Source organism: Humulus lupulus, chromosome 1, assembly GCF_963169125.1.
Source record: "Humulus lupulus chromosome 1, drHumLupu1.1, whole genome shotgun sequence".
In the NCBI taxonomy this organism is placed as follows: Eukaryota; Viridiplantae; Streptophyta; class Magnoliopsida; order Rosales; family Cannabaceae; genus Humulus; species Humulus lupulus.
Window position 1 is genome coordinate 90188393 of NC_084793.1, and position 72089 is coordinate 90260481.

At 38.1% G+C, this 72089-nt stretch overlaps 1 protein-coding gene and 1 long non-coding RNA gene across 2 annotated transcripts; both read right to left on the bottom strand.

Moving 5' to 3' along the window:
* Positions 1-1642: 1642 nt before the first annotated feature.
* Positions 1643-4118, bottom strand: LOC133814334 (uncharacterized). Its single transcript, XR_009884783.1, has 3 exons — positions 3898-4118; positions 3706-3816; positions 1643-1779 (listed from the first exon to the last, which is right to left on the bottom strand). It is a non-coding gene; the product is annotated as an uncharacterized LOC133814334 (long non-coding RNA).
* Positions 4119-60338: 56220 nt separating this feature from the next.
* LOC133818099 (uncharacterized) lies at positions 60339-61072 on the bottom strand. Its single transcript, XM_062250806.1, has 2 exons — positions 60940-61072; positions 60339-60883 (listed from the first exon to the last, which is right to left on the bottom strand). The coding sequence occupies exons 1-2, from the start codon at positions 61070-61072 to the stop codon at positions 60339-60341; spliced, it is 678 nt and encodes a 225-aa protein (XP_062106790.1).
* Positions 61073-72089: the final 11017 nt, after the last annotated feature.

Below are 72089 nucleotides of genomic sequence, written 5' to 3' on the forward strand. Positions count from 1 at the left end.
ATACTTTGTAAAATATTTGCATGATCATAAGTTTATAGAAGAAAAGCCACTTATTATAAAAAATCTCAGTGGGGGCCTTGCTAAAACATGCAAGTGAGACCCAATAGTTTAAAAAGAAAATAATAATCTTTATGCAACGTTTTTAAAAATAATTAAAGTTCAAGTCTCATTGATAAGTTCTGAAAGTTTAAAATAAACTTAACATTATTATTTAGAAATTGGCATTAAACTGATCGTTTTCTCGTCCATAGGATGCCCCCACGCCATACACACCCTGACGTTAGAACTCCTCACATCACCACGCGTGCCACAGAAAAATCCTATTTGCTACCTGGAAGGGAAAGTAAGGGGGTGAGCTAAAAACTCATTAAGGACGTACAAATAACACACAAGTATACACACAAAAACATGTTCATATTCATACCTCGTTACACATCCTAAACATCATTATCATAACCATCATCATCATAAACAAAATCATTATAAACATAATCATCATTAACATTATCATCATAAGCATCATTATCATATCTTTGTGAACATGGCCCGCTAACTTGTCCATGTCACATCTTGAGGTAAACAGGATCTCTGGTCCTTGAATAACCTCGGTGCGTCTACCCTATGAGTTATGTCTTTACATCCTCAGTAACTCGGGTTACGTCTTCATATCCTTAGCAACTCATTTGTTGTGTCGCGTTCAACATGCTAACAACCATTTACATATGATGCAACATACAGAAATACATGCAATCCAGTAGCACACAAAAATGATATACATGATTCATCAAATTTCACCATACCAATTAATAACAACATTTCATACTTCATACAAACCAATCTTACCATTCATAACATAAATAAACAAAAATTCTATCTAACTTCCTTACCTCAGGTTCAAGCAAAGCAAAAACTGACAAACTTCCCAACGAGCCTATAACCATAATTAAATAGCATTCTTTAGCATCACATAATACTTTCTTGTGCCCAATTCATATATGTTGACGCCGTTTTTCGTCAACTTAAAGTGTCGAGTAATTAAACAATAAGAACTATGGTGCAAATGAATAGTATGGTGGAACAATAAGAGTTTTACGTGGTTCAGCAGTTAAATCTGCCTAGTCCACGAGTCTATTTTATTAGAACTTGGAGTTTTCTCTCTCGATAGCAAAAGATCTGTCCCCTTATAAGTGTTCATGATCTCTCTATTTATAGAGAGTTTTCAGAGTTCATTCCCACATATTTCGGGAAGATACTCCTGCTTATTAATTGAAATAATGATATTAAATGCTGCAACTCCTATATACAAGGAAACGTCCCCTGAAGACCAGGAAAACGGATAACAGACTTGTTAATATCCCTTTAATGTCGGGACGGTACAACAATAAATATCTTTAAATGTACAAAGCGTGTTACATCAGATGATTCATCAAATCTCTGGGATTAGCAATCAACATCGCATCAGTCAAGGTTTACAGACAGGTTACGAACTGACCATCTTACTCCAAGATACAGCTCGGAGCAGATAAATTCCATCGAGGCTGTCACATTTCGAGCTTGCACCCTTTAAGCTCAAGCTACTCGATCCAAAGGCACTTGATAACGGATGTATCCCGATGCTATGCTCTTTCGAGCTCAGAAAGAATCCCGAGGCTACATGTCTTTGAGGTTTCCGTCTTGCTCCGAGGTTTTGACATTTGGACCATGAACATGTGTTTTATATATCTCGAGCTCACACTTGACGAGTCCAGCTTTCGAGGTCACAATCTCAGGTCTCGAAATCTGGGTGTAACAATAAACCCCATGTGTGCATGGTGAAAACTACTCATAATTTTCCAAATAGGCATAATTATACATAAAATCACCAAAAGAATAATGCAAATTATACCTATGTTACATGCATGGTTTTTAAATAAAAATCATATGGTTGAATATTAGACACATTTTTTAACGTAAAAGTACATTTGCATGCGACATGCATACGTGGGAACATTATTAAAAAAGTGACTTTAAAAATGATAATTTCTACGCGCTTATTTCTATCGTTTTGAAATTAAGGATTAGTACATACTTTCTTACCATTATTTATTTCTTTTAAAATCACTAAGTTGATTAAACCTTTTTAAACATTATTTTTATTTCATAAAAAATAATTTATTTAACCATTTAAAGATATAATAAATCTATTTATTATTTTTAAATTACATAGAAATAATAAAGGCTAGAAATGATTTAAAATACTTATAATTAGCATGTTTCCTTAGAAAATAACATTTTTTTCTAAATTAATAAAATTACGAACTTGATGTGAGAAAAATATATAATTTTTAGGTGTGGGAAAATATATTTTACTTGTATTATTTTAAGACTTAATTTTAAGTAGAATAAATTCATAAGTGATGATCAAATAATTATTTTTAAATTATTAAACTAAACTTTCAGCCACCATTTAATTTATTTAAAAATCACAAGTGAAATAATCTCAATATTTTTCTTAATTAAAATGAAGAAAATCATATCTATTAAAATGAACACTCTTGGTTACATTTAAAAATACAATTTTTAATATTTACATAGTTTAGGATATTAATTTATTTCAACATACATACAAAATTCCTTTCATTTAAAAGACAACTTCTCATTTTACCAAAAATTCCAGCAACAATATATATACTCTAAAAAATCACCATCTTGATTTTAAAAACTCATATTTTCTCTAAAAATATAAAAAAAAACTGTAGGTATTTATTTGAGTACAAATATCATTTTAATTTCTTATAAACATCATAGCACTTACAAAATCACTTAAGCATGCAAAATAATTATTTTCATCATATTTTACACAATTTATACACAAAAATCAGCAAGTATATAAAGTCATGAAATTCATCATTTTCATCATGCCTCACCAAAATTCATACATGTTAAATCAACAAAATTTAACACAAACCCTAACATGTTTCTATCATTCAAGTAATCCAAAAGAAAACAAAATTATCATAGACCTATTTAAAATCTCACAAACAACCTATCGTGTTTCTAAGATTACAATGGCATGAACACATAAAGATGAACTAACATGCTTGAATAACCACCCTTAGGCCGAAACACACCTAAGATTCACAACAAAATATATCACAAAATTCTCATAAACATATTCATCAACTTTCATGGACTCAAACAAGAAATCTAAATAAATTATCATGCCAATATATATTTACATAGGATCCTAGAACATGGATCTAACCAAATTGAAATAACAATCTTACAAGAAAGATCCCTAACATCACATAGAAATTTAAATCATAGGCACATCTCAAGATCAAACATGCATAAACATGCTACAAGATACCCTAGGGCCGAAGCCCACATCATGCTCCCATCCCTTATTGTTTTCCAAAACCCAAGAAATTCCTAGCATGTTTTCTAACATGTATATGTGACACAAAAATCAAACAACACAACATACCTCAAACCCCAAGGCTGAAACCCTCAATTAACAATCTACCCCCCAAACTTATAATCATGAACATATGAACCCTATCAATCACAACATCACATAAAATCATAGCCACACGCCTAGGTCAAATCTTTCATGCATCCAATCAACACAACCCTTCAACCCAACATCAAAAGAGTCAAAATCAACATACCACCATTCATATAAGCCAATAAAACATAAAAACAAAAGGGCTAAGGATTCACTACCTCTCTTGATTGTAAAATCAAGAACACCCAAAGTGACCAATACTCAAACTATAATCACCCCTTGTTCAAGCCTAGGGTTTTCGAAAACCCACATGAAGAGAAGAAGAAAACCTACAACACAAACAAACTCTAGTAAAAAATACTAGAATCAAAAGAAGAGAAATTATAAACCATAAGCATAAAGAGACATACCCTAAGATTGAACCCTTTTTCTTCTTCTTTTTCTCCTCCTTCTTCTCTTTCTCTCTCTAACTCGTCCACTCTCTCTCTCTTTCTCTCACTAGGCCGACGACACCAAGAGCATAATGCTCTCTATTTTTTTTCTTTCCCTTTTATCTAACCCTATAGAAAACTAGCCTAATGGGAGTGGGTAAGTTTCCTCTTCCCAATTTCCATAAATTTGTTTATTCTAATTTCATAAATAAAGGAGTTTTAATTAACTAAAATAAGAAAAATACCAATTAGCTAGCCATCATCCATTTTTACATCATAAAATTGCCAAACAAAATAGGAAACAAAACCTTTCCCACTTGCCTCACACGCACACACCTTCCCTTTCCATATTCTTATTTTCTTTTTAATTCTTTTAATTAAATACAGATGACAAATCAAATACAAGGAAACAAAATGTGTGTAGAAAATTCTATTCAAGTGCACCATGCACGTGCACACACTCAATCACTAGGGTGCATCACTACCTACCATGCACCTTGGTGCATTCAACCAAAACTCAATTATTCACAAAATTAAAAACAAATAAAATAATAAACATTTAACAATTAAAATCACAAAAATTATACCAAACAATTCTAACAATTAATTTAAACAAATAAATAAAATAATTCACATCGCTTAACAATTAAATTAAATAAAAAAATAAAGCACAAAATTTAAATAAATAATTTTTTTTTGTGCGCTACACCCTTGTTGGTGTCGAAACCAACTGTAAGTGGTCGTTTTGTGTTTTTTTACTCCAAACCGGTTTCTAGGAAATTCCCAAATTCTGGCAGGGTTAGTGAGCTTCCGGCAGTGTCTCCGGGGGCCATTTTGGGGCTATGGGGACAATCCTTGTTTACAAAATTCCCCTATTTTCCTTCCATACCCGAGTAGTTGTCTTAGGGTACTCTTGTGTTTTGGCCATTTTTCCTTGTGTCAAAGTGTTGACTGCATGGTTTTGTTTCAAATGTCCGAGGAGCTTTGGGAACTACACCAGCACAGATTCTATGTGTTTGACATCGAATTAACAACAATGGCTTGAGAAGGTGGACGTCACCTAGAGGAAGTGAGGACATTGTTAGCGAGGGAGGTTGCTTTAGTGGCGGAGGACCGCTTTATGACCGAGGATGAGGTGAACATTGCTCTAACCCCCTGTTGGGGTTTTAGGCCCTAATTAAAACCCAATTTCTTTGTAATCTCATTTTATTATCAATAAAAGAATAGAAATCAAATTTTGACTTGGTCATTCACTTTGCTCTCGTGTTTTATTTTCATGATTATTTGCATAATATAAACTTATATTAAATCCCGAGCATATAGCTAATCATATTTATAGTGACGTAATCACAGTGGAATATAAATATGATTATACGTTCAAAAATAAGTTAGTCCTAAGATTAATCAGTGCACAGGATTTACACTGACTTGCCAATCTACAATTTGAACTACTTACACATTGTAGTGTTATGTTTTTTCCAGAACATTAGCAAAGTAGATAAGATCGGATGTATTTGTTACATCCAACATGACCGATATTGACAGTAAATAGGATAAGTCAACATACCGTTATTATCTATTCTAGTCATATCATATAGTTGACCATAGGTCAATTCAATCTCAATTCTGAGTGGTTAGTATTCTAACTGATTGTATTATGTGAGTTCTTTGACTTGTTTGTTACTAGCTTACCCTACAGACTAGCCCATACTTACATCTTGGGAACTCGGTAGTATAATTGAGTGGGAGTGTTAATCATAGATATGAACATCTATAGATTTTGATGAAGAAGTAAAATGATGGTTTCCTTTTAGTTTTGTTCAAGGTGCTAAATGATAGAGATCTCATTTCAGTAATTAATATTAGTTTACTGAAATATCATTTACAAGAAACTAAGTGTTTTATGGATAAAATACAATGACGGGTAACACGATATTTTAGTCCTATCTCATTGTAGACCGTCTATAGATGATTGAGTGACAATTATGGTTGTAACAATGGATAGTTAATAACGTATCTATATTTGTTATAGAGTGTTCTATGAATTCAAGAGTGCAATTCCGAGTCTTTAGTGGAGTCATGAGGAATTAATAAGTTAGTAAATTTATTTGTTAAATTTATGATAACTTATTGGCGCTTGATTTCATAGGCCCATGGTCCCCACTGTACCTTGGATAAAATCATCTAGATAGTCTCAATTAATTGATTTAATTATCAATTAGAATTATCAAAGTTGACCAAGTCAATTTTGGATAGTTTCACAGAGTTATGTAATTTAGAGAAGAAAAGTAAAATTATGACAGATTTATTAATTAAGATAAATTGATATCTAAATTAATAAATAAGTTTAAATCAAGGTTCAAATTATAAATAATTAATTTGATAAATGATTTAAATAATTAAATCAATAGAAAATAATATTACGTTACAATCTACACTATTGGAAAGGATAAAGGAAGGTTAGTTGGGTGATCCACAACTGACCAAGATCAGAGAGGACATCCTAGCTGGAGTGTCCAGGGATTATACAGTGTTAGATATGGGCTTGTTGAGATACAAAGGTCAGATATGTGTTCCGATAGACACTGATGTGAGACAGGAGATTCTGGGTGAATCTCATACTACTCCTTACTCTTTGCATCAAGGCACTATGAAGATGTATCAGGATGTGAGATCATTATATAGGTGGCCTAGGATGAAGAGGGATGTGACAGAGTATGTGGCTAAGTGCTTGGCATGTCAATAGGTCAAGACTGAACATCAGAGACTAGCAGGGCTATTATGGCCTCTGGACATCCCATAGTGGAAATGGGAGGACATCACGATGGATTTTGTGGTGGGGTTACCCAGGACTGTGGGTCAAAATGATTCAGTATGGGTTATCGTGGATCGATACAATAAGTCAAATCACTTCTTACCAGTGAGGACAGCTTATACAGTTGACCAGTAAGAAAATCTCTATGTAAAAGAGATTGTGCGCCTTCATGGGGCACCGAGGTTGATTGTGTCAGATCGGGATCCCACATTCACTTCTAAGTCCTGGGGAAGTTTGCAGAGGGCCATGGGTCCACAGTTGAAGTTCCGTACTGCTTATCATCCTCAGACAGATGGACAATTTGAGAGGATGATCTAGATATTAGAGGACATGCTGCAAGCATGTGTGCTAGAATTCGGTGGGTCCTAGAGTAAGTATTTTCCTTTGATAGAGTTTTCCTACAACAACAACTATCAGTCAACCATTAGGGTGGCTCCTTATGAAATGTTGTATGGTAGGAATGCAGGTCTCTCATTCATTGGGATGAGACATGTAGTGTCCCAAAATTTTTACTTAGCTAGATAGTAGTAGTAGTTAGTATTAGTTTGTAGTATGTTAGTTTTCGTGGATTTTGGTTCAAGCTGGGACTTAGTTGGAAACTCATAGCAAAAGTTATGGATTTTATAAGTTTATCCTATAGTTTAGAAATATTAATTATAACATAAGGTTTGATTAATATTGCTGGTCCTAGAAATATGATTTATTATAACCTAAGGTTTAGATAGAATTAATAAAAGCATGACACTTGTCATAATCATGTTTATTAAGGATTTAAGTATTTTTGATGAATACATTAATTAAAAGAAAGATCTAGAAGCTCTAGAACCTTCCAACAGTTGTTAGGATTTCGTTTTGACTCAGTCAAAGCTGTTAAATCAATTCAAAATATGCTAAAAAAGTGCAAATACGTGTTTGATATATTAACGTATGCCGATATATCGCAGCTATAGGGGCCGATATATCACCTACAAGAGATACAAAAAACACGTCGACTTTGGATGAATCATCGAACGGGGCTCGGGAAAATGGTCTAGGCGATATATCACCCAGGGTAGGCGATATATCGCCCCTGGTGCATTATTTTTTAAAGTTTGGGATTTTAATTTTAAAAATAACTTTAACAACTTAGACCTGCCTTTGAACGATTTTGACCGAGTTCTGGGTGTCTGTTGAACGAAAATTAAAATCTTTTTCATTTTATATTCATTTATTTATTCAAATTAAAAGGGGTTAGTTTCACTCCTTGAACTCTATAAAAAGGACCTAATACTCATCCATTTTCTTCATTCTTCAAGCATTCTTCAGAGCTTCCAAGTTGCTAAGATTACTATAGAGAGAAACACTTGGGTTTTGGGATAAAAGCTTTTCCAATCTAAGCTTTTCTAAACACTTGGGAAGTAAGATCTAGAGTTATTTCGATATCGAGGTATAGATCAAGTCATAATAAGATCATCCAAGGTATTCCTATCCTTAAGTTCAATTTTTCATAGTTCTTTAGTTTTCTTTTATTTTCTTTCAAATCCTAACTCTTGTTTATGATTCTTGATTAGGTGTTTAAGTTTCTTGAAACTTAAGGTTCTTTTCGGTAAGTTTCTACTTGGATGGTTTAGTTCTCTTTTCATCTCTTTTCTTTAGAAACTCACCATTCTTATTGTTGGTTTTAGGAGTGTTCCAAATCCTGTTCTTGTCTCCATATCCCGGTTTTTGATAAGGAAAATACGTTAGATTATTTATGTTTATATGTTTATGTTATGATATGTTTTATGCTATAATATGTATATGTATAAATATGTTGTAGTCCTTGGGCATATAACTTGCTTAGATAGCAAGCCCCAAGAATATGCTTTGTAGTTGCTTGGGCATATGACTTGCTTAGATAGCAGGCCCCAATAATTTTTTTTATCATTTTCATGGTTTAGAGTTATGATTTACCATACCTCGATTAGTAGACAGAGGACCTAGATGGGTTATCATATACTACCTTGTGATCTAACCTACCTCGATTAGTAGACAAAGGACCTAGATGGTTTTTTCACATGCCATGTTAATGGGTTAATGGCCATTAATATTTTAGTCCTATATAATATACATTTTTATAGTCATATGTCTTATAGTATATGTTTATGTTATAGTCTTATGTTTATGATGTATGTTGTTAGTAGATTTTCCTTGTGGGCATTAGGCTCATTCCTTTATTTTTAGCATGATGCAGGAAATGAACATGGAAGGCGGGAAAGATTCATGGCAGCTTGACATGTGTGTTGAGGATGAATGGATTGAATGGGCTGTGTGAAGATCGAGGATGACGTTGTTTAAAGTCTTTTAAATTATGTTTTGATGTATTTCCGCATTTAGTATTTAAACAATTAAAGTTTATGTTTTATTTTCTATAAATAATGGGATCCCATACCATATCACATTTTATTTTATATTTTTACCTTATTTTGTATTGATACAATATTTTGGGTTTTGAATAAAGTTATGTTATTTCTTATGTATGTATTCAAATTAGTAGCTATGTCATAGTAGTTTTTAATGGTCTGAGGTCTTAGAAATAGTCGGGTCATCACAAGACAGGAGAAAGGAGATACTTTGGTCCTGAGGCAGTTCAGATGACCTATAAGGCCATTGAGAAGATTAGAACTTAGATGCTCACTTCTCAAAGCAGACAGAAAAGTTATGCTGATCCCAAACATAGGAACCTGGAGTTCTAAGTGAGAGATTATATCTTCCTTAGAGTCTTGCAATGGAAAGGGGTGAGAAGATTTGGGAAGAAGGGCAAGCTGAGCCCTAGATTCGTAGGTCCATTTGAGATCCTGGAGAGGATTGGTCAAGCGGCCTATAGGTTGGCCTTACCTCCGGCATTGTCGGCCGTGCTTAATGTATTTCACATTTTAGCTCTTCGAAAGTATGTGTCAGATGTGACTCATGTGTTGAGTAACGAGGATCTGGAGCTTGAGGCAGATCTCTCATATGAGCAACGACCAATCCAGATACTAGAAAGAAAGGACAAGGTCCTGAGAAATAAAACTATACCTTTGGTCAAGGTCTTATGGAGGAACAACAAGGTCGAGGAAGCGACCTGAGAGTTGGAGTCAGATATGCAGAGTCAGTATCCCGAGTTGTTCAGGTAAAATTTCGAGGATGAAATTTATTTATGGAGGGAGTAGTTGTAACGTCCTAAATTCCTTAATATGGCTTAGTTTCTAGATTAGGAGGCCAGGAGGGCAATAATTGATTTAATGCATTATTATGTGATGATATGCATGAATATAAGCATTGTATTATTATATGGTAGTATATTATGTGCAAGTATGTGATATATGGGTGAGACCACATTATTATGTGGATATATTTGAGCTATTCGGCATGAGACGATCCTAGGAAGCAAGTTAGCGGTTTAGTCATAACGAGGTTAATTACCAGGCTTGGGGTGAGCCAAGGGGTAATTTGGTACTTAGTACATTACCGGGATTGAGTGGGTAATAGGAAACGATTTGGTAATTATTTGAGGATATTGGGAGTAACGGGAATTGTGAGACGTTAATTATAATTAACGATTTAGGTGGTAATGACAAATTTTCCCTTGGGTGGCTTTGAGGGTTTAGGTTGGCCTAGGGGCATTTTAGTCATTTTAGGCTTTAGATAGACTTAGTTAAGGTAAGTTGTAGAAGGAACTAAGGAAACAAAAACAGAGCTTTCTCTCTCTTCTCTCTCGATCACTTCCTCTCTCTCACTCGGTTTGATTTTTGAAGCTTGGAGTTTTGGAGATTTGAAGCTAATTTGAGCTAGATTCTTGATTGGGTTAAGCTTAGGGATAATTCAGGGATTGAGGTGATGATTCTAAGCTTGAACTTTGTAGTTTTATTTTGTTTTTATGCTATATATAAGCTTGAGAGTTTTAGATAGTGAATTGAGTATTTGGTAGTGTTTTGAGGGTTTCTAAGCTTGGGTTTTATTGTTGGACTGGTGGTTATGATGTGTTGAGTTATGGTTTTGATTTTGGGATTGATTGGAAGTATTTTTGGCTGAGTTTGAATTGAAGACAATACAGAGGAGCTAGGTCTACGGCGTCAAGTTGCGGCAGAGTTCTTGGAAGTCGCGACCTGAGCGAACCCCACAGCCTTGATGAGGCTTTGTCTGCATGGCGCGTCGCAACCCTCAATGGCAAGTCATGGCCCGCCCCTGTCACATGGGGGTTGTCTATTTGGGAGGCGCACCGTGACCCTTAGGGGTAGGTCGCGGCTCGCCTGTTCTGGTTGAGCCAATGTTGGTTTTTAGAGTGGATTTTCAAACCTTAAGGCTCAAGATCGAATCTACTACTCAATTTGGTAGAATTCGAGGTCCTGAGGGCTAGGACTTGGTCTGGGAACCTTTTATTACTCATTTTATTGATGGGATTTCATGTTTGGTTATGATTAGGTTACCGCTAAGGGCCCAAGGCCAGGATTGTTCTCAAGGGACATTCATAACTTATTTTATACTCGAGCCAGAGGTAAGAAAACTGCACTCATTATGTGACATACATGATTATTGGTGAAGCATGTTGAGTGCTCTATATATGGATATTTGTTGCACCATGAATGCTTGGTTGCATTATTTACTTGAGAAACGCACTGCCTTATCAGTCAGAAACGACAATAATGCTGAGCGCTGGTCGTGAAGCTCTGACTTATCAGTTAGGAATGGAAATAGTGTTGAGTGTTGGTCTTATGGCATTGAATTATGAGTCAAGAGCAGAAATAGCACAACAAGCGCTGGTCGCTAGGAATAGATCTAATCAACATAGCATTATATGCTCGTCCGACCCAATGGTTGAAGAAAACTAAAGCGCTTGGCTAGTTTATGGCTAGCTACTCAGAGCCAGGGCTAAAAGGCCCAGGGTGATTTGATAGTCACATGGCTTAGGGCACAAGACCCTTGGATGACTTAACAGTAATCTATTTAGGGCACAAGACCCAGGATGACTTAATAGTTATCTATTCAGGGCGCAGGACCCTAGGATGACTTAATAGTCATCTATTCAGGGCGCAGGACCCCAGGATGACTTAACAGTCATCTATTCAGGGCACATGACCCCATGATCATTTATTAATACTTGTATACATGCAGCAATAAGTTTTGTTGCTAAGTCTTGGCTCACAGGTGCTATATGGTGCAGGTAAAGGGAAAGAAAAGCTTACCCAACCTTGAGTGGAGAGATTAGGTGGTGACATGTACATATGCAGCTGCTTGACCACCATGGCCAAGGTGTTTCAAGGGAACTAGGGTTTAACCCTATTTTTTCCGCTTAGGTCGGCGGATTGTAAGTTTTCAATTGTAATGACCATTTTGGATTGTAAACAACTTTGTAAGCACTATTATGGGATCCCATGTACAACTTATCATTTTTAATAAAATATTCATTCCTTTTGACCGAAATTTTTAACCATGGCCATTAATAACACTTAGATGCACGTTTGTTGCATAATGACTCATTTAGCGAGTTAGGCACTATTTAAAATACACACTATTTCAGTCTTGGTTATCCAGGCGTTACACTTTCATTGTTGACTCCACCATGGAAGCAGAATATGTTGCTGCAAGCAAAGCATCTAAGGAGGTTGTATGGATTAGGAAGTTTTTGGGTGATCTGGAAATTTTTCCAGACATGGATAAACCAATTGTACTATACTGTGACAAGAACGGAGCGGTTGCCAACTCAAGACAACAGAGAAGCCATAAGAGAGCCAAGCATATAGAGTGTAAGTACCACGTCATAAGAGAGAAAGTACAAAGAGGGGATGTAATCGTTCAGAAGATTGAATCAAAAAACAACGATGTTGATCCCTTTATGAAGACCTTGCCTGCTACAAGTTTTGATAGTCATTTCATAGATTTAGGATTACACAACATGTCTCATCTACTTTAGAGCAAGTGGGGAGATTGTTGGGATTTTTCCCCTTAAAAGGTATTTCTGCATGAATGATTACTTTTAATTAAATAAAGTTAATATTTTTCACTCATATTTGTATTTAATTATATATGTCAATCATCGCGAATATCCAATATTATTGATGTGGTCTTGAATTAAGTATATGTATAATGATATATATGCAAGATGTTTAATTCAAGATAATAATATAAAAATTGTCCGTAATCGCTAAATAAAGTAGGAGGTTTATTTAATAAATATAATGAGTACGATCTATCTTCTGTTTAAGACAGAGTAGTTTATCCAGACTGTTAAGTGTAGCGACACAAAAGGATAGAGGCACCGTAAACAATATAGATTGTATTGGACTGGGACAAGATGTAAGAAGAACTTTTATTAATCTTCGTTAAAATATAGAAGTTCAACATTCATCAATCGATGGTTGTTTGAGACTGGACCTCAATCTTGAAGTGGGTAATGTACTCCTATTTGTGCTTTTATGACTTTTGACTTATCGGCTAAGGTTCAATATTCCTAGATCGAATTCTTGATATCTTGCAGTCATAGAACTACAAGCGGCTGGGAACATACTTCGTAGATATGGAATCTGCTCCTTACTTATATGAAAGAAGAATAGTTGTTCATTTTAGTGTTGATTCGGGGCTTGAACATAGAGCGCTCAATTTCTGTTAGAGAACATAAATTTCATTCTAAAATTAAATTTATAGAATATTGATCATTAGAGGATCAATGGAACTAATTGATAAAGACATAATTAGAGAGGTTAACATTCATTAAGATCTAGCTTTAATTATGAACAACTAGTAGAGGGTCATAATTCATGCAATGACTAAATCAATGGACGGCCTTATAGTTCTAGCTTATCATAATATAAAACTGTAATTTTGAGAGTTCAATTATGAATTTCTAGTTGAATAATTCATAGTTAATATTTTTTTTAATAGAACTAAGAGTTAGTGAAATTAATTAACTTATTGAGGCTTAGAACTACGGGTCCATACTGTCCCTGTGATAGCTCGATAACACAGAGGTAGGATTTTGGTAATAAAAGGAAATAATTAAAAATAATAAAGTATTATTTTAATCTCACAAATTATTATTACTTGTCAAATAATATTTAAAATATTATTTATGAAATAATATATAATGGAAAATAATATTATATTGATACTTTTGTAAAATTAATTTTTTATTGAAAATTAATTTTGTGGTATAATTGTATACCACATAAAATAATATGATAAAGCTCCAACAAATAGCATTTTGTAAAGATAAAATACCACAGAGCCCAAAGCCATGTAGTTGGTGCCAACCACAATCCAAATGGACCGTGGCCCACGCATAGGCCCAATGTGATTAGGGCTGTGTATTTTATTGATTGTTATATTAATAGAACATAACATCAAGAGAAAAAGACATCAGATGCATTTCACGTTATATTTTGTCAAGAGAGAAAAATAGAGAATTTTAGTTCTCTCTGAATTGTGAAAAGAACACTGTCTCATGTGTTGAGATTCAAAAGTGTGTTCTTGTGTATCCTACCAAATATCATAGACATCCACTTGTCTCATTCTTTTTGTGCGAGTCATAATATGGAAGATGGTGGGTTAGGAGGCTAATACATTATTTGATCTACACGTGTTCTACATCTAGAAAATGTATTTGTAAGTTTCTATTTTATTCAGATTCATGCGCATGAGAAATGTCCCATTCTAGTTATGATCCCTAGAATGATTCGGTCCCATGCTTTAATAATTGTTATTATTGCATTGAAATATTTTCCCATGCTTCCGCTGCACTGTCAATCACATGATCAAAAACCAACACAACCAAGCCTCAGGCCAGCAACCGACGGTCACCAAACGAGGACCACAAGATCTGAAACCAGGTCTGTAATATCCACTTGCTAGGGATGGTAGTTTTTTTTATTTTGCATATTTATGAATTTAAATATGTATGAAATTTTAATGAAAATTAATTTTTTTGATTCATGAGCATGAGTTTATTGCCATGGTAATAAAGTCTCGGTATAAGCATATTGCCTAGTAAATAATTAATTTTTAGGTTAATTTTAATTATGTATTTTTGGGATTATTATTATTATTACGAGTACAATAAAAATTAATAATTTGATATGAATTTTAATTATATTTTATTAATGTGATTTGTCACATTATTATCATTAAAAAGAATTTAATAAAAATAATATTTGTGGAATTATGAAAGGTCCATGATGACCCTAGAATTTAAATTTTCTTGAGGACAATTAGGGGAATGTTAAGTATGAAATTCCAAAATATCCATTCAAATTCAGTTTGAATTTAAAAGAATATCCACTTAGCATATCTTTTTCCCTCCAAAATAACATATCACAATCAACTTTTTTATTTTTCTCTTCTTAGATTTCGAATTTAGGTTGTTTCTAAGTGAGAAAAATAATGGGAAATGAGAGAGAAAACGCGAGGGTCGGGTTAGGGTTTGTTCAAGAAAAGACTATAGAGAGAAATGGAGATTTCGGGTTTGAGTGTTTTAGAATCATTCTTTTGGGTATAAGAACAACATTGGATGTGACAAAAGGAGTTGAGAGGGCCGGATTCGAAAAACACCAATTTTGTTCTTGAAAAAAGGTTTTTTTTTAAAGATTTTGGATCTAAGGGAACATGAGAGGTCCCTAGTTTATTTGAAGTGTTTAGAACAAAATAATCATTTTGGATCTAAGGAAACAAGAGAGGTTCCTGGTTTATTTTGGAGGACCACCACGATCCGATCATTGTGGGACGATTTTCTTGAGCATCAAGGGTTTTTTGAAGTGCTGGGATCTTTGGGAACAACTTCCAAACGATTTGGAGTGTCAAAAACAAGCGGAAAGATGAGTAACATTCTCGCCGGAGATGGAGAAGAAGAAGATTCTGACGACGCTCTGGAAAACCCGATTTGGGTATTTTCGAATGTCTTTTCTCAAATGTTTTTCTAATTTTAGATTCTACATGATTTTTAGGGACGTTTAGTGAAGTTTGAGATTTTTTAAAAATTTTCTTGAAATCATTTTTGATGGATTATTATGTCTTAGGAAATAGTTCTGGGCAGTTGATTTGAGCTTTTCATTGTTTGTGTATTTATCTGTAATTATTTGATTTAATGCCTATATTAATTATGAAAATTATTTAGAACATGTTTTAGTCACTTTTTGGATTTTTGTGAAGTTAATTATTGGCTGTAAAGTAATTTGGAACTGATTTTGAAGCTTAGATATTACAGTAAGGATTTTTTAGAATTTAATTGTTGACAATTGAGAAATAAATGTGTTTAAATTCAAATAAATACAATAAATTGATGCTCTCTATTTGGGTACTGTTTAAATGACTTAGAAGTAATTTAAAACTATTTAGAAAATATTTAGAAGCATGACTATGATTGTTATAATTTATGGATAATTATTTTGTAATTTATGCATTTTAAAAGTGTGATTTTATGTGTAAATAATTGGTGATGTTTCTAAAATAAATAATTATGTTTTATAATCTGTATAAGTGAATTAGAAGCATGTTAGATATTGACTTTGCTAATTTTATGAAATATTTAATTATGTTGTGAATTTTGAGTAATTAAAGGTTAATTATTGGAAATGAATAATTAAAATAAATGTTAAGCATTAATATGAGTTTATAAAGATAAAATAAAGTTAGGATGTTTGGATTAATTATGGTCACATGCATAACTATTTGATTTAAAATATTTGACATAAATAGCTAATTTTAGGCTATAAGGGTAGTTTCATAAATTTATGCAAAAAGAGTGTTTGTATGAATACATGTGTTACGTGAAATATATTTATATGTGGGTATGCAAATAAATGATATGAGTTTTAATGAAAAATAAATAGGGTTAGTGTGCCATGCAAAGTGGAATTTGTTTTGCATTGTATATTTTGGCGTAGAGTTTCAGAGTAGGTTTTTGTGTGGAAATTGTGATTTGTGTGCTGGAGTGTACTTTCCATGTCTCGCTTTATTGTTGAGTGTTTAAGGTTTTTTCCTCAACAAGGAAACTCAGCGAGGGGTTCTAGAGAGAACAAAGAGATTTGCATCGATTGAGGTAAGAAGAGTGGACACTTGCGCACAGGGTGTATGTTGAAACATACAACCTTGTTCTGTTGTTATATTGTGCGTTTCTGTGGTGTGATTAGTGGATTAATGATTGTGAAAATGACATGTGGATAGTGATATAAATGTATGAATGTTATGCATGTTTTCTTTTTGCTACTTGTGTAAGCATAACACTTGTGGGACGTTCTAAGTGTTACCATGGGTGAGTATAATTCATGGTGAGGAATACCCCATTGAATGCCATGTGTGCTTATAGCATGTGGTAGGGTAAATTTACATTTCATGTCTCATCAACATGAATGTATGGTTGATTATTGTATGTGAGAATAATTTGCAGTAAGAAGCTATGATTATATGTGTGTGAGCATAGCATGCATTGTATTTATTTTATGGTATTTTTGTATATATCGCATGTCGTTCTGTATAATGATATGTTATTATCTGGCAGGGGGAGTTGTGTCCTACATAGCTCTTCTTACTGGGCATTAGCTCACGGGTACCCTGTGTCGCAGATAAAGGCAAAGGCAAAGAGTGAATATGACAAGCTTGAGGCGTGGATTTCACATGTTAGTGGGAGGGTCAATGTGTTTTTAGAGTTTTTAAAAGTATTTATGTTTTCATGAAAACGATTATGGTATTTTTTTTCTAAAGATGTTGAACAGTTTATGTTGTTTATGATTTAAGGTTTAAAAATGTTTTGTTTTAAACAATGAGATCGCATGCCCAATTTATTTCAGTAAATGAGTTTTAAAGGTATTTATCGTTTATTGTTTTAAATGGACTTCTTAACGTGATATCTTGGGAAATCGGGGTGTTACAATTTGGTATCAGAGAAATATGGTCCTAAAGAGTGAGCTCGACTCACTGTACAGTAAGTGGTAAATTCTTACTTGTGTAAATTTTGTCTTTTAAGTTTATGCGCATAGTAATACAAGGAATAAAAGCATGCTAGATATTTAAGTTTGAGCCTTTAGCTAGAAACTTGATAGGGTTAAGCCAAAGTTGATTTGGATTATTTAGAAAAATTGTAATAATTTTTTTTCTCTCTTCAGGTTATGAAGTTTGTTGTTGGCATGATTATTTTAGCTTTGAAATTCCTTATCTATGATTTATGGGATGCGTGTAACAAGAGTTAGGATATGGCTCCATCCACTAGAGCGGGTCAAGGTAGAACAAGCAGATCAGTTTGTGAGGCGTCTGAAATCCATGATTTCCAGAGATGTTGAGATTGTTTTGAGAGGCAGGTTCACATACGCTTAAGTTGTAGATATGGCTCTTACTACTGAGAGAAGTGAGGACATAATCTGGAAAGAGAATGTTGCAAGGAGAAATGCGAACAAAGATAGGATAGCAGCTTCCAATGATCATAAGAAGAAGAACAAGAGCAGTCTGGCAAGACAAATGACCTAAAACTGGTAGCGAGAACCGTCCTAATAGAGGTAATGGCAAGAACATTCCACAGTGCCCTAAATGTACCAAATACCATATTGGTGAGTATCGGGCAAAGGCATGCTACAAGTGTGGAAAATAAGAGCACATCAAACGCAATTGCACAATGTGGGAGCATATTAGAAATAAAGATGAACAAAAGAAAGATGACAAATTCATTACGGCCAGAGTCTTTGCTATCACTTAGGCAGAGGCCGAAGTCAGTCCTTTGGTCATATAAGGTCAGATTCCTATGGCTAATACCACATGTACAGTTTTGTTTGATTCAGGTGCATCTCAATATTTTATTCCTAGTAAAATTGTAGATTATGTGAATGCATCCATTGAATTTTTTGATGTGAGGTTTGAGACCATGTTACCATCTGGGGAGGTAGTTTTTGCTAGAAACTAGCTTAGGGATGTATGTGTATGGATTGATGGTAGGGAACTGTTTGTAAATCTAATTGGTTTAAACCTAGTTGACTTCGATGTAATCTTGGGAGTGGACTTTCTAAAAAATTACAAAGCGTCTATTGATTGCAAGCGGAAGAAGGTGGTCTTCACACCAGAAGGCGATGAATTTTTTGAGTTTAGGGGCACAAGCAAGAAACCTCGAACTCCTATTATTTCAGCGATGAAGGCATGGTAGATGCTTCAACATGGGTGCTTGGGGTACCTGGTAAATATGATCAATGACACTAAGGAAGCAAAAAGAAAGCCGGAGGAAACAAAAGTAGTCGCTGAATTCCTTGATGTGTTCCTAGAAGAATTGGAAGGACTACCGTTGCAAAGAGAAATTGAGTTCGTGATAGACCCAATGCCAAAGACAACACCAATATCTCGGGTACCATATAGGATGGCATCAGTAGAGTTGAAAGAGCTCAGAGCATAGTTGGAGGAAATGCTTATGCTAGGGTTTATCAGACCTAGCTACTCTCCATGGGGCGCCCCGATTTTGTTTGTAAAGAAGAAAGATGGGACTATGAGAATGTGTTCGATTACCGGGAGCTGAACAAGGTGATGACAAAGAATCGATATCCATTGTCAATGATTGATGATCTGTTTGACCAGCTTCAGGGGATGAAGGTGTTTTCAAAAATTGACCTTTAGTCAAGATACCACCAGCTGAGGATAAAAAACGAGGACATACCAAAGATAACTTTTAGAACATGGTAGGGACATTATGAATTCATGGTAATGTCATTTGGACTCACGAATTCCCCAAAAACTTTTATGGAACCTATGAATCACGTTTTCAAGGAGTACTTGGATCGATTTGTCATCGTATTTATAGATGATATTCTAGTTTGCTCTAAAACAAAGAAAGAGCATGGGGAACATCTACGTTTGACCTTGCACCGATTGAGTGAACATCAATTGTATGCAAAGTATAAGAAGTATGAATTATGGTTGTCCGAAGTTGAAATTTTGGGGCATATTGTCACTAATGGGGGAATCATAGTGGATCCAAATAAGATTGCTGCAGTGAAGGAATGGCCTAGACCAAAGAATGCCTCCAAGGTGAGAAGATTTTTGGGTTTAGCAGGCTATTTCAGGAGTTTTTTTGAAGGTTTCTTGAAGATAGCTACACCTTTAATAAAGTTAACAAGAAAGAAACTGAAGTTTAATTGGTTAGACAAGTGTGAATTTTTTTTTCAAGAGTTAAAAGATAGACTTATATTAGCATCAGTACTCAGCTTACTGATTGATGAAGGACAGTTTGTAGTGTACTGTGATTGTAACGTCCTGGATAGCCAAGACCGCTACACTATGCATTTATAAAGATGCAGGACTTGCTAATCAAGTCATTTAGTTAAAACGTGATACTGAAACCACTAATGTGCTAGGGTTAAAAGGTTTTGGTCTCAAAAGTGTACATGCTATATAGCAAAACATTTTATACATGGGATCCCAAAAAGGAACAGCGATCGAAAGTCAGTTTACAAAATTTCCAAGGTATAAACACCTATTAGCTATTCTAAGACAAAACAGACATTTCTGGTTTCCCCTGCTCCTGCCTTCCCCTCAACCGTGGCGACTGAGGAGCTGGTCATGTACATTCATCTCACAGAGCTCTCCAAGTCAGGGCTGATCAAGTTTTCCCTTGCCTTTACCTGCACCACGTAGCACCCGTGAGCCAAGGCCCAGCAAGAAAACATAATATGCATCGCAAACAACAATAACAAATGAATCATCCCTTAAGCATGATCAAACACTTAGCACTCATATTAATCACATAGCACGTATTCAGAATCAAAGATGCAACCAAGCATTAATAACAATCAAGTTACATGATTATCAAGGCCGACAACTTGGGCCGCACCCTCTGTTTATCCCACTGACTCTAGCCCGCTTAAACCGAGCTCAGTGCATAATAAGCTGTCATCGGCTACCAGTGGCCGAGCCGCGCCCTATGCACTAGTGTAACCTTGGCACTCTTAGGCCGTTGGTTTACTGTTTACATGGAATAATACCATCCTTTCAAAGCATACATTTTAGGGAACCATTAGTCCCATTACAAATACACAACCAGGTGAAGTTTTCTTTCCTTTAATTTCCACGTTCATCGACTACGAGCGACGAATCTCGAGCACGATCTGCTTCTCGAGCCCTAGCTTAACACCTAGTCACAACCAAGGTAATGGATTCCATTAATATTCAAATAAAGGTTTTCGGGTACAATGCTAGCTTCCGGGACATCGAATTCCACCAACCACGGTGGTGGAATCGATCCCGAGCACCCTAGGTTAGGTTCCCGCGCTTAAAATCCCCAAAAGATAAAAAATGCACCTAAGGGCTGCGGCCCCAGAAACCTAGCCGCGGCCCGCCCCTGATACAGAAACCAAGCCCCTCTGAAGGCAAACACGCGCTGCGGCCCTGCCCTGTGGCGCCGCGATGCTCCCCTTCGGTCGAGCCTCCCTGGGTCCTTCGCTTCGTAGGGCCGCAGCACTCTAGAACAGAGCCGCGACCCACCCCTTCGTGCCCAGAAAATCCACCATTTCTAACATCCTAACCTTATTCAAAACCACCCCAAAGCACCCTAATACCAAAACCCATTAATCACAAGACTTTTAACATGATTCTAACATCATAATCCAACAGAAATCCAACTTAAAATCTCATTAAAACTCCACTTTGATTTCTGAAACCCAGCAACTAAAGAACTCAAAAACCAGTCATGCAAACTTAGAATTTAAGCTCTAAACTACGAATTGAAGCTTACCTTCTTTGATAAACCACTTCCTTAACAACTTCTGAGCTAAAACCCAAGCTTCTCAGCTTCAATTCAGCCCTTAAACATTAAAACCATAAACACCTTTAATTCTCAGCCAAAATTCAGAACTCTAGTGCTCAAGAATGAAATTCAATTCTTACCTTGATCCTGGTTGAGTGTTGCTTGGTTAGAGCTAAGCTAATTCCTCACAAATTCAGCACAAAACACAGAATTCCAGCTAATTCACCTTAGGTTTCTATAGCCTTCTTGAGAGAGAAAAGAGAAGAGAGGAGAAGAGAAAACATGGGTCGGTTTGGGTCTTTCATTATACTACTTTCTAATTACTTAGTCCAGTCTTAGCTAATTAGATCAATCCCGAGGCTCGGGGTACCAAAAACGTCCCCGAGGGAAAATTGGTAAAATTCCCCAATATTCCCGCCTAGGCTCCCTAACCTCAAAGATATCTCCATATATTTATTTCCATAACCCGATAAACCAGGTAATCATCTAATACCCAAATTACCCCTTGAATTTCCCCAAGTCAAACATTAAGCCCCGTTGTGACTTTCCTGCTAACTAGCTCCCTAGGATCGCCTCGAGTCGCACGCTGCAGGCTTACCCACATAATAATGTGGTTCCCACAAATATAGCATACAACCACATTTACATTCATATATCCATACAAACATGTTTATCATATAATCACATGTTAATTTAATAATTTCCACACAAAAACCAATTATGCCCTCCCGGCACACTAATCAAGGCCCTTAAGCCATATTAGTGATTTTGGGTCGTTACAGTGACGCATTGAAACAAGGGTTAGGATGTGTTCTGAGGCAGGATAAAATGGTGATTGCCTATGGTTTGAGGCAATTAAAAGAGTATGAACATAGGTATTCGACTCATGACCTGGAGTTAGTTGTAGTTGTGTTTGCACTAAAGATATGGCATCATTAGCTTTATGGGGTTAAATGTGAAATTTACTCTGCTCACAAGGGTCTCAAGTACTTCTTCACGCAGATGGAATCAAATATGTGGCAGAGAAGGTGGTTGGAGTTGGTTAAGGATTATGACTGCGAGATAGTGTATCATCCAGGTAAGGCCAATGTAGTAGCTGATGCATTTAGTTGTAGAGTCTCTAGAATGGTTTCTGCCTTACAAGGAGTATTTGGAAAGCTACTAGAGGACATGGAGCAAGTAAATATAGAATTGATCACTGGACAACTTGCTAATGTTACACTTCAATCAAATTTTCTAAAAAGAATCAAGGAGGGACAACAAACAGATAAGAGGCTGAGTGAACAAAAGCAAGAAATCAAAAATGGAGATTCCAAGGATACTGGACTGATAAAGTTCAAGGGACGTATATGCATGCTGGCTAATGAGGAGTTTAAAAAGGAAATACTTGCGTAAGCTCATACTACACCATACTCAGTTCACCCTGGGACCACTTGTAGCTTATCATGGATCTAAAAGCGTTGTATTGGTGGCCTAGTATGAAAAAAGATTTAGTAGATTATGTGGCAAAATGCTTGACTTGTCAACAAGTTAAGGCAAAGCATCAAAGACCAGCAGGATTTTTGCAACCGCTAAATCTTCTAGAATGGAAATGGGAAGAAATATCTATGGATTTTGTGACAGGGTTGCCTAAAACTACCAAACATCATAATGCAATTTTGGTAATTGTGGATAGGTATACAAAGTCACCTCATTTTCTGCCAGTACAAATGACTTTTTCCATGGATCAGTTTGCAGAACTATACGTATACAAGATAGTAAGGTTCCATGGAACACCGTACTCAATAGTTGGGATAGGGATGCTCGGTTTACATTGTCATTTTGGGCAAGTCTGTAGAAAGCGATAAGAACACATTTAAAGTTCAGTACTGCATAACATCCAAAGAAAGATGGACAAACCGAAAGAAAAAATCAAATCTTGGAGGATATGCTGAGGGAATGTGTTATAGACTTCCAAGGGATGTGGAGTAAGTATATTAAATTAGGAAAATATCAAAATACGCAGTGGAAAGTATAGGCAGGGATTTTCAAAAAATCATACGTGTATATATATATTAAATAACACATACAAGGAATAGAGATTACCTCTTGTAGCTTATCAAGTGTCCTTCAAACTTTTCATAAAATCAAATGAAAGCTCACACCTTAGCCTTCCAAGTTGATCTTCCAACACACGAGTACGTGTGTGGGCACGTAGGATTCACATGTTGATTTTAGGCTCTCTAGATGTACTTAGCACATGAGATCTAGAGAGGTTTGAGAAGAGAGAGGTTATAGAAACTTCAAGAATTTTAGGTTTAGAAAATTCTATCTTTTTTTTTCTTTGAGAGAGTTTGATAACCTAGAAATAATTGACTTAGAAAAGAATCGCTTCTTTTCAGGTTTATAAAGATAATTAACTAATTTCATTAATCTTTATTTTAAAAAGTAAAATTGATCAGTTACAACCGTTTTAATTATTTAATTTAATTCATATTTAAAAAATTAATATAATTAAACAAACAAATTAATTTGAAATTCAAAATTCAAATCTTAGCCATGGGAAATATGTACATGTGGTGCCACGCACTGTAGAATACAATGAGTGGCATGTGTAACTATATATATATCCCTGATTTTCTCATTTGTTTGTTTAATTAGTTTTAAGACAAGATATTTATCCCAAAATAAATACCAGTTAATTCAAAATTAACTTTATCCTAAAAACTATCAGTTTTATATCAATATCTTACAATAAGATAATAATTAAACTCTCCCAAATATTAATCCAAACATGATTAATATTTATTTTAACATACATTTTTCCAAATTAAAAACTATATAGTTAATTAATTAATTAATTTTCCATAATTATCACATAATTATTTCCTTGCCCTGGAAAATTAATTCCTTTGCAATTTAGTCATACTCTCTATAAATCTTTCTTATGACATCCTTACCTTTGACAGTGTATGATAGAGGTGACCTGGGGACCATGGACCTATAATACAAAGCTCCAATAAAACATATTATTAATTAAACTCTTTAATTCAATAATCTTATTTATTAATTTGATGATTACTCCACTACAAATATGAAATTACACTCTAAGTATTTATAGATTTATATTTACAAAGTTTTTTTCTTCCAGTCCATTGATATAATCAATAAATGTAGTTCTTTTGTACTCCATTTATTGGTTCATTAATTAGAGTTGGTCAAAATTAACGTTCTACCCTTCTAATTACCTATTTTTTCCTTAAGTACCATTAATTCACTAGTAATAATTAATATATCATCAAATTATATATTTGAGCTCAATAACTATTCAGTTCCAGAATGAACCCTTAAGGGGAACCAATATTCAATCCATTAGGAAAGCATGGATTCCATTATTTTAAAATCATGTTCCCAGCCATTCATGATATTGCATCTCCAAAACAAAAGTCACTAGCCTCATTATACTAAGAGACCTTAACGAATGAATCAAAAGATCTAATAAACACAAACAAGAGTTCATGATAACTCAGGATTTAGACTGATCTACAAATTGAAAAAATTCAGAGACAAAAGAGATAATTTGGTGATAAAACTTGATATTTTATTCACTGTGATGAACAATATTTATAGGCTATACAAGAATAAAATAAAATCTTTGCATTTAATTGAAATATTCTAACTAAGGAAAGATAATATACACAATAAAAACTGCCAGCCTATCACAAGGTAATTTTATAATTTCCTAGCTGTTAATACTCCCCCTCAAGCTTGACTATAGATATTGATGAGTCCAAGCAAGTTCATAAGGAAATTATAAACTTTTTCAGATAATCCCTTGGTAAGAATATCTGCAAGTTGTTGATCAGTGTGCACATACTCAATTTTGATAACTCCCCCATCGATTTTTTCCTTAATAAAGTGACGGTCTACTTCTACGTGTTTTGTTCTATCATGATGAACTGGGTTGTGAGCAATGCTAATAGTAGACTGGTTGTCACAGTAAAGCTGGACTGGAGCTTCATACTTAATTTTCAATTCTTCCAATAGTCTTTTTATCCACACTGCCTCGCACACTCCATGTGCCATGGCTCTGTATTCAGCTTCTGTGCTGCTTCTTGCAACGACAGTCTGTTTCTTACTTCGCCATGTTACCAAGTTGCCCCATAGTAAAGTACAATATCCTGATGTAAATTTTCTGTCATCAATTGATCTGGCCCAATCTGCATCAGTGAATACTTCGACTTTTCTTTCAAATACTTCAAAACTCGATATACAACATTGAGGTGACCTTGGCGTGGGTCGTGCATATATTAACTTACTAGACTTACTGCAAAAGCAATGTATGGTCTAGTATGTCAGAGATAAATGAGTTTTCCAACTAGTTGTTGATATCTTCCTTTGTCCACTGGTTCTCCTTTAAGCATTCGGTCTTTGTTGCCGAGTTCTATTAGAGTTTTGCTAGCCTTACGATCAAGCATTCCAGTTTCTTCGATAAGATCAAGAGTGTATTTTCTTTGTGAGACAGAAATACCTCTTTTGCTTCTAGTAATTTTCATACCCAGGAAGTATCTCAGTGTTCCAAGATCTTTGACTTCAAACTCTTTTTCTAATAATTCTTTGATTAATGTCATATCCTTGGTATTGTTGCTAGTAACTATTATATCGTCAACATATACAATCGAGATAGTTATCTCTCCTTTTCCCAAGTGTTTAATAAATAGAGTATGGTCTGTCTGACCTTGTTTGTAGCCGAGATCCTTGACTACCTTCGAAAAACGATTGAACCACGCCCGAGGAGATTGTTTCAGGCCATAGAGAGATTTGTTGAGTTTGCAGACAATATTGGGAGTTTTCTCTTCAAATCCAGGGGGTTGAATCATGTAGACTTCCTCTTCTAGTTCCCCATTTAAGAAAGCGTTTTTTACATCTAGTTGATGTAATTCCCAATCTAGGTTTGCTGCTAACGAAAGTAAGAATCTGATAGTATTGAGTTTAGCAACAGGAGCGAAGGTTTCGGTGTAGTCAATTCCATAGGTTTGTGTAAACCCTTTTGCAACTAGTCGAGCTTTGTATCTCTCAATAGATCCATTCACATTATATTTGACTGTGAACACCCATTTGCATCCTACCACTCTTTTATCAGGTGGTAATTCCACTAATCTCCAAGTTTCAGTTTTTTTAAGAGCTCTCATCTCTTCATAAACAGTTGTTCTCCATTCAGGAATCTCAAGTGCTTCTTCAATATTCCTAAGAATAACAATATTTGACAAGCTAGAAGTAAAAGCTTTAAATGAAGATGACAAATTTGAATAGGAAATAAACTTGGAGATGGGATATTGAGTGCAAGACCTAGTTCATTTTCTCAATTCTATAGGAATGTCTAGATCGGAATTAGTATTTGAAGGAGGATTACCTGACATATTTGGAGAAGGAGAATCTACCACCGGATTGGTTTCTTGACTATGCTGAGAATTCATGATTTGGCTATTTCTTTTCCGTCTAGAATAAACACGCAACTGTTGTTGATTTGGTGGATGTATATCTGTTTCAATTGACTTGGAAGATGGAGCAAGAGTTTGAGATTTTGGATCTGCTAAATTTGGAGTCAAGTCTGGAAGCTGGACAGAGGAATCAAGAGGAAGCTCTAACCCCCACGACCATTGAGCTTCATTATGATGAGTATTGTTCTCCCCCTGAAGCAAAGTGGGTGAGAAATATGGAGTACCTTCGAAGAATGTGACATCCCGAGAGACATAAGATTTCTTTGTGAGAGGACAATAACACCTGTAACCTTTCTCAGTAGGAGAGTAGCCAAGGAAGATGGTTTTAATGGCTCTTGGGTCAAGTTTAGTGCGATCTCGAGGATGTACATGAACAAATGCGGTACATCCAAAAGTTTTAACAGGAAGAGTGCCAAAGGAGATGTGAGGATAGGAAGTAAGAAGAACTGAATGGGGTGTCCTAAAATGAAGAGGTCGACTCGGAAGGCGGTTGATAAGATATGCAGCGGTGAGAATAGCATCTCCCCAAAAATACTTAAGAACATGCATAGTAAAAATTAGAGCCCGGGCCACTTCTAAGAGATGATGATTTTTTCGTTCAGCCACACCATTTTGTTGAGGGGTATCGACACGAGCTTTGATGAATGATGCCTTTTTGGGAAAGATAAGGTCCCAAGACAGAATTAAAATACTCTGTGCCATTGTCTGTTCATAATATTTGAATAGATATCTGAAATTGTGTTTGAATCATATTATGAAAATTTTGAAATACATCGTGTGTATCAGACTTGTGTTTGAGTAGATAGACCCAAGTGAGACGTGTGTGATCATCAATGAATGTGATGAACCAACGATGACCGTTGGAAGTAGTGACTTTGGAAGGTCCCCATAGATCACTATGAATTAAAGAGAAAGGACTAGTGGGCGTATAATGTTTCTGAGGAAAGACAGATTGAGTATGCTTAGCAAATTGACAAATATCAAATTGGAAAGACTCAATAGTATTATTTAAAAACAATGTTGGAAACAAATGTTTTAAATATGAAAAACTTGGATGTCCAAGTCGATAATGCCATAACATAATTTTGTCTTTATTTGAAACAGAAACAGAATTGAAAGTAGAAACAAAATTAGATAAAATTGACCCCAAACTTGTGGAACTAGGTTGCTGCCTTTTTATTTGTTGACAATTGTCAAAGAAATAAAGTCCACCATGAATTCTAGCACTGCCAATCGTCCTCCCCGATGATAGTTCCTGAAATTGACAAGAATTTGGTAGAAATTTAGCAAGACAACTATTATCAGTAGTTAACTTACTAACATAGATTAAATTGAATTTTAATGAAGGACTGAATTTAGAATTAAATTACTCAACAATTTAATTTTACCAATGCCTGCAATAGGAGAAAGAGTGCCATCGACAATCTTGACACTAGAATTATTAGAACACGGAGAGTAGGAATCAAACAAGTGAAATAAACTAGTCATGTGATCAGAAGCACCTGAATCAATTATCCATGGTGTTTAAAATTGTTTTACAGTAGAAGAGAGATTACCAGAGTGTGCAACAGAGCAAGATGCACTATGAGATCCAGAACTAGATGGAGAATTGAGAGAAGACTGATTCAGGAGAGTATACAAATAAGCAAGTTGTTCCTTACTGAATGGGAGTGAAGTGGTTCCATGAGTAGTGTTGGAGGGGGTGTCTTGGGTCTGGGTTTGGTACGCTCTCTTGTCATTGTGACGCCGTGGAGTCCAGTTGGCTAGTTTGCCATGGATTTCCCAACAGGAAGAACGAGTATGTCCATGGCGTTGACAATGGTCGCACCAAGGTCTATCTCCCTTGCGATTTGGCCTTGGATCAGGATTGGATTTTTCATAAGAACCAGATTTGGCAGCAAGAGCTGATCCTTCTAGAGGTTGGGATTCCAAAGCATTAAGCATGACTCGGTGTCATGCCTCTTCACGACGAACCTCAGAGAATGCTTCTTCAGTATCAGGGAGAGGAGAACGACTGATTATGCGACCTCGAACCTCATCGAGGTTGCTGTTCAACCCAGCAAGAAACTCATACACTCTTTCTTTTTCCAGTTGTTGTCGTTGTATTATACTGCACGCAGCGCATAATGGTGTGGTCTCGAGGTAGAGATCAAGTTCCTGCCATAAATCTTTTAAATCTGAAAAATATTGAGTCACAGTCAGAGTACCTTGTTTGATCTCCTTGAGTTTGGTACGAATCTCAAATATTTGAGAAGTATTCCCAAGGTCAGAATACATTTTTCTGGCAGCATCCCATACCTCTTTTGTTGTTTTGAAGAAAAGATACCTGCGACTAATTTTTTGATCCATCGAATTTATTAACCAGGCAAGAACAATTGAGTTTCAGCTTGCCATACCTTGTAAGTTGGATCACTCAAGGGAGGAGCGGGGAGGTCACCGGTAATGTATCCAAGCTTACCGCGGCCACATATGACAATCTTGACAGATTGTGCCCATTCCAAATAGTTTTTCCCTTCAAGTCTGTGTGTTGTAATCTGTATAGAACCACTGTCATGGCTGTAGAGAGACCCCACGGAACTGATGGATTGAGTTGGGGCTAGAGATATGGTGTCCGAATGAGTGGAATTGATGGACCCAGTGGTATGAGATATAGCTTCCTCACTGGTTGACATTACTGAAGCTGAGAAAAAAAAAAGAAAAAAAAATCTGAAGGATGTCACCTGAGAAGATGAACTCTGCCGGACTGAGAAGAGAACAACCTTCAACTAAACCACCTTTGAATGATCGAACTGGCTGGTGGGAGTGACTGAAAGGAGGATAACTTGGAAAAACGCCTGGTGGTAGCAGCTGAAAGCTGTCGGAAAACAGAGGAGCCGCCGGAAAAAAAATGGAGAACATGATCTATAGAAGATTGAGCCTTAAGCTCTAATACCATGAAGAAATTCAGAGACAAAAGAGATAATTTGGTGATAAAACTTGATATTTTATTCACTGTGATGAACAATATTTATAGGCTATACAAGAATAAAATAAAATCTTTACATTTAATTGAAATATTCTAACTAAGGAAAGATAATATACACAATAAAAACTGCCAGCCTATCACAAGGTAATTTTATAATTTCATAGCTGTCAATAAAAACGATAATCTATTATGATAAAAATTAAATCTTTATGGCAAACGACAAGTTTATAAAGGTAGTTAATTCATATCGGTCCTATGATATACAATCACTATTATATACAACACCTTTACCAAGATGTCTATCCACATCAACAATTTGAATCTAGAGTAATTGCATCTTGTATGCTTAATAAACCGTACTAGCAACCATTCATTAAAGATTCCATGCTTTAATATGTTATAGAGTATTTCATTCATTGTATATGATCTTAATTCTCTCGCACTAATACAAGATCATATCCTCATAAATGAATATAGATTTTTCTTCATATTTATAAAAATTATTCAAACAATAATTATAACATTCAAATATAATAAAATTGTACTTTTATTTAAATCAATAAAATGTCTTTTTACATGCTTTTAGGGCATAAATTCTAACAATATTTGTCGTTAATTGAGTTTTCTTACAACAACCATTATCAGTCTACCATTGGAGTAGTGCCTTATGAGATGTTGTACGGAAGGAAGTGTAATGGCCACTTCATTAGGATGAATTGAGGGAAAGCAAGTTTCTTGGGTTAGAAGCTTTTCAACATACCAACGAGGCTATGCAAAAGATTAGGGCTAGGATGGTCACTGCGCAGAGTAGGCAGAAATCTTCTCTAGACCTAGAGCGAAGATATGTTGAGTTCAAAGTAGGTGATCATGTCTTTCTTCGTGTGTTGCCATGAAAAGGAATCACAATAAAAAGGTTTGGCAAGAAAGGAAAGCCAAGTCCTAGATACGTTGGGCCTTGTGAGATTTTGGACAAAGTAGGAGAAGTGGTTTACAGGGTAGCATTGCCACCATCATTATAAGAAGTTGACAATGTATTTCATGTGTCGCAACTTAAAAAATATGTATCAAATTCGTCTCAAGTATTGAGTTACGAGATGTAGGGTTTACATGAGGATTTATCTTTTGATGAGCGTCCAATGAAGGAAATTTCAAACTTAATATTCCCCTAATTATCATATGTGGAGGAATAGTGTAACGCCCTGGATAGCCAAGACCATTACACTGTGTATTTCAAATAGTATTGGACTTGCTAATCAAGTCATATTGATATAGACGTGTAACTAAGGAAAATTAGTGGATTAGGGTTTAAAGATTTTTTATCACAAAAATGGTTGTTTTCATTAAAAAGTTTGAGTCTGTACATGGGATCCCAAAAAGAATAAGTGTTTACAAGGCATTTACAACTCTTAAAAAATAATTACATCGTAAGCCGGCCTAAGACACAAAATCAATTTTGGCTCTAGTCCTTGTTGATCCCTCGGCTATGGTGGTCAAGCAGCTACAAATGTACACGCCACCCCTAAAGCTCTCCAACTCATAGCTGGTCCAACTTTCCCTTTCTCTTACTTGCACCACATAGCACCCATGTGCCAAGGCTCAGGAAAAAACTTAAAACAACAGATTCAATAAGCAACATAATACAAACAATAAACTTAGCAGTAATAATCTGATAAAATAACCATATGATCCAAGTTAACAATCAATAAATTAAACAAGTGCAAATGACACTTCTATATATTTAGGTTACGTTCAGGCCTGACTCTCTTAGGCCAAGCTTTCAGATCTTATGACCGACCCCGGCTCTCTTAGGCCGAGCTACGTTCCACATGCTTGATGTCGACCCCGACTCCCTTAGGCCGGACTTTCAGACTAGATATAATCAAGCATATCGATCACATAATACATAAACAGATGTAGCATATACAAGAATGTCCAATCAAATAATCACATTTATAACCATAGTCATATCCATTTACAGGGGGTCTGAGCCCCGACCACAACTAGGGTGCAATTTTTTTACCTCAAGTCTCGAGCGGATAAGGTATGGCGATCCCGAGCACGATCCGTATTCTTGAGCCCTAGCAGTATAACATAGTCACAACGCAATAATGGATAATCATCAATCATTTAGACTATTTAAGAGCTTCAAGGTAAGTTTCTAGCCTTCGGACTGGGTAGTAGAATCCTTCCCGAGCTTAAAAACCCTAACTGGCCACAATTTCCTATTTGAGTCACGATGTCCCTCAATAGCGTCACGACCCTCTGCAAGCTAGAGAGCATCCTAAGTCTATTTCCTGGACACGCACCGTGGTGAAAACTACACAGCGCCGCAACGCTAAGGCGGTTCAGCGAACCCCCTAGGCCTCTGAGTTCATGCAGGCCGTGACACTCCAAGAACAGTGTCACGCGTGCGACCCCGTGAACTTAGAAATTTCAACGTTCTTTCTACGTTGTCCCCGAGCAAAACCCATAAGAATTCACCCTAAACATATCCAAACACTAAAATAAAGTCTAGAACTCACAACAACACAACATAGGCATCATAATTGCCCTAGAAACTAATCATAAATCTTAGCCCAACTCAGCAACCAAAGCTAGCACTAAACTCAGCCAAAACCTAAACTAGTCAGAAATTTCATAGTTAAATCAGGTTGTAAAGCTTACCTCAGAAGTGATTTGGACCACTTGAACTAAACTTCAATTAATCCTAACCTCCAACCTCCTTGATTCCCAAGATAATTCTCTGAAATTCCAAATGCTTCCTAAGGCTCAAAGGAGAGAGAGAGAGAGAGAGAGTTCAGAGTGTTTTTGGTTCTGTTTCCTCAAAGTTTCTACTGCCTAGGTTGATCTAAGGTTAGGGAAAAAGACTCAAACTCCCCTAGCCTCATCCTTAGCCCTTTAATGCCTCCAAGGGAAAACTCATCATTGACCACCCTTTTCCTGCTATACCTCAAATAACACTATAGATTCCCAATTAATCCCAACATACCCAAATAATCACCAAATAACTACCATCACCTGATAAATCTTAACTACGCACTAAGTTTCCCAAAATATCCCTAGGCTCAACCCGAGTCAGGTATTTGACCCCGTTGTGACTTTTATGCTAATCCGCTCACTAAGATCTCCTCGAGCTAAATATTGCAAATATATCCACATAATAATATGGTCTCAGTCACAAAACACATATAATTACATTTATACCCTTAATAGGCCAAAATTACAAATATACCCTTATTAACAAGAGCGAACCCACATACATATTTAATACACATAAACATGCATATATATATTCATATTGTCATATAATCACATATGCCACATGTAACGCCCTAACACCCAGGGACCGTTACGCTGTGTATTTTGAATAGTGCTAAACTCGCTAACCGAGTCATTTGGCCATAATTGTGTAACTAAATGTGATTAACAATTTAGGGTTAAATTTTTTGGTCAAAGATACAATGTTTCACTAAAATGTTTACTGTATACATTGCGATCCCAAAATACATTTAAAAGGTTAATTACAATAAAAGATTTACTACCAGCCGACATAGGCGGCAAAATAGGATTTAACCCTAGTTCCTCTTTAAACCCTCGGTTGTGGTCGTCGAGCAACCGAATATGTACACATCATCACCTGAGCTCTCCAACTCAAGGATGGTTCAACTTTCTTTTACCTTTACTTGCACCATATAGCACCCGTGAGCCAAAGCTCAGCAAGAAAACTCAAACATGCTCATAAGCTGACAATAACATGTCACCAAATCATAATAAGCATGCCTAGTAGTAATAATGCTATTCATGCAGGCAAGTCCAAATAAATGATTATGGGGTCATGCGCCCTGTGTAGATGACTGTCAAGTCAATTTGGGGTCTTGCGCCCTAAATAGATGACTATCAAGTCAAATCTGGGGTCCTGCGCCGTAAATAGATGACTAATGAGTCTCTCTCTGGGGACCTGCGCCCTAAATAGATGACTAATGAGTCTCTCTGGGGACCTGGGCCCTGCATAGATGACTAATGAGTCTATCTCTGGGGACTTGCACCCTAAGCCATGTGACTTTCCACTCACCTGAGCCTTTTAGCCATGGCTCTGAGTAATTAGCCTTAGACTAGCCAAACGCTTTAGTTTTCTTCGACCAATGGGTCGGTCAAGAATTTAATGCTCATGTTGATTAGATCTAATCATTTCGGCCTGCGGTCAGAACGCGAATGCAGTTCTTGACTCCTAAATTATTTTATACGACTAGCGCTCAGTACTATTGCCGATCATGATTGATATGTCAGAGCTTCAGGACCAGTACTAAACACCATTGTCGTTTCTGACTAATAAGTCAGTGCTTTCTCAATGAGGTAATGCAAATAGACATATATCGTATGTCAAATATCCAAATATAAGGCATTCAACATGCTAAATCAATAATCACAAGCATAATCATAAACATGCACAATTACAGAGACTCAAGCTCTAATCAATTCCATATTCAACATTCACGCCATGCCATAACCACATGCATTACATGCATCACATACTGGGTACATTTTTCTTACCTTTGGTCTAAGCACAGGCTACCAATAGACAACCCTCAAGCACCATCATGTTCCAAGCCCCTAGCGACAACCTTGTCACAACCATAATATAAAATCCCATCAAAACGAGTAAATAAATACCTCCAGACCGAATCCTAGCCTCTGGGACGTCGAATCCTACCAAACTGGGTGGTAGGATTGATCCCAAACCCTTAGAGTTAAGTTCCCATGACTAAAATCCAAATATGGGCAAAACAACACAGGCGGGCCGCGACTTCGCCCTAAGGGTCGTGACTTGCCTCCTTGACAGAGAGCCTCTGCCTGGGCTTCAAGGTGTGAGCCGCGACTTGGCTCCCACTTGAGTCGCAGTGTGCCCCCCAGGCAGACTCCTCCTGGTTCTGGTTTCACTCAGGTCGTGACTTCCTGGAACACAGTCGCGACTTGACTATGAACCCATCCATTTTCTCCGTTTTATCCCATTTAAAACCTTCCAAAAACCTATCCAAACATATCCAAATTCTAAAATCAAAGTTCCCAAACATCCCAATAATCCAAAACCATCAAAACCCAAATCTCAAACCATCAAAACATAAAATCCAATCAAAGCTTAAAAACTTAAAACTCGGATTAGCTCTGATTGAGTCATTTTCCAATTAAATTCTCCGGCTAATAAGCTTCTAATCTTCCCTAGAATCGCTATGCCTCGATCCTTGCTTGAATCTAAGTCCTAAAACTCGAGTTTCCTTTGAAAACGTGATCGATGTCAAAAAGGGAACAAGAGAGAGAGAGAGAGATGAAGAGAACGTTCGAACGTTCTTTTATAATTCTAAAAGGTTACTTCGAGCTTAAGTAACCTCAAGCAAATCCTAATGCTCGGGGTCCCAAAAACACCCCCAGGGTAAAATAGTCAAAATTCTCAGAATTCCCTCCATATCTCACTAACTCCCAATATATCATCAAATAATCATTCCCATTACCCAATATCCCAGTAATGTGCTAAATACCCAAAATACCCCTTGACTCACTCCGAGTCAAGTATGGGTCCCGTTGTGAGTTTCCCACTAGCTTACTCCCTAGAATCGTCTTGTGTCGAGTAATCAAAACATAACCATATAATAATGTAGTACTACATGCATACCACATATATGCCAAATATACCCATAATGAGCCAAATTATGAAAATTTCCCAATCAAACAGAAATGGGCCCATATGCATATTTAATGCACCTAACACATGCATATCAAGTCATATTATAATGTTATTCACATAATCACATGATAATACACATAAATATCATATAATCACATTATTCCATAATTTGCCACCCTGGCCCCTAATCAAGGCCCTAAGCCTTATTAGGAAATTTGGGACGTTACACCACATAATCACACATATGTTCAATTAATTCTACATATAAATCCAATTATGCCCTCCCGGCACACTAATCAAGGCACTAAGCCTTACTAGCAAATTTGGGACGTTTCAACTATCCCCTCCAACTGAAAATTTCATCCTTAAAATTTACCTAAATAATTCGGGATGCTAATCCTGCATAACTGACTCTAGCTCCCAGGTCGCTTCCTCGACCTTATTGTTCCTCCATAAAACTTTAACTCGAGGAATTGTCTTATTCCTTAGGACCTTGTCCTTTCTGTCTAGGATCTAAACTAGTCGTTCCTCATAAGACAAATCCATCTGTAGCTCCATATCCTCATATCCCAATAAATGGTTCGTATTTGACACATACTTCTGAAGCATTGAGATGTGAAACACATCATGAAATCCTGATAATGAAGGGGGCAGAGCCAATCTATAGGCTACCTGCCCGATCCTCTCCAGGATCTCGAAAGGTCCTACGAACCTAGGGCTTAGCTTGTCCTTCTTTTCAAACCTCTTTACTCCTCGTAGTGGCGAAACTCGAAGAAATACGTGGTCCCCTACTTGGAACTCCACGTCCCTACGCTTAGGGTCAGCGTAGGTTTTCTGTCTACTCTGTGAGGCGAACATTCGAGCTAGAATCTTCTCAATAGCCTCATTAGTCATCTGAAGCATCTCTGGACCCAAATACTTCCTTTCTCCCATCTCATCCCAATGAATGGACGACCTACACTTCCTACCATACAACATCTCATATGGAGCTACTCCAATCGTTGATGGATAGCTGTTATTATATGAAAATTCAATCAATAGAAGATACTTATCCCAAGACCTCTCAAAATCTAGCACGCATGCTTTAAGCATGTCCTCCAATATTTGAATCGTCCTCTTAGATTTCCCGTCTGTCAGAGGATGATAGGCTATACTGAACTTCAACTGAGTCCCCATAGTCTTTTGTAATCTACCCTAAAATTTGGAGGTAAAAATGGGATCCCGGTCCAATACTATAGATTTCAGAACCCCATGGAGACGTACGATCTCCCTCACATACAACTCTGCATACTTGTCCACAATATAGTTTTTCCTCATAGGGTACTTATTCAATAAGCAACATAAATCAAACAATTAACTTAGCAGTAATAATCTGCCCAAACAGCCATATGATCAAAGTTAACATTAATAAATTAAACAAGTGCAAACGACACTTTTGTATATTTAGGTGACATTCAGGCCTGACTCTATTAGGCCAAGCTTTCAGATCTTATGACCAACCCAACTCTTTTAGGTAGATCTGCGTTCCACAAGCTTGATGTTGGCCCTAGCTCCCTTAGGCTAGACTTTTAGACTAGATATAATCAAGCATACCAAACACATAATACATAAATACAAGCAAGCATGCCCAATCAAATAATCACATTTATAACCACAGTCATATCCCTTTACAGGGGGTCCAAGCCCCGACCACAACCAGGGTGCAGTTTTCTTACCTCGAGTCTCGAGCGGATAAGGCATGGTTATCTCGAGCATGATCCCTATTCCCGAGACCTAGTTGTATAACCTAGTCACAATGCAATAATTGATAACCATAAATCATTTAGACTATTTAAGAGATTCAATGTAAGTTTCTAGCCTTCAGAACCTCGAATTTTACTAAATCGGATAGTAGAATCCTTCCCGAGCCTTTTGATTTGAGTTCTCGAGCTTAAAAACCCTAACTGGCCACAGTTCCCTATTTGAGCCGCAACACCCCTCAATAGCATCGCGACCCAATGCAAGTCAGAGAGCATCCTAAGTTTATTTCCTGGACACGCGCTGCAATGAAAACTACCAAGTGTCGTGGCACTAAGGCGGTTTAGCGAACCCCCTAGGCCTCTGAGTTCATGTGGACCACGGCGCTCCAAGAACAGCACCGCGATGCGACCTAGTGAAGTCAGAAATTTCAACATTTTTCCTGCATTTTCCCCGAGCCAAACCCATCAAAATTCACCCTAAATATAGCCAAACCAAAAATTGAGTCTAGAACTCACAACAACACAGCATAGGCATCATAATTGCCCAATAAACCAACCACAAATCTTACCCTAAATCAGCAACAAAAGCTAGCACTAAACTTAGCCAAAACCTAAACTAACAGAAAATTCACAATAAAATCAGATTGTAAAGCTTACCTCGGAAGTGATTTCGATCCCTTCAACTGAACCTCAATTAATCCTAGCCTCCAACCTCCTAGATTCCCAAGCTAATTCTCCAAAATTCCAAATGCTTTCCAATGATCGAAAGAGAGAGAGAGAGAGAGAGAGAGAGAGAGAGAGCGCTGAGAGTGTTTTTCGTTCTGTTTCCTTAAAGTTTCTACATCCTAGGTTCTTCTAAGGTTAGGGAAAAAGACTCATACGCCCCTAGCCTCATCCTTTGCCCTTTATTGCCTCCAAGGGCAAACTCGTCATGGACCACCCTTTTCCCACTAAACCTCAAATAGCACTACAAATTCCCAATTAAACCCGACATACCCAAATAATCAACAAATAACTACCCATCACCCAATAAATTTTGACTACGCACTAAGTTTCCCAAAATACCCCTAGGCTCGCCCCGAGCCAAGTATTTGATCCCGTTGTGACTTTTCTGCTAATCCGCTCACTAGGATCGCCTCAAGCCAAATATTGCAAATATATCCACATAATAATGTGGTCTCAATCACATAACAGATATATTTACATTTATACCCTTAACGAACCAAAATTACAAATATGTCCTTATTGATAAGAACGGACCCACATGCATATTTAATACACATAAACATGCATATATATATATATTCATATTGTCATATAATTAACATATGCCACATAATCACACATATGTTAAATTAATTCCACATATAAATCCAATTATACCCTCCTGGCACACTAATCAAGGCACTAAGCCTTATTAGCAAATTTGGGACGTTTCAACTATCCCCTCCTACTGAAAATTTCATCCTCAAAATTTCACTGAATAATTCGGGATGCTAATCCCGCATAACTGACTCTAGCTCCCAGGTCGCTTCCTCGACCTTGTTGTTCCTCCATAAAACTTTAACTAGAGGAATTGTCTTGTTCCTTAGGATCTTGTCCTTTCTGTCTAGGATCGAAACTGGTCGCTCCTCTATAGACAAAACTGTTTGTAGCTCCAGATCCTCAGATCCCAATAAATGGGTCGTATTTGACACATATTTCCAAAGCATTGAGGTGTGAAACACATCATGAACTCCTGATAATGAATGGGGCATAGCCAATCTATAGGCTACCTACTCGATCCTCTCAAGAATCTCGAAAGGTCCTATGAACCTAGGTGACGTGGGAGATTGAATCAGATATATGATAGTATTATCCTGAATTGTTTTGAGTAAATTTCGGGATGAAATTTCTTTTTATGGGGGATAATTGTAATATTTACTTGCTCGAGATGGTTGTTTTTATTTTTTATTTTTCATATTTATGAGTTTATTGCCATGGTAATAAAATCTCGGAATGAGCATATTGCCTTGTATATAATTAATTTTTGGGTTAATTTTAGTCATGTATTTTTGTGATTATTATTCTTATTATTATTATTATTATGAGTATAATAATAATTAATAACATGATATGAATTTTAATTCTATTTTATTTATTTGATTTATCACATTATTATTAAAAATAATTTAATAATAATAATATTTTTGGAATTATGAAAGGACCATAATGACCCTAGAATTTAAATTTTCTTGTGGAAAATTAGGGGAATGTTAAGTTTGAAATTCCAAAATATCAATTCAAATTCAAATTCAAATTTAATTTTAATTTAAATGAATATCCACTTATCATATCATTCTCTCTCTATATATATGTATATATATATATGTTATTTTGGAAAATAACATATCACAATCAACTTTTTTTTTTCTCTTCTTAGATTTTGAATTTAGGTTGTTTCTAAGTGAGAAAAATAGTGGGAAAGGAGAGAGAAAATGTGACGGTCAGGTTAGGGTTTGTTCAAGAAAGACCCTATAGAGAGAAAGGGAGTTTTCAGGTTTGAGAGGTTTGGGGAAATTCCGGGCTATTGCGAGTGTTCTAGAAACAATCTTTAGGGTCTAAGAACAACATTTGATGTGACAAAAGGAGTTGAGAGGGTCGGTTCAAAAAACACCAACGGATCAAAAAGCTCTAAAACAAAATTTTGTATTTTGACCACCATTTATGGTGGTACACCGGTGACAAGGAAGACAACCACGATCCGTTCATTATGGGATAATTTTCTTGAGCTTCAAGGGTTTTTTTTTTTTTTGAAGTGGTGGGATCATTGGGAACAACTTCCAATCGGTTTGGAGTGTCAAAAACAAACAGAAAGAGGAGATAGAATCTCGCCGGTGACGGAGAAGAAAAAGATTTCAGCGACGCTCCGGCAAACCCGATTTGGGTATTTTTTAATGCCTTTTATCAAATGTTTTTCTTGTTTTAGATTCTACATGAATTTTAGGGATGTATGGTGAAGTTATATAATATTTTAAAATTTTATTGAATTATTGGGAATTATTTGGTGTTTTTTAAAGAATAATTGTGAAAAATACTTAGACTATTGAAAAGTTCTTCAAATAATTTTTGATAGGTTATTATGTCTTAGGAAACTGTTCTAGATAGTTGGTTTGCGTGTTTTATTGTTTGTCTGTTTATTTGTAATTATTTAATTTAATTCCTAGATTGATTATGAAAATTACTTAGAACATATTTTAGTCACTGTTTGGATTTTTTTGAAGTTAATTATTAATTGTAAAGTAATTTGGAACTGAGTTTGAAGCTTAGATATTAGAGTAAAGAATTTTTGGAATTTAATTGTTGATAATTGTGAAATAAATGAGTTTAAATGAAAATAAATAGTATAAATTATTGCTCTCTGTTTGAGTACTGTTTAAATGACTTAGAAGTAATTTAAAACTATTAAGAAAAGATTTAGAAGCATGATTAGGATTGTTTATAATTTATGGATTATTATTTTGTAATTTATGCATTTTAAACGTGTGATTTTATGTGTAAATAATTATAATAATTGGTGTATATTTCTAAAATAAATAATTATGTTTTATAATCTGTATAAGTGAATTAGAAGCATGTTAGATACTGACTTTGCTAATTTTATGGAATATTTAATTATTTTGTGAATTATGAGTAATTAAAGTGTAAATTATTGGAAATAAATAATTGAAATAAACGTTGACCATTAATATGAGTTTATAAAGATAAAATAAACTTAGGGGCTGTTAGGATTAATTATGGTCACATGCACAATTATTTGATTTAAATTATTTGACATAAATAGCTAATTTTAGGCTATAAGGGTATTTTCGTAAATTTTTGCATAAAGAGTGTTTGTATGAATACATGTGTTACATGAAATTTGTTTATATGTGGGTATGCAAGTAAGTGATGAGTTTTAATGAAAAATAAATAGGGTTAGCGTGCCATGCAAAGTGGAATTTATTTTGCATTGTGTATTTTGGCGTTGAGTTTTCAGTGAAGGATTCTCTATGGAAATTGTGATTTGTGTATTAGAATATATTTTGAATGTGTCGTTGTATTGTTGAGTGTTTAGGGTTTTTTCCTCAACAAGGAAACTCAGCGAGGGGTTCTAGAGAGAACAAGGGGATTTACATCGATTGAGGTAAAAAGAGTGGACACATGCACACAAGGTGTATGTTGAAACATACAACCTTGTTATGTTTGTTATATTTGTTATATTTGTGTATTTCTGTGGTGTGATTAGTGGATTAATGATTGTGAAAATGACATGTGGATAGTGCTAGAGATGTATGAATGTTATGCATGTTTTCTTTTTGTTGTTTGTGTTAGCATAATACTTGTAGGACGTTCCAAGGGTTACCAAGGCTAAGTATAATTCTTGGTGAGGAACACCCCGTTGAATGCCATGTGTGCGTATAGCAAGTGGTAGGGTAAATTCACATTTCATGTCTCATCAACATGAATGTATGGTTGATTATCGTTTGTGAGAATAATGTGTGGTATGAAGCTATGATTCTATGTGTGTGAGCATAGCATGCATTGAATTTATTTTGTGGTATTTTGGTTTATATCGCATGTGGTTTTGTATAATGATATGTTATTATCTGGTTGGGGTAGTTGTGTCCTACATAACACTTCTTACTGGACGTTAGCTCACAGGTACTCTATGTCGCAGGTAAAAGCAAGGCAAAGTAGTGAGTATGGAAAGCTCGAGGCATGGATTTCACATGTTAGTGGGAGGGTCACGGTGTTTTTAGAGTTTCAAAAAGTAATTTTGTTTTCTTTAAAACAGATTTGGTATTTTTTTCTAAAGATGTTTAACAGTTTATGTTGTTTATTATTTAATGTTTAAAATTGTTTTGTTTTAAACTATGAGATCTCATGGAATTTATTTCAGTAAATGATTTTTAAAGGTCATTATCGTTTATTGTTTTAAATAAACTTCTTAATGTGATATCTCGGGAAATCGGGGTGTTACAAGGCGATTAGTCAATCTCAACAATTGGTCGAGACGATGGATCAATCCAAGAAGGATCATGCCAAGCCCATAGACCCATTCCAGCAGTTGATGATCCTATGAGGGATGCTCAAGTTCCACCCACCACAGTAGGAGGCAAACCAATGTCAAGTGCTCCACAGGGGGCACCTAGGACCTTCTATCCAATTCTTCCAATTGTTTTACCATCTAATGTTTATGTTGTTCTATCTGCAAGACGAAGCATTACATTAAAGCATGATGAGATGGTTGAGCACCTGGTGGCTAGGAAGTTTGAAGGCATGGAAGCCATGATCCAAAGGATCACCGGAGTTGCAGCGCCTATCCGAAAAAGCCTCCAAAGAAGCTTTGCAGACTCTCTGCTAAAGGATGCCATTGCACTCATGGAGATACCGAAGGAATTCAACTTTCCATTGATGAAGATGTATGACGGCATAACCGGTCCAAATGATCACATAGCAAGCTACAAAAAACAAATGTTCACAACCACCATCCCTTGCAAACTACGAAAGGCATGTATGTTAAAGAGGTTTGGATCTAGTTTGGTAGGCCCAACCCTTCAGTGGAATACAGACCTACCTAATAACTCTATGTTCTCTTTGTAATGCCCTGATTTCCCAAGACATTACTTATAAAAGTCTGTTTTAAATCGATAAACATTTATGACAGAAAAACTTATTTATTGAAATAAAACTAGTAATGAGATCCCATTTTTTAAAATAAAATGTTTGACACTTAACTAAAAACCATAATGACATTAATGAACCATTTCAAGTCCAAAACCAAAAATAAAACGTTCCAATTTGAAAATATTTTAAAACTCTAAAACATCGCCCACCGCTAACATGTAAGATCCATGCCTCGAGCCCGTATCACTCACTACTTTTTCTTTCCTTTACCTGCACACAGAGTACCCGTGAGCTAACACCCAGTAAGAAGAGCTATATAGAACATAACCCTCCCCCCCCCCCCCCCCCAACCAGATAACATAAGCATAAATAACAATTTCACAATTAACCACATGTGATATAAACACAATACCACAGTAAACATCCAATGCGTGATGTACTCACACACATACATCAGTCTCATATTGCACATTGTACTCACATACGATAATCAAGTCACATCCATGTTGATCAGACATGAAATGTAATTTTCCCTGCCATGTGCTATACTCACACTTGGCATTCCCACTAGGCATCTCATTACCATGAATTGTACTAACTTGTGATAATACCTGCAAGTGTTGTTGTAACGTCCCAAATTACCTAATAAGGCTTAGGGCCTTGATTAGGGGGCCAGGATGGAAAATTATAAAAATTATGTGATTTATATGTGTATCATTATATGATTATGTGAGTTATATTATAATATGACTTGATATGCATGTTTAGGTGTATTAAATATGCATGTGGGCCCATTTCTGATTAATAGGGAGATTTTCGTAATTTGGCCCGTTACGGGTACATTTGGCATATATGTGATATATGTGTGGAACCACATCACTATGTGGATATATTTGGGTTACTTAGCACGAGGCGATCCTAGGGAGCAAGTTAGCGGGAAAGTCACAACGGGGTCAACTACCGGGCTCGAGTTGAGCCTAGGGGTAATTTGGTAATTTAGTACATTATCGGGATTGGGTAATGGGGAAATTATTTGGTAATTATTTGAGGATATTAGAAATAACAGGAATTGTGAGACGTTAATTATGATTAACGGGATGAGTGAAAAATGACAAATTTACCCTTGAGGGCTTAAGAGGGTAAGGCTTAGGCTAAGGGGCAATATGGTCATTTTGGTGCCAAATTAGTGGCATGGTCACTCTTCCCTTCAGCAAGACGAAACCCCAAAAACAAATAAACTCTTCCTCAACTTTTCTCTCTCTCTCGTTAGTCTCTCTTTCTCTTTATTCTTGGTTTGATTTTTGAGGAAATTAATGGAAAACTTAAGCTTGGATTGAAGGCTTGACTTTGGGGCATGATTAATTGCATATAGGAGGATATAATCATAGCTGAGGTGAGCTTCAATTCCTGTTTTAAGTGAATTCTATTTTGGTTTTGAGTGTTCTTGAGCTTTGAAGCTCAAGGTCTTGAATTTGAGTATTTGGTGGAGGTTTTGAGTGTGATAAGCTTGGATTTTGTTGAGGGTGGTGTATTGATGAGGTTTTCAGGTTAAATTGTGAGTTTAGATGGTATTTAGATGAGGTTTTGGTGACTTGAACTCAAGGGAAAACACAGGGGAAAACCAGAGAATTCTGGGTTTTAGGGATGGCGCCCTAGCGCTGTCCTTGGCACCCTAGCACTAGGCAGGGGAAGCCAAATGGTGGATCTCTGACTTGGATGGCACCCCAACACTATCCTTGGCACCCCAGCGCTAGTCCAGTTTCAACAAAGCCAATTTTTAGGGCTTGGGAGGACTTTGGGGGCTCGGGGGATGGTTCCACCACCCAGATGGGTGGATTGGAAGTCTCGAGAGCACGGGAGTGGTCCCAGAGTCAATTTGTAAGGGTTGAATTTTATGAGATTATTATTTATGGTTGTGACTAGGTTATCACTGGGGCTCGAGACAGAATCGTGCTCGAGGGTTGTTCATATTTAACTAGTGCTTGGACCAAAGGAAAGAAAAATGCACCTAGTATGTGATACATGTGATTATGGCTAGGCCCGAATTATTGAACATGAATATGAATAGGGCATGAACGCCTGAGAATGTGCATGATTATGGTTATGCTTGTGATTCCTGAATTATTGAACAGGAATATGAATAGGGCATGAACACCTGAGAATGTGCATGATTATGATTATGCTTGTGATTATTGATTAAGCATGTTGAATGCTTTGTATTTGGATATTTCGTATATGATATATGTATGTTTGCATTATCTGATTGAGAAAGGGTTGACTTATGAGCCAAGGACGACAATAGCACGCTGAGCGCTGATCAAAAAGCATTGACTTACGAGTCAAGGGTGGCAATAGCACGTTGAACGCTGGTCGTTTTGGTTAGATCTAACCAGAAGCGCATCATACGCTTGTCCGACCTAATGGTCGTGGATAATTCAGGGCCAGGTACGCTGGGCCAGCTCCAAGGCTGGTTATATAGAGGATAGGGAAATGGGCCCCGGGGTGACTTATTAGTTCCATATCCTAGGGTTGGGCCCCGGACTTGACTTATGAATCAAGAACGGCATTAGCACGCTAAGTGCTGGTCAAAAAGCATTGACTTATAAGTCAAGGATGGCAATAACACTGAGCACTGGTCGAAAAGCATTAACTTATAAGTGAAGAACAGCAATAGCGCTGAGCGCTGGTCAGAAAGCATTGACTTATAAGTCAAGGGCAGCAATAGCACGCTGAGTGCTGGTCGATATGGTTATGCCTAATTAGGAGCGTGACATACGCTTGACCGACCTATTGGTCGTGGAAAACTTAGCGCCAGGTACGATGGGCCAGCCCCAAGGATGGTTATACAGAGGATAAGGCAAAGGGCCCCGGGGTGACCTATTAGTCTCATATCCTAGGGCAACATGTCCAATATGATTTATTAATAAGGTATTTTGGGCGCTGAGCCCTAGTATGATTCATTAATGATTTGGGCAATGGGCCCCAATATGATTCATTGATTAGTTATCTAGGGCAATTGGCCCATATGATGTTGTAGTCATTTATATGGATAGTATGCGTGCATGAGTAGGGTTATTACTACTAGGCATGCTTATTATGATTTGGAACGTGTTATTAACTGCTTATGAGCATGTTTAAGTTTTCTTGCTAAGCCTTGGCTCAGGGGTGCTTTGTGGTGCAGGTAAGAGGAAAAGAAAGCTGGACCATCCTTGAGTTGGAGAGCGGTGACGTTGTGTACATATGCGGCTGCTCGACCACCAAGGCCGAGGTTTTAAAGAGGAACTAGGGTAAAACCCTATTTTGCTGGGTAGGTCGGCTGGTTGTAACATTTTTCTATTGTAATTAACATTTTAAATGTATTTTGGGATCCGATGTATGAAGTGAACGTTTTAGTAAAACGGTTGTACCTTTGACCAAAATTTTGAACCCTAAACAATTAATCACGTTTAGTTACACGATTATGGACAAATGACTCGTTTAACGAGTTTAGCACTATTTAAAATACACAGTGTAATGATCCCTGAGTAGTAGGGCGTTACAGTTGTGCTCACACAAGCAGCAGTCACATAGAACACACCTATATTCTATCATTCAAATATGTTAACTATTTAGTCATTCTAGCACTATTCTCATGCTAACAACACTATCATAAAATAACCAACCACAGAACATAAGTACATAAAATAACAAATCATAACAAGGTTGTATGCTTAAACATACACCCTGTGAGCAGATGTTCACTCTTCTTACCTTAGTTGTTGTGAATCCCCTTGTTTTCTCAAAAAACCATTTGTTGAGTTTCCTTCTTGAGGACAAGACCCTAAACACTCAACAATACAATGACACATTCAAAATGCATTCAAGCACACAAATTAAAATTTCGCGCAGAAACCTATTCTAAAAACTTTGCGCCAAAATACACAATGCAAAACAAATTTCACCTTGCATGACACACCAACCCTAGTTATTTTTCATTAAAATGCATACCCACATATAAACATAAACATATTTCATGTAACACATACATTCATACAAACACTTTTTATGTGAAATATTACAAAAATGCCCTTATAGTCAAAACAAGCATTTTATAACCAATTAAATTCACACAAGCAATTTAATTCAAATAAAATGGCCCCTGAGTTTATTTATTATTACTAACTCAGATTGAAGTCATACTTTCTGTTGTACCCCAAAATAAATACGAATTGAATCACTCAGCCCGCGGTATAGCTACCAGATAAGCACGTGGAGAAAGTGTACAGATAGAACATTTAGCTAACTCTAGTGTGAGCAGCTCAAGTTAAACTTGATAGTACGACAACCAGATAGTCTCCAGATCACCTTTGCGCCAACAACCTAGTTCGAGATGCGTGATGGCTAGATCGCCTTCTAGATTGAGCATGGCTCGTGTCAGGTTGGGTTAGCTCTCCGACATCTAGCTCAAAGGAAGTGTTCAACTTGTGGAAGCCCGATCATGACACATAGTGAAGGATCCCGAAAGACTCAAAGATTCCTTATACACTCATTAATTACTAGATTTTATTACACATTTATTACCCGATATAACAGATGTAAATTCCATAGGCAATCATATCCTTATGTAAATGGGAGATTATTCCAAATTATTATTTACTATATTTATGTACACGGTTACCCAAAGTTGTCCAGGAAAACTGTCTATAAATATCAGGGGAATGGATAGAAAAAGGGATTGCTTCTTGATATACAGAAACTCTACTGAAATTGTAATAAACAATCTCACTCAGAGCCTTAAAGAGATTAATAAGATTGTCTTGTGGACTAGGTGGATTTTAACCACTAAACCACGTTAAAGTGTGAGTGTTAGTGATATTGTCCAGTTGTCTAATCACGGTTTAGTAACAAAGCATAATATCTCTGTTATCAGATTTCTTAATCCATTGTTGGTGAAAAACTATGTCAACAGAATGGTGCTTTCGTTGAGAGCTTATTAGTGCTTAATCCCCCATGCAAGTTTCACCCAACATTCACCATGGTGGTCACCCGGTCTATGCATGACAACGAGATGGAACAACCTAGTGATCAGGTGCATCATACAATTGTTCTCGCTGGAAAAGGCCCAGATGCTTAACACTGTCTTGGAAAGCAACATGTGGGCCAAGACGATACTAGGAGCTCTTTGTCATGCCCACCAAATCCCAATCTGGGGTATCTGACTGCCATCAAGATGGAAAATTCCTAGTTAAGGATCCATCTCGCTAAGGTTAACAAGCAGATTGAGGAGATCTTGGCCCAATTACCCCCTCGTGCAACTGATGTTAATACCAGAAGGAGGCCGAGTGGGTCCCATAGGTCCCACAGGAATATCTGACCCAATCTCAGTCGCTCTGTCAGAACTGCTACTTCGAGCTCCATACCTTCAAAGTGTAATCAGAGAAATACTCAACCTACCAACACTCATAGGAATCATCAGCCTCATGCCAGTCGATTTGTTCGAACTGTGAATCCGAGCTCCGTGCCTTCTGAGCTGATTCCACAAAATGTTTAGAACAACCCAACAGGGCAAGTTGGGACCAATTTCACGAGGCAAAACACCCCAGAAAATCCATCCATGCCACAGTTAGAGCCTTTGGCACTAAGAAATGAATCGGTTCTACCTACAATCTAGGAGATTGGGGTAGAACAGAGACAGGCTAACCTAGTACGCCCCGATGGAACGAGGATAGCTTCATCGATAAGACATCCGCCACCATTGATTCGACATTCAACGCCATCTTGCCCACAGAGGTATGCTCCAGCTCAAGGGGATAGTAGGAGAAATCCTCCTCCCTCAAAAGACATCTATGTCCCACGACCTCGGGCTAATAATCCAGGTCCTCAATCCCAGCCACAGTCTATAAGTTTTGCTAATGGAAGTTACTGGACTGAGAGCCACTGAGGAGGTAGGTCTGAAAGCGACCCGAGGAATCATTTGAGTTGCACACAAAGTCTTCTTTCTGATCCACATCCCGACCTGCGTGATCATCTGAATTCACAAAGAAGATGTCCGGTTCACCATGATTTTAGTTATTTTTTACAGTATAGGGGAGATCCGCCTATCGTATGCGACAATGGGAATGTCCCACCTAACCAAGCTGAAGCTTGGAGGGAAAACAACCCATCTAATGCATACAATAGGATAGGGGTTGATGATCGGCTCCCAAATAACCTAGAGGCCAAGGATCTAACCCTAGAGTAACTGGCCTTGATGAAAGAGCAGATGAAGAGACTCATGTCTGGAAAAAGAGTTAATGGTTGTGATTCTAATGAGGAGCTCGAGCATTTTGCTCCAAACATTGCAGCAACTCAATATCCTATTGTCTTTAGGATGCCGACCATGCCCGCATATGACGGAAACACTGACCCATCCAACCAGCGTGAGATGTTCAATATGTTAATGATGGCCCACAATGTCAGGTTTGACTTAAGATGTATCTTGTTCCCCGCAATTCTGACTGGAATCGCCATATTGTGGTTCAACAAGTACAAAAAACATTCAATCACCTCGTGGAAGAAATTTCCTTCTGAATTTAATAGACAGTTTTGAGCTTCAAGAGAAACTCGCATTGAGGTTGATTCACTGGAAAACATAAAACAATTTTTAACAACTAAAGGAGGAGATCAAAACCCTCATCCGAGTTGGACCGTTAGCCCAATATACCTGAAATCGAGTAGTTCCTAATCAGCCAACTGGGCAAAATACTCATTCAGTTGTGGAAAATCTGGTCGGCCAACCCCGGGCTCAGACAGACCAAGGGAATCAAGTCGCCCCCCTCCAATAGTAGGAGGGGATATAACCACTATCGTCGGAGGACCCCATTTGGTAGGCACAAGTAATGGAACCCAAAAAAGGTACATACAGGAGCAAAAAACCCACAATGATACTGAATTTATTTTAGAATAAAGGTTACCAAAATAACAGTGGTTGGAGAAACAACCAATCATTTTCACGAAAAAGGACACTAGCCACGTTCAATTTCCGCATAATGATCCGCTGGTAGTAAGCGTTCAACTCACCTATCAAAGGGTTCGGAGGATATTGTTTGATAAAGGGAGCTTAGTAAATGTGCTATTCAGGTTCACCCTAGAAAAGATGGGATTGTCCATAACTGATCTTAAGGCGATCTTAATGACCCTATACGAATTTCTCAAGAGAAGGAACGGCAGCCATAAGGAATATTAGACTTGTAGTTATGCTAGGGGATGATACATGAACTGTTTCTAAAATACACGAGTTCTTTATAATCGATTTCCTAGCCGCATACAACGCGATTTTGGGACCACCCACGCTGATGGCTTTTGAGGCTATCACCTCGATTCAACACCTAGAGATGAAGTTCCCCTCAACCTCAGGTATATGTACTGTTAGAGGAGACCATCTCGCTCCCAAAGAATGTTATAGCATTGCCATGACGGGAAAATCACAACCCGTGCAACAAGCAATGGTCGTTATTGAGGGAGGAGAGGAGCCTCAGGTAATGAAAATTTCCCATGTGGTGAAAGAACCTTAGGAAGGAAGTAACGAGGTTGCCTAGGAAGACGACATTGATCCAAGATTAGTTGAAGAAAAGTCTGAGCTACAAGCATTGGAAGAGCTTGAGGAAATGAGTATCGACCCAGAAGTACCTTCAAGGGTAGTGAAAGTTGGAAAAAATCTTGGAACTGAAAGGAAGAAAAAGTTGGTCGAGTTTATGAGAAATAACCTAGATGTCTTCGCCTTGTCACATAAAGATATGGTGGGAATCAGTCTGAATGTAATCATGCATACTCTGAATTTGGACAGGAATGTGCCTACAAAGGCACAAAAATGAAGACTTTTGTGAAAAGAATGACCATAAGCTTTAGAAGAAGAATTAGCTCACCTACTTAAGTGTGGATTCATCAGGGAAGCAAAATATCTAACCTGGGTTACTAGCCATGTTTTGGTTCCAAAACCCAATGGGAAGTGGAGAACTTGCATTGACTTCTCTGACCTCAATAAGGCCTATCCTAAGGATTGTTTTCCACTACCTTGAATTGATCAGTTGATAAACGCTATAGCCGGTCACGAGCTCATGTCTTTGATGGACGCATATTATGGATATAACAAGATCTCGATGAACCCTGCATATCAAAAGCATGCTAGCTTCATGACTGAGCATAATGTATACTGCTACAAGGTTATGCCATTCGGGCTGAAGAATGTCGGTGCAACGTACCAACGACTGGTCAACAAAATGTTTTTCAACTAGATTAGGAAAAGCATGGAAGTGTATGTCAATGATATGCTCATTAAGTCAAAGACTGCCAATAACCATGTAGTGGTCGTAAACCGTTTTTTTTTTTTAAATCAACTGGCAAGTGTCTCTCGTTTTACAACTTGCTCAGATGAAACAAAAAGTTTGAGTGGATAGAAGAATGTGAGTAGGCATTTCAGGATCTGAAAACTCACCTGGCTGAACCCCCCATATTATCAAAACCGGCAGCTGGAGAAAATTTGCTATTATACATAGCCGTGATAGAAAATGCAGTCAGCGCCGTATTAGTTTGAAAGGAAAATTGGGCACAGAAACTGGTGTACTACATGAGTAAAAGACTTATGGGAGCTGAGTTCCGATATCCTTTAATAGAAAAACTCGTGTTCTGCTTGATCTTAGCCTCGAGAAAACTCAGGTCGTATTTCCAGTCCCACACCATCCACAACTTAACCGATCAAACTTTAAGGCAGGTTTTGCAAAAGCCTAAAACATTGGGACATTTGCTTAATTGGGCCATCAAACTCAGCTAGTTAGAGATATTGTATATGCCATGCACAACAATCAAGAGTCAAGTGCTCGCTGAATTTGTGGCCGAATGTACAATTTCTCAGGATGAGCCAATGAGAGAACCAGTGCAAGAGTTGTGGAAACTCTTCATTGATGGATCATCTAACGAGAACGAATCTTGAGCTGAGATAATTCTGATCTCACTTGAGGGACATCGATTCCATACAACCCTAAGGTTTGGGCTCAAGGCATCCAACAACGAAGCAGAGTATGAAGCTCTATTGGCGGGAATACGGGTGGCAAAAGAACTAAAAGCAGAGGTGTTCCAATGTTATAGTGATTCCTAGCTCATGGCTAATAAAATATTAGGGGAGTATCAAACTCGAAGTATCAAAATGGCGGCTTATCTAGCTAAGGTTAAAGAAGAGTTGTCTGAGTTTGAATTATGCTCCATTGAGCAGGTACCCCGTGAGCAGAACTCTGACAATGATGCTTTAGTTCGACTTGCCACCACAAAGAGGTGGATACATTAAACGGAGTCCTAGTGGATTTCTTAGAACAATCAAGCATAACGGAAGAACCAGTTGAGGTCAAAGTAATTCACACAAAATCGACATGGATAAACCCCCATAGTGGAATACCTCACAACCGGTAAAATACCAGATGACCAAAAGGACACAAGAAAATTGTTATATCAAGTCCCGCAATATATTATGGTTGAGGGAATTCTATACCAACGAGGGCATTCGCTACCCCTCTTGCGGTGTGTTCTGCCCAAAGAAGCACATACCATCCTACAAGAGATACATGAAGGCTTTTGCGAAGACCACGCTGGGGGACAAAACTTAGCTCTAAAGATATTGAGACAGGGCTATTTCTAGCCTACACTCAAAAAGGATTCGACCTCGTACGTACAGAAATGCGACAAGTGCCAACACTTTGCCACAATTTCTCGGGCACCGCCCATTGAGTTAACCATGATCTCATTCCCCTAGCCGTTTGTAGTATGGGGGATCGACCTAATTGGTTTGTTACCAACAAGAAAAGGAGGAGTTCGTTATGCAATTGTCGCCATTGACTACTTTATGAAGTGGGTCGAGGTCGAGCCTCTGGCGATCATAACCTCGAAGAGATTCCTGGATTTTTTCATAAAGAACATCTTGTGTCGCTTTGGGCTCCCGATGAAGAATGTGTCTGATAATAGAACTTAGTTTGATAGTGATCTTTTCACAAACTTTTGTTAGAAGTACGACATAATGAAGAGTTTATCTTCGGTGTCGTATCTGCAAGCTAATGGAGAGGTTGAGGTTGTAAATAAAACCATAAAGGCGAGTTTAAAAAAGCGACTAGATGAAGCCAAGGGATTATGGCCCGAGCAGCTCCAACAAGTACTTTGGGCCTAAAGGACCTCACATCGCACCTCCATGTGGCACACTCCGTTCTCTTTAACCTTTGGAAGTGAGGCTATGCTCCCCATTGAAGTGCTAGTGAAGACACATAAGATCAAAATTGAAACCATGAATTTCTCAATGTGTGATTGGTGCTTTGAAGAGTGTTTTTGGCGAGTAAGGATCCTAAAGATGGTGTATTGGGGCCAAACTGGGAAGGACCATACTAGATCATGGAGATTTTACGTGAAGGAACATTCAAACTAGCTCGATTAAGTGGAGAGTTAGTACCATGGACCTGGAATGCTCTTCATTTAAAAAAATATTATCAGTAATAAGAAAGTTATGTTAGTTTTCGATGTTTTTAGTATTTTTCCGTGTAAGGCTTGTTTATAAAAGCCATTCTATTTAAATGACATGGGATGGCTACATGTTTTTCTTATTCTTGCGATATATCATGTACTTATTTTGTAAAAGTGACCTAGAATATTCATAAATTTTGATCGCTTAGGGGCATATAGCCTTTTATGAGTTTAAAAATATTTCTTGTGATTAAATAAATATTTTGAAATTTAGAATTTGGAAAATTAATTATTCAACGACTTTTTATAGCTAGATTTGATTTTCAAAGAAATTCCAAATATGAACTAAGTTAAACAAAATTTAACTGCAAACTCCTGGATATAACCAGGTTCGAGGCCTGATTCCTAACAGGTATAATGCTGTTAAGCTGACAAACTCCTGGACATAACCAGGTCCGAGACTTGATTCCTAACAAGTATAATGTTGTTAAGCAGAAAAACTCATGGACAAAACTAGATCTGAGACCATATTCTTAATAGGTATAACACTATTAGGCAGGCAAATTCCTGGGTATAACCAGGATATCGACCAAAATTGATTGGTTAAGCCATCGAAAACCTATCTCGATCTAAAGATAACTTCTATAATTGCGAGGGCAAGAATTTAAAATTCATAAGCATAGCAAGATAATAGATTAAGGGGAACAAAAATAGATCATAAGGTAACAAAAATACACTAAAATAAGTATATGAATATCGCGAGGAGAAATAACCTCGAACTGAGCTCGAAAGGGATTGTTTCAGCTTGTGAAAGCATAGTTATAAGGGATACATAAAAAAAATCGAAATAAGAAAAAAAAAATGAGGGTACCCTAAAACATCACTGAGCTCTAGTAACTTGTCTTCATTGCCATCCCCCTCAGTAGCTCCAGAAGCATCCGCAGTCTCAGAGGGCTCTTGCGAGAGTCGGCTCTGGAACTTGGCAACATAACATCCCCAAAGCTCCACATCCAGAAAGGAGAAATCCCCTTCCTATTTGTATTCCCAACATCGATAAATCATCTCCTCCAGAGAATTCATGGCTTCTGCAACATCCAGCTTTTCCTGTTCAGCATCCTGCCTCGCCTTCACGACATCTTGCTTCACCTTCTCGGCATCTTCCTTGTCTTTGGCCTCGACCTCAGACAACTTACTTTTAAGCACATTGGCCTCTTCATGTTTCTTGTTGACGCTGTCAACCTCGACCTACAGTTGATCTAGTTGCTGGCTCACCTCAAGAACTTGGTCCTTGGCTATTCGTTCGTTTTCCTGGGATGCAGCTAGGGCGGCCTTGAGCTCCTCTCTTTGAGCTCGAAACTGGGAGATGCCACGAATTTGAGCTAAAGCAGACTACAAACGAAAGACGCATGGCAAGATAAACTCCCGAAAGTAAAAACAAGAAAGGAAATACTATAGGAGGAAGGAAGATAAGTCACGGTCAGGTTCATTCCCAAGGCTGACTCCAAGACATCCCCTCGCGTACACTCCTCTATGGCCCTCAGGTCCTTGACGTTCGCTTGGTTGGCGTGACCAACCATGTGTTTTTCCATGTCAGTGAGGGGCCCTCGAAGCGCTTCTGGGATCCTTGCACCCTCAAGTGGCTTGACTGGGAGCTGCACAGATGGGGTTTCGCCCTGAACAACTTAGGGAACCAAAATAGGTTCATCACGAGGACGGGCAAGTGGAACCTCATGAACGGTAACTGTAGTTACTGGAGCTGGTGGTTGTGTTTGTTACTGTTGTCTCTAAGTGGAGCTGGCACCTTTACCCTTTGCAGGAGATTCAGTGGCAGCTCCAGATCTGGGGGCACTCTTCTTTGATACTCTCGCGTTCTTGACTATGGGCCTAGTTCTGGCCCCACCAGATTTGAAGGCGCCCTTCAGATCCATATCTTTGCCTGCAAAAGGATGAGCAGAAAATTCAAATCCAAGAAATGATTAATCAGGGTAATACAAGGAAAAGAATAGAGCAAGAACCCTACCCTTCAAGCTAGAGGAGGAAACTCCTATGATCGACTCTGGGTTACGAACCAGACTGGGTAAAACCTCTATCTCTCGAACTATCAGAAGGGGGAGGGGGGGGGGGGGGGGGGACTCTAATATTATCACATTTTGGGTCCTATGGGGTTCACGCTCTTCATCCAAATTAGATTCATGCACGACCTACCTAATACCCGGGGAAAAAACACCCTGACGGAGGGAAGGCCACGACAAAAGATTTGTACTGTACTCCTAAAAAGTGGTGGATCTAAAGTGAAGGGTGTTATCTACCACTATGGTACACCGGGGATGGCTATGGTTGTAGCGTACAACCAAGTGATCCACACACTGGAGGAGGGTCACGTTTAGGTCCGGATTAACCGGATGTCGACTCACGAGTTGACGTGGGTTGAATCGAACTAGCCTAAAACTAGCAGCAACTCAGTTTAATTCTCTATATGGGTTACCTTGGTTGGAAGTGCTGGCTGTTACCCTCGATTCAGCTGGTCTTGGTCAGGATGTTATCCATCTTCAGGGACCCTTTTTTCGCGCACCAGCTGCGCGGCCTCTTCATCCTCTCCAATGTCTTCAATGACGGGGATGACTTCTTAAGGCGGGGGAGATCGGGGGGAGGACCTTGAGCTCTGATGGCCAATGTCTGATATTTTCGGATTAGTTTGCAGGCCACCATGGTAATGTCATTAACTACCATCCGGAGCTCCTTCTCCTTGGCAAGAATACGAGACATCATCTCATATTGACCTCCATAAGGCCTCTTGCACCAACAACCTAGATTGAGATGCGTGATGGCTAGATCACCTTCTAGACTGAACTTGGCCCGTGTCAGGTTAGGTTAGCTCTCTGACATCCAGCTTGAAGGAAGTGTTCAGCATACTTAAGGATCCCAAAATACTCTTCTTAGATCATAGAAAATACATTCCAAACATTCAAAACCATCCAAAAATTCCCTAGAGCTCTCAAACCCGAAATCTCCATTTCTCTCTCAAGAAAAAATCAACAATGCTCTGTTTCTTTCCCTCGTGTGACTCTTTCTCTCTTCCAACGATTGAATCACCATCTAAAGTATTACGAAAATTTTTCCAACCTAAAGAAAACTAACCACCCGTTACTTTGTTGAGAAACCCACTCTTCAAAGCCTATTATGAAGGAATTCTTTAATTTCTTTTTAAAAAATAAATAAAAGAAATAATGACCTTATTATAACTAAACCAAATTTCAAATATACTCATTTAATTTCATTTTTAAATCACATTCTAATGTCCTCTAGAAACCCATCAATCAAATACAAACATATGGACATTATGGCCATTTCACAGTTACATGCAATTGCCATTATTTAATTCATTTAAATAATAATGCAATAAACCATATTATAAAATAAAATTAACTCATACCATATTATAAATATTAATATGCTCATAATAATAATAATATTCACAACATAAATAATTAATTAAATTAACCCACATAATTAATTAATTATTAGGCATTATGCACATGTCGAGATTTAAATATCATTCCAAATAATCAATCATAAGAAATCGATAATCTTTATTGTAATTGGAATCCAGACATATCTAACCCATAAATATGTAAAATGACAAAATAGCCTAAGTGAAAAAATTACGAAACTACCCTTCTAGGAAAACGGATATTACATTATTTTGCTCAATTAATTGACGCATTTGTAGAACAATTTGCTGATAGCAGAAAGGTGGAGAAATTTTCTAATGATCTTTACAGGATCAAGCGAAGAAGGGGGAGTCACTTCAACACTACATTGCAAGATTCAATAAGGAGAAAGTTTCCATCATGTTATGTAACATTGATACAGATATTGTAGCCTTCTGAAAAGGCCTAATGGTAGACTCTACCTTTATAAAGAACTGACCAAGAATCCTTGCAAGACCATGGAAGTCGTGGTAGCCAAAGCTTGGCCTCAGATCAAATAGGAGGAGGACTACTCAAACAAACCCATCCATTAATGGTACTCATTTTTTGAGATTGGTTAAATATAATGGTAAAGTTGTTTACACAATGAGGTGCAAAACACTTAACAATTTTCATGAGATTGTGTAGTAGGCATCTAAAAGTGACTTTCATGGGTCGTGATACAATGAGGCATCCAAACAATCCCAAAAATTTTGGAGACATTTTGGGGTCATGCTTGGGGCGTTAATATAGAGCATCTACGTTGTGTTGCCTGTGGGAGGTGACGCATTGCCTAAAAGTGCCTAGGAGGGAAAACCCTCAGCAGGTGATGCATCGCTTGCTCGCCACCTAGCAGGCAACACATCGCTTGGGCGGTTCATACGGGACCGTACAATTTCTTGACTTAGCTCTGAATGATGTGTTTAAAAGCTTTAATCATTTTGGTTGGACTTAATGATGGTGCCTACACTATAAATAAGGGTTATTAGAGTTGAAAATTTTTTTATCACACTTTTGAACTCTCTCTAGCCCTCAAAGATCATAAGTTTTCTCCAAGAAACTCACCAAGTATTGCTTGAACTGGTGAGTTCTAAAGGCTTGTTCAATCCCAAATCTCATTCTATCTTGGTGAAGCTTCAAGCAACAAAGGGAAGGATTGGAATAGAGATTTTTGACAGCGATGCTAATTCATGTATAATCCTTAGATGTTCCCCAAGTTTGAAGATGTAAGTGCTCAAAGCAAGGTTGCATCTCTCTAACACTTAACTTTATAATTGTGTTCTTCCATTGTGTTTTACTTATTTAATTGTGTTCATTATAGTTATTTTTTATGATTAAATGATTCTAGATCTATGTTATAATTATTTAATCATATAATCTTTAAATATCAAGATTTGCACTCATACATTGAATATTAAATATAGTTTTTTTATTATCAAGATTTATATTCATAATTTGAATTAGAATCTTGATTAGCATCTAGGGTTTGTAATATTGCATTATTCCCATTATTCATTGTTGATTTAGAAAGTGAAAATCCATCAATTCCCAACATTCAAAATCTCTATTTCTAATCAACAAATTACTTTATTCTTTTGTTTTGCATAATCAACAATGAGGGAAATTGGTTTATCTTCTACAACCTTCAAAACTTTGTTTCAAGATTTGGTTTATGTTGAACAAATAACCATGAGAGATCAAAGAAAGTTCTATGTGGATATGGATTCAAAGTCTTCATCAACAAAGGATGAGACAACTCTATGGGATTATGGTATCATAAAATTTCTTAATTCTAAATGTGTAGATTTCAAGATTTTGAATTAAATATGCTTGCTGCCATATTTTTGTGAGTTTGAGTTTATTAATTATATTAAAAGTACAATGGTGAATGTTAATGAACAATTCAAGTTTTATTGTTATACTTGTTTTGTTGGTAAAGTCATTGATGATCTTGTGAGATATGGTAATTGTAAAATTAACTGTAACGAAATTAGGCTCAAGGAAATTGATGTTGAGATCATTGCACTTCTAAATGAATTTAATTAGGTCACTTTAATTTATGATGAGATCTTTGTGAACTTAATTAAATTTAATTCATTTGATGATGAATGTATGATAACCCTAAAGAGAATTGGCATAGTTTATGCATGTAGTGATGAGACTAATGCAACCTTAAGAGAAGGTAAACATGTCAATGCAATTGTGCCACCATTCATGCAACCTATGATAAAACTATTTTCAAAACCTTTGAAAGAGAAAATGCCATGGGTGTGGCAACACCAGTCTAATAATGGTCCATGGTTATCAGGCCCTCGGCCTCACGACCTAAATCTAACAAGCAATATACGAGTTATTTATTTTGAAATCTATATTTTTTCTAAACTTAGGAGACATACAAAATCCAGTCAGCTTTGTATTTTCATCTGATTTTTCTTAGGTCCAAATTAGGTTATGCTAAAAAAAATTCTTGAGAAAAATTAGGCTAAAAAGATAATTTTTTCTTAGTGAAAAACATTCACCAAGGTGGCTGCCTAGAAGGTTTTTTTTCAAAATCTGATATTTTCTTCTAACTTTAGAAGGATATAATTCCTAGCCTTTTTATTATCTTTTTATGAAACCTTGCCAATTTGATTATCGAAATACAGAGAGAGTTTTGTTTGAAAATCAACCAAAAATATTTAGTTTTTTCTGCTCATACATTTTTCCAATAAAGTCAGAACAATCATCAATAAAAGTGATGAATTAAATCTAAAGGCTCACATTCTCTAGTAACTGATTTATGTGGTGTCTTAGTTATTTTTGCTTGACTACAAAAATCACATTTTTCAAAATCGTTATCTGACACTTTAGGAATTAAACCAATGTTACTCATGTTCTTAATAATATGCTTATTAACATGACAAAGTCTAGCAGGCCAAACATTAAAATCACACAACATATAAGCAGAAGGAGAAACTTTATTGAGTTCAACATTTAACTTAAACATGCCATCAGTAGCATAACCCCTCCCAACAAAAATACCATTCTTAGTGATGGTCTACAAATCAGCCCCAATAGTTTGAGTAAACCCAGCCTTATTAAGCAAAAAACCAGAAACCAGATTCTTTCTCATCTCAGGAGTATGCATTACATCTTTCAGTAATAAAGTCTTTCCTGAGGTAAACTTAAGCTCCACATTCCCAATCCCAGCAACAATAGTGGTGTGAGAATCTCCCAACAACACTTTCTTATCATCAGCAGCAGTGTATGTTTTAAACATAGCACGATCATAGCAAACATGGCATGAAGCGCCAGTGTCTACCCACCACCCATCTAATCCACCAATAAGGTTGATCTCAGAAATCATAGCTATAAAAGCTTCGTCAGTCAAGTTAGCCTGCAGAGCAGTGCTTGGCTTGTTCCTACACTTGCGTGCCATATGACCTAGCTTGTTACAGTTGTAACAAAGGAATTGTCCAAAGTCATTCTATTTAGGTGGAGGTTGCTGCCTTCCAGGTTGGTTCCTGTTATGGTTCCGACTTTGATTGTTGTTTCGAGGAGTATTCAGGTTGTTGCGGTTGGAATTTGAATTCGAGTTGCGGTTCTGATTCTTAAAATTTTTGCCATTAGGCTTCAGAACAGCAGGTGTAGACTTCTTGGGGTTACTGTTAGAGACAACAAGCACCTCTTCTTTCTGGTCTTGTTTCCTTGATTCCTCCTTGATACAAGGGCGAGTGATCAAACTCTCTAAGGAAAATTCCTTAGTCTTATGCCTGAGAACATTTTTAAAATCTTTCCAGGTTGGAGGTAATTTGTCAATTAAAATAGCAACTTGAAACTGTTCATCAAGGGTCATACCTTCTGAGATAATCTCAAGCGCAATTTTCTGAATTTCGTGAGATTGGGCCTCCACAGATTTATCGTCCGCCATTTGATACTTCAGGTAGCGACTGACAACGTATTTTTTAGTCCTCGCCTCTTCTGTATCATATTTCTTTTGCAGCGCCTCCCAAATTTCCTTTGCTGACTTGTCTGAATTATAATGTCATAAAGATCATCAGATAAACCGTTAAGAATAAAATTCTTACAGAGTAAATCTTTTTCAACCCAGGAGTCCAATTCCTTCTGTTGCTTCTCGCGTTCAGTCTTTTTGTCCTTGTCTATTGAAAGTTCAGAGACGACCGGCTTCAGAGCAGTGATGACAAACGCAACCTTCTTCATGGTCAGATAAAAGAGCATATTTTGTTTCCAACGCTTAAATGCAAACCCTCAAAATGAAATGGCTTGTTAATATCAGTAAAGGCAGAACCAACAAAATCATTGGTAAAAGCCATAGCAGAACAAAACGTCTTAAAATTGATAATTCTGAATTGAAATAAAAATTGGAACGAATTACCGATCGATTTTCTGGTTGAGTAGCGGACTATGTCGCTCTCTTTAAGATGTTTCACGACTATGCCCAAAGTGTGCACAGTAGTCTATCAACCATGCCGTCCCCATGATAAAATAGCCATTACGATACCTCTCTGCACCGAAAGGCTTTGCTCTTGTACACCCTCAAAAGCTCAGAGAAATTTGATTATTTCATAAGAGAATACTTTTTTATAAAAAAAAGGATGTATCTTCTCATTTTTTTTATCTGACTTATGTAAAGAAGTCGATCTGTATAAAATGTTAAGAAAACATTTTTCAAATGTGGGAGAAAATATCGTGGTCATAGCAGTTAAAATGGATCACGTTTACTACTTCTTAAAAAATCGTTTTAAAATTTAATTAATAAATAAAAAATATTTATTTTATTACTAAATAATTTTTCAACAAAAAATAAAGTATGACACCACACCACCCGCTCGCCAGCTCGGTCGAATGGACGGTGGCGCACGCGCGTGTGGTGGTCAAGTGTGTGAATCCTCACCCATTCGCACAAAACTAGGTACCCCTTGGGGCACACCCCAATGGATGACACTTGCATCTTATATACACTCTTAGAAGAGTGTTTCAAATCCATCTGGGACTTTTCCCATATCACACACAGTTATACTTTTTCAATTTTTTAACAATTCATTTTAACTTTTATCAAAAAGTTCCAACAATATCTCTTTATTATTTGTGCTGAAGGAGTCTCTCGCCTACTCCAGCAGGAAGAAAATTCTAAGAATCTTTAAGGCTTGGTTGTGTCTCGCTCTGGACCTAAGATCTCACATCTCTTTTTTGTAGATGATTGCGTACTCTTCTGTAAGGCTACTCATCGCTCTTGTTCAACTATCAAAAGGGTGCTAGATGTAACGTGTCGCCTTGATGGCACGTTACAAGCTAGGATGGCGCTCGGTCAGATGCGCACGCGAGGGTGCAGGCTGGTGAGCATGCTGATGCCTAGTTTGTACGACAGTGGCATTTTCGTAAATATCTTCAATATTGCCCGGAAATGGACGGGACTTGGTAGGTTCCATATTGAAGGGTCAATGAACGTAATGGTATGATCGGATTTAGGAGATTCGGAGAATTGACGAGCTAAGAGCCAAATATGTCTCCCAAGCAAAAATCATATATGTTCCTGGTAGAAGGCTAAAAGCTCAGAAAGCTCTTTGTAGGGGGAGCACCTGGTGTCAGCTCTCCACCACCCCCTGGCGCAGGTGCGTCAAGTGAGCTACTACTAGTAGGGCGGGCATATGAGGATCATGAGGGGACTCATATGTCTCCATGAGTAGGAGTACTCATGGACATTACCGGGCCGCCCCAGTAGTGCGTCGAAGTGTGCTGCCAGAGGTTTAAGGGTATGGTTCCCTTGGCTTGCCGGGATGCCGCTTGCATGGAACATGGCCCAAACCTTCGAGAGATGTCCTGGTATGCCATGGCCACGAATCTCGACACGAGATGGCACGGGAAGTCATTCGTGGGACTTGTTAGCATGCAAGCATGGGAGGGTGCACTATACTTGAGTAGGACAGAGGTCCAGTGTATGCTACTAGTCTGGCAGCCAATCTCGAGGGCCTGCCAACATGCATGATGGTATGGTGCCTTGAGGATTGGACCATGGACGTATGGGAGTCCTTGGTCTGTGACGTGAGCTAATCAGATAGTATCGAATGGGGCATGATGAGAAGTGTTGGCACGTCATCTTGGTGTTGGCTCTTGGCCACACATGCTACCTTGACTTGCGAATGTCTGGGTAAGCATCGGTGTGGGGATTTGCCTTGCCATAGTGAGAACCTATGGATAGTGTGAGTGTCTTGGCTAAATAGCCTTGATGCATGATTCCACTCATAGATGCTTGAGAGCATGATTCAGCGAGAGTTGTTCAAGAGACGGAAGTGTGCAGAGGCACACGGTCGCGCGAAAAATGTGCCCATTGTTATTCGAATGGCTGGAAGGCTGACCTTGTCTCAGAGGAGTCAAGGTGTCGCACGAGCGTTTCCGCTGTCAAAATGTCAGCCCGTGACAGTTGGTATCAGAGCCAGGTTCATCTCAAGTTGGGGTGAACCTGGTTGGCCCATCCTAGAAGGGATGTAGGTGTGCTAAAGGACCATAAGGGTCTGGATGCTTGGACAGATGTCATTGAGCCTTTTAGTCACCTAGAAAGGATCAGTAGGCTGAGACGAGATGTGACTTAGTTGCTCTTCTTCGTGGGAATACTAGACATCCTAGATAGGGGACAAGTTATGGTTGCTTCGAATCAGAAAGTTCAGTGATGCTAGAAAGACAACAACCACGTGCAATTGTGGAGAGGTGCTACAAAAGAGTTGGAACTCATTGACATGAGACAAGGTTTGATCGAGAGGTCAAGGTTTTATGCTTGGTTCACTAGTTCAGGTTTGCCTGAGTGACAGTGTAAGTCGCGTGGAGCGCTGTTGTTGAAAAGGGAACTTGTACGCAAGAGTGGGTGAGCATAATAGTGGCCGTCAGACGTTTGTCAGTCACGACAGAAGTCGAGAGTAGATAGCTTTGGGGAACTAGATAATGATGAACATGAAATACTTCATTTTCTACTTGTATGCCAAATGGTATCACATGGAGACCAAGGTGGCCGTGGCCGCGATTGTCAGAGGGCAGTCGTACTTGGAGGTGTTTGCATGTTATCTTAGTTCTCTCAAGAAGGGAGGCGCTGGGGCAATTGAGTGGAACGTGTTGCCTTACAGTGATTAGCTGGTGTGGGTAACACTGTGGCATCGTGTGAGATGCTATGTTGTGGAATTTATGCATCAAAGGCCAGCAGGGCCGAGTAGACCGCGCGTAGTGGCCAGAATAGTACTGGAGTTTCGAGAGCGCTGGAGGGCTGCGTCAGGGAAACTTAGTACTGCAAGAAGGCTTAAGGAGGCAGAGATGGTGCTTGAGTTTAAATGTGGGCCGGAGGGCCTTGCTATTGGGACTTAGTGACCATAGAAGCCGAGAGAAGCTGTCCGGAGAGGCGATATGCTAGTATAGAGTAGATGGATAGCTATGTGGACAGTGCACGCATAAGGGAATCGACAGTGGTGCTACACGATGTAGTTGACTCAAGAGTCACATCCTACAGGGTGCACTTCTAGATTTGTTGTGTGCATGAAAACTTAGGGTGGTCAGACATTCTTGCGTATGGGCAAGTTGTCGAGGACGCCAACAGTTGAAGTGGGGGAGAGACCCTCACGGTTCAAACATCCAAATAGCAGACCAATGTTCCATTACGAAAGCATCGAGATGAGTTATCATGGAGATCGTTAGTTGTTCAGAATGTAAAAGTCAAGGAGACTCAGAGACAAAGACAGAGCCAGTTACCTAGGGTGAAACTCGTCAGGACTCAGGTACTAAGGTAGCATCAGTGCAACGTTTGCCTAAGGTGAAAGTCAACAGGACTCAGGTACTAAGGCAACGTAGAGATTTCAAGGGGTAAAGAGTCAGAATGGTCGAGACATTAGTACAACATCATCTTCAAAAGTGATAAATGGAACGAGGGACCACATGAGAAAAGCGGTTAGCTTGCGAGCTATACCTTGAGAGGTACACCTCGAGTAGAGAAGTTATTCCCAAGTTAAAGTGGGGGAGCCCACTAATTCATATGTTCGAAGAGTCAGGGTACTTGTTCAGTTTTGGTGTGTGAATCTAGAGAGAAACACAACAACAGATGGGTTGTACAGTGCAAAGACATGCATGACTGATGCGAGTAGGTCAGGTGACCAATTGAAACTGTAGATAGACGATATGCATGGGCGTGGGCTGAGACCAAGATTGGGCAAGTTTTGCAGCATATTATGGGATATGCTTAGTGTTTTATGGGGACACGTGTTTATGGGAACACAAGCCGAATGATTCAGAGAACATATGCCGAAGGGAGATAGCGGATTGGGACAACTTCAGACCTCAAGGGTGAGGTAGAGTGCAGTCAAGTTGGTCAAGATTCAACATGTCGTCTAGAGTTAGGCAAGGTTGATTTGGGGGCAGAACTTGAGGCACGATGCTGAGAGTCAGCATGAGCATGAGCCAGAAGGCAGTGTAGTGGTTTCGAATGATGTCAGATCATTGACCACATTGTAGAAGCTCAGAGGAGCAGTTATGCTTATGGTCAGGAGTGGCCATTTTGCATCAAGCCATGGGTATGCAGTAAGGCCGGAGGGCCAAAAGTTTGAGAGACTACTTTGCGAAGTCTGTGTGCAAGGATGCACTAGATACTGCATAAAGGCTACAGTTGGCATGAGTGCCACATTGAAGAGTGACATGCCTTCAATGGAAGGATGTTTCGTAGGTGTTGTTGGGAACGGTTGGTTTGCGAACCTCACCCTGAGGGGGGTGCACCTTAATTTCCTCCTTGTCAATAAGAGAGTAGGCATTGGAAGATTGGCGAGAAAGCAACAATCAAAAGATGTGTTTGCTTTGGGGTCAGTGTTACAAGGGCTGCTTGGTTGACTGGAGGGACATCGTGATGGACTCGGAGGAGTTCATGTATGCAAGGAGTATTCGAGTGCAGTGGCACTACTTCATGGGAGAATTCTGAATAGTGATGATGGCATGGGGTCCTTGATCAAGTCCAAGGGTGGACATGGGAGATCATCACCAAGTTAGTGGTTCTACAGTGGTAGAGGGACTAGTGCATATTCAAGATTCGGAAGAAGCATGGAGTGAGCTTAGGAGTCGAGGCAAGAAGATTGGCCAGCGGTCTGTCGATGAGGGCATCGACAATTGAAGTGTGGGAGAGTGTAACGTGCCGGCCTTGATGGCATGTTACAAGCTAGGATGGCGCTCGGTCAGATGCGCACGCGAGGGTGCAGGCTGGTGAGCATGCTGATGCCTAGTTTGTACGGCAGTGGCATTTTCGTAAATATCTTCAATATTGCCCGGAAATGGACGGTACTTGGTAGGTTCCATATTGAAGGGTCAATGAACGCAATGGTATGATTGGATTTGGGAGATTCGGAGAATTGGCGAGCTGAGAGCCAAATATGTCTCCCAAGCAAAAATCATATATGTTCTTGGTAGAAGGCTAAAAGCTCAGAAAGCTCTTTGTAGGGGGAGCACCTGGTGTCAGCTCTCCACCACCCCCTGGCGCAGGTGCATCAAGTGAGCTATTACTAGTTGGGAGGACTAGTAGGGTGGGCATATGAGGACCATGAGGGGACTCATATGTCTCCATGAGTAGGAGTACTCATGGACATTATCGGGTCGCCCAGGTAGTGCGTCGAAGTGTGCTGCAGAGGTTTAAGGGTACGGTTCCCTTGGCTTGCCGAGATGCCGCTTGCATGGAACGTGGCCCAAACCTTCGAGAGATGTCGTGGTGCGCCATGGCCACGAATCTCGACACGAGATGGCACGGGAAGTCATTCGTGGGACTTGTTAGCATGCAAGCATGGGAGGGTGCACTATGCTTGAGTAGGACAGAGGTCCAGTGTATGCTACTAGTCTGGCAGCTAGTCTCGAGGGCCTGCCAACATGCATGATGGTATGGTGCCTTGAGGATTGGACCATGGACGTATGGGAGTCCTTAGTCTGTGACGTGAGCTAATCGGATAGTATCGAATGGGGCATGATGAGAGGTGTTGGCACGTCAGCTTGGTGTTGTCTCTTGGCCACACATGCTACCTTGACTTGCGAATGTCTGGGTAAGCATCGGTGTGGGGATTTGCCTTGCCATAGTGAGAACCTATGGACAGTGTGAGTGTCTTGGCTAGATAGCCTTGATGCATGATTGCACTCATAGATTCTTGAGAGCATGACTCAGCGAGAGTTGTTCAAGAGACGGAAGTGTGCAGAGGCACACGGTCGCGCGAAAAATGTGCCCATTGTTATTCGAATGGCTGGAAGGCTGACCTTGGCTCAGAGGAGTCAAGGTATCACACGGGCATTTCCGCTGTCAAAATGTCAACCCGTGACACTAGAGACCTACAGTAAAGCCTCTGGACAACTTCTCAATGTTGATAAATCTGCCACGTCTTTCTCTCCTAATACTCCGTCTAGTATGCAGACTACTTTTCAACAAAGTTTTGGGATGGTTATTAGTGAATGTCATGAAAGATATTTAGGCTTGCCTTTCTTCTCTGGTAGAGACAAGAAGATTCTATTCAGCACCATTAATGATAAGATATGGTCTCTGTTATGTTCTTGGCAAGAGAAACTATTCTCAGTAGGTGGTAAGGAAGTGCTACTTGAAGATGTCGTACAGTCTATCCTAACATATACAATGAGTTGTTTCCAGCTACCTGCCACTTTATGTCACCAAATTGAGAGATTAATGGCTCGCTTTTGGTGAGGTTTCAAGGAAAATGGACATTCAATTCAATTCAATTGAAAAATTGGAAATTCATGTGTTCGTCCTAGGCTGAGGGAGGAATGGGATTTCGCTCTTTTCAGCACTTCAATCAAGCTCTACTGGCCAAGCATCCTTGGAGACTACTAGAATACCCAAATTCCTTGCTGAATAAAGTCTTACATGGATGTTACTTGTAACGCCCCAACTCCAGGGACCGTTACGGTGTGCCTTGTAAACAGTGTTAAACTCACTAACCGAGTCATTTGGCCAAAATCGTGAACTAAGTATGATTAGCGGTTTAGGGATTAAAAACTTTGGTTAGGAGGTAACGTTTCACTAGAACGTTTAAAATATACATTGGGATCCCGAAAATATAATTTCAGAGTTTATTACAGAAAATATTTACAACAGGCCGTTCTAAGCGGCAAAACAGGGTTCGTCCCTAGTTCCACTTTAAACCTCGGCCGTGGCGGACGAGCAGCTGCATATGTACACGTCATCACCTAAGCTCCCCAACTCAAGGATGGTCCAGCTTCCTCTTGCCTTTACCTGCACCACGTAGCACCCGTGAGCCGAAGCCCAGCAAGAAAACACAATAAAGCATGATATAGTATCAACAACGATCATAATAACCATTCGGGACTATCAGTCCAAGCAAAATAGGTGACAATAGCCAAAAGTCACAATAATGAGCATCGCTCCCTCTAGCCATGTGACGTTAGGGTCACCAGGGCTTAACTGATAAGTGATCCTTTCATAATCTTGATTAGGATAGGTGCATGGTGATTAGTCTCCAACATAACCATCCTCTCGACTCTAGAGATGTAACTAAGGACAGCGTCCCCCAGCCATGTGACAAACAGTCACCGGGGTCATATACCTTGGCTGAAATCATCTGGTCTTAGACCAAGCAAGCGCTTATAGTTCTCATTGACCTTCCGGTCGGTCCAGCATTAATACCCCATATGAGTCATTCAATGCCGACCTTGATCAGATCTAATCTTTATTTGGCTCAGCGTTCACAACGCACTGCCACTTCTGACCCTTGGGTCGGTAAAGCACGACCAGTGCTCAGCCCGTGGTGAACTTAACTAATAAGTCACAACTTCACAGAGGGATCTGACACCATTATCGATTCTAACTAATAAGTCAGCGCCATACACAGGTAAGCCATGCCACCAAACATATATCACATGTCCAATATCCATAAACAAGGTATTCGGCATGCTTACTTAACAGATACTAGCACAATTAGAACCATGCACAACACAGAGGCTCAAGCTTTGAACGATATCATACCCAGTATACAAAGCATGTCCTAATCACATGTTTCTCATGCATCATATGCAATATATCCAGCAATCCAACATGCACCAATAACAGCCATGCATGTCACGTTTAATAGCCAACCAACATGCCTCAAGAATGGCCATGCATGTCATACATAATAATCAACCGACATGCATCGATAATAACCACGCATGTCATACTCAATAATCAACAACCATGCATCATAATAGCCATGCATGTCACATATACACAGGGTGCAGTTTTCTTACCTCGGATTCGAGCTAGAATGATTAAAAGAACGACCCTTGAGAACGATCAACTTTTAGTCCTTTAGCGGTCACCTAGTCATAACCAAATATAAGGTATCATCAATAAAAATGATCAACATAAGTTCCCAAATCAATATCTAGCCTCCGGAACATCAATCCCCACTTAACCGGGTACTAGGTTCAACCCCGAGGCCTATGGCTTGAATCCCCAAGCTAAAAACATGTTTTTGGTCAAAATGGCCTTTAGGGCCGCGGCCCTCCCCTGCTGCGCCACGGCGCGCCCTCATACAGAGAGGGTCCTCCCCTGCCAAACGCCAAGGGTCGCGGCGCACCACAGCCGCACCGCGGTGCCCAGCCCAGACCAGCAATATGCCCACGCACGAACCCAGTTTTTCCCCTGTGTTCTTTCCTCTCAAACCAGTCCTTCAAACCATCTTTAATCCTCCTCCAAACATACAATTAAACCCCCAAATAACACCCATAGCTCACCCTCATCAAATCCCAATCAAACCAACACAAAAACTCCCTTTGATTCCCACTTCCCACATCAAAAACCATGAACTGAAAACTAAAAGGGAAAACAGAGTAACACCTGAAACCAAAGACTAAAACTAACCTTGAAACCTGTTTTGAACCTCCCACACAAGCTGAATCAGGTCCACCAACCCAGCCTTTGAGTTTCCTAGCTTGAAACCTCTCCTAGAACTCAAGAACACCAAAGGAGAATGAAGGGAGGAATGTGTACGGGAAAGGAAGAAGATAATCTCTGTTTTGTTCTGTTTTAGTCTACCACTTTCTACTGCCAACAGCCACTAAGGTCATATATATCCACCCTTAAATGACCAAATTACCCTTGTGTCATCTAAAGCCTCTAAAACCAATTCAAGGGTAAAATTGGTACTTTCCGCTTATCCCGTTAATCATAATTAACGCTTCCCCAATTCCCGCTAATTCAATATCCTCAAATTCCAATAATTCATATCCCGTTACCCTAAAATCCCCGGTAACGCTCTAATCATTAAATTCACCCCGAGACTCACCCCGAGCCCCGAACTTAAACCCGTTATGACTAGACCGAACACTTACATCTCATGATCGTCTCATGTCGATTAGCTCGAACCAATCCACCTTATAGTGTGGCTATAATAATTAATCACAATCACGCACCCAAAATATACAATTACACCCACGGTGGCCAAATTACCAAATTACCCTCATAATTTACATAGAAGCCCATATGCATGCATGCATTCATCATCATATAATAATATAATTCACGTAAACATGCGTAAAATCATTAAATACTACAATAAATCAATTATGGCCCTCCCGGCCTCCTAATCAAAGTCCTAAACCTTATTAGTAAATTTGGGGCATTACATTACTACTCCAAGTCCAATTTTTTGGATGCACAGCTGGGACACTCCCCCTCACTCATCTGGCGTGGCATCTATTGGGATAAATCTCTACTGCAAAGTGGACTACGATGAAAGATTAGGGATGGTTCACAGGTTTCTTATGATAATGACGCTTGGTTACTGGGGTCATCATCTTTCAAGCCTTTTTCTTTTATTGGAGATAACCCAAATGTCAAGGTTCAAGAATTGATTACACCAAATAGAGAATGGGATTCTTCGGCTCTTGCTAGAAATTTTGGGCCAATTGATCGTGAGAGAATCCTTCAACTTCCATTAAGTTCCTTCCCATTTTCAAATAAGCTTATATGGCACCATACTAGTGACAGGATGTATACTGTGAAGTATGGTTACCATTTTCTCTCTACACAATCACCATCCACACCAAGCTTTAGTGCCAACTCTTCTGCCCCTTGGTGGCGTAAATTTTGGAGACTCCAACTCCCTTCGAAATTGAAGATCTTTGCATGGAGGGCAATGCATAATGTACTACCTGTGGCTACAACTCTTAACATGCGTAAGATTATTGACTCAACCATGTGTTCTCTATGTCGAAATGCTTAGGAAACTATTGGTCACACTCTCTTTGGTTGTGCTTATGCTAAAAGGGTGTGGCATACCTCTCCTTTCCGTGTTGATTTCCCTGTAGCATGCCAAGTTACTTGCTTGGACACACTACAAACATTTTCATCGTCTTTTACTTCTCTTGAATTGGAGTTATTTATGTGTTATGTGGTGCATTTGGACTGCTCAGAATAACACCATACAGGGTCGTATTGTTAGGCCTCCACAACTGCAAGTTTCTTTTTCTCAAGATTACTTAGCACAATATCATAGTGCTAGGGCCAGAGCTATGGTAGATACTATTTGTTCCCCTACTCAACCGTCCGTGCGCTCCTGGGTTCCACCTTTACAAGGGGCGACTCAAACTGAATGTTGATGCTGCCCTTCATCCTGATAAAGGTAAAATGGGTGCTGGAATTATCGTGCAGGGCTAGAAGGGAGATGTCATTGCTACTGTCTCAAAACCTTTTTATGGACAGTTATGTTGGGTTTTATTCCCTTATAAAGCCACATTTCTTATGTAATTCATTCATTACCAATAAAGAACTAGAAATCATTTTGTTCAATCAAATTGCGTTGTTTACATGTTTTCTTACATGATTAATTATTATTAATACAAAAATTTATAAAATCTCGAACATATGTATAGTTACAATTATAGTAACTTGGTCACAGTGGATTATAATTTTAATTATATGTTCAAAAGCATTTTGTCCTAAGATTAAATTAGTACACTGGATTTTAATTGATTGGGAAATCTACAATAATATCTACTTACACATCTGGTGTGATGTCATATCTGGGACATTGACCAAGTAGATAAGATCGGATGTATTTTGTTACATTGGATTAAACTGATATTGATTATTGACAAGATAAGTAAATATCGTTATTATATAATATAATCATATATCACAACGTTGACCATAGGTCAATTCAATCTTAATTCTGAGTGATTAATATTATGCTAATTGTATTATTTAAGT

Bases quoted from the DNA above. Each gene is read 5' to 3' on its own strand.
- LOC133818099 (XM_062250806.1), bottom strand. From the start codon at position 61,072: ATGAAGAAGGTTGCGTTTGTCATCACTGCTCTGAAGCCGGTCGTCTCT. The intron at 60,884-60,939 runs GTAAGAATTTTA...ATTATAATTCAG, and splicing joins GGTTGAAAAAGATTTACTCT to ACAAGTCAGCAAAGGAAATT.